Here is a 72,089-nt window from a genome sequence, read left to right as displayed (position 1 = left end):
ACCTTTATGTCTTCTTTGGAAAGAAACGTAAGGTAGATAGCTGGGGGAAGCAGCCGCATAGCACAGGGGGATCAGCTCGGTGCTTTGAGATCGCCTGGAGGGGTGGGATAGGGAGGGTGGGAGGGAGGGAGACACAAGAGGGATGAGATATGGGAACATATGTATATATATAACTGATTCGTTTTGTTGTAAAGCAGAAACTAACACACCATTGTAAAGCAATTATACTCCAATAAAGATGTTAAAAAAAAGTCTATTCAAATCCTCTGCCCAGTTATTAATCAGATTTTTTTTGGTATTGAGTTGTATGAGTTCTTTATGTATTTAATATTTAATATTTTGAATATTAACCCTTTATCAGATATATGATTTGCAAATATTTTCTTCCATTCAGAATATTACCTTTTCCCTTTGTTGATTGTTTCCTTTGCTGTGGAGAGGCTTTTTGTTTTGTTTGATTTAGTCCCATTTGTTCAATTTTGCTTTTGTTGTCTTTGCATTTGGTGTCAAATCCAAAAAATCATTGCCAAGACTAGTGTCAAGAGTTGACTGCTTGTTTTCTTCCAGGAGATTTATGGTTTTAGGTCTTAAGTTCAAGTCTTTCGTCCATTTGAGTTGTATTTTGTATACAGTGCAAGATAGTGGTCCAGTTTCATTCTTCTGCATGGGGCTTTTCTGTTTTCTCAGCATCATTTATTGAAGAGACTACCCTTTTCCCATTGTATATTCTTAGTTCCTTTGTCATAAATTAATTGACCATGTATGTGTGGGTTTATTTCTGGGCTCTCTAATCTGCTGCATTGATTGGTGTGCCTGTTTTTATGCCAGGACCATACTATTTTTATTACTATATATTTGTAATATAGGTTGAGATCAGGAAGTGTGATGCCTCCATCTTTGTTGTTCTTTCTGAAGATTGTGTTGCCTATTCAAGGGTTTTTCATGGTTTTATGCAAAGAATTGTTCTATTTCTGTGAAAAATGCCATTGAAATTTCGATAGAGATGATTTCAATGACTTTTAAAATACTTTTTTCTCTCTATTCCTTAGATTGGAATATTTAAATTTATCTCTCAAGTTTGTTCTAGTCATTTGGAATCTCAAATATGCTATTAAGACCATCCAGCAAAATTTCCATTTTAAATATTGTGAATTTCAATTCTATAATTGCTATTTGGTTTACTATTATAGTTTCCAAATTTATAATGTTTTCATCTGTTCTTTTCAAAAAAATTTTCATTACATTTTTGAACATGTTTATCATAGCTACTCTGAATTAGGTGGTAATTCCAACATCAGGGTAATCTTAGAGTTGGTTTCTCTTGACTGTGGGACAATTTTTTGTTTTGAGTTTTTTTTTCCTCCAAAGTATCTTATGAATTCCAGGTTCTCAAAAGTATATTTTGGTTGATGTAAATACTTGTTTTACATTATTATTATTTTTTTAATTTTTAAGAGTTTTAAAAAATTGAAGTATAGTTGATGTGCAGTATTTAAGTTACAGGTGTACAATGTGGTGATTCACAGTTTTTAAAGGTTATATTCCATTTATAGTTATAAAATATTGGTTAGATTCCCTGTGTTGTACAATATATCCTTGTAACTTACTTATTTTATAAATAGTAGTTTGTATTTCCTAATCCTCTACCAGTATATTGCACCTCCCCCCTAACTTCTCCCCACTGATAACCACTAGTTCTGTCTGTGAGTCTGTTTCTTTTTTGTTATAGTCACTAGCTTGTTGTATTTTTAAATTACATGTATAAGTGATACTATACAGCATGTCTTTCTCTGTTTAACTTATTTCACTTAGCATAATACCCTCCAAGTCCATCCATCATTCTTTTTCATGGCTAAGTAGTATTCCATTGTATATATTACATACCACAGGTTTTTTATCTATTCATTTGTTCATCAACACTTAGGTTGCTTCCATATCTTGGCAATTGTAGATAGTGCTTCTGTGAACATTGGGGTGGATGTATCTCCTTGAATTAGTGTTTTTGGGTTTTTTTCAGCTATATACTCAGGGTACAATTACTGGGTCAGATGGTAGTTCTATTTTTAGCTTTTTGAGAAACGGCCACCCAGTTCTCCACAGCAGCTGCACCAAGTTACATTCCCACCTACAGTATACAGGTGTTCCCTTTTTTCACATCCTCGTCAACATTTGTTATTTGTGTTCTTTTTGATGATAGCCATTCTGACAAGTGTGAGGTGATACCTCGTTGTAGTTATGATTTGCATTTCCTTGATGATTAGTGATGTTGAGCATCTTTTCATGTGCTTGTTGGCCATCTGTATGTCTTCTATGGAAAAATGTCTATTCAGGTCTTCTGCCCATTTTTTAATAGGGTTGTTTTTGTTTTTTTGACACTGAGTTGTAGAGCTGTTTATATATTTTGGATATTAATCCCTCGTCGGTCATGTCATTTGCAAATATATACTCCCATTCAGTAGGTTGTCTTTTTGTTTGGTCAATGGTTTCCTTTACTGTGCAAAAGCTTTTTAAGTTTAATTAGGTCCCATTTGTTTGTTTTCACTTTTATTTCCTTTGATTTAGGCAACAGATTTAAAATAATGCTATGCTTTATGTCAAAGTGTTTTCTGCCTATGTTTTCCTCCAGGAGTTTTATGGTTTCTGGTCTTAGGTCTTTAATCCATTTTGAATTTCCTTTTTTATATGTGTTGGAGAATGTTCTAATTTGATTATTTTACATGTAGCTGTCCAGTTTTCCCATCACCATTTGTTGAAGAGACTGTCTTTACTGTATCTTCTTGCCTCCTTTGTCATAGATTAATTGACCATAAGTGTATGGCATTATTTCTGGGCTCTCTATCCTGTTATACAGACCTATGTGTCTGTTTTTGTGCTGGTATCATACTGTTTAGATTACTGTAGCTTTGTAGTATAGTCTGAAACCAGGGAGCATGATTCCTCTAGGTCTGGTAAGGTTGTTTTGGCTATTTGGGGTCTTTTGTGTTTCCATACATATTTTAAAATTATTTTCTCTAGTTCTGTGAAAAATGCCATTGGTATTTTGATAGGGATTGCATAGAATCTGTAGATTGCCTTAGGTACTGTGGTCATTTTAACAGTATTGATTCTTCCCATCTGAGAATACAGTATATCTTTCCATCTGTTTGTATCATCTTCAGTTTCATTCATCAGTGTCTTATAGTTTTTGGAGTACAGGTCTCTTGCCTCCTTAGATAGGTTTATTCCTAGGTATCTTATTATTTTTGATGCAGTGGTAAATGGGATTGTTTAATTTGTTTCTTATGTTTTTGCCTTTTTTTAAATGTCAAGTATTTTGTTGTTGTTGTTGTTCAGTGGGCATTACTGTTGATATATTGTTGGGGTTGTGGATTTTGTCTTGCACTGTAGAATCTTGGCTTTTGTCCTAGCAGGCATTTTAACATAATTGAATTGCAGCTCCCAGCTCTGTAACCTTTGTGGTGAGCAAGTTGCCGAAATTCCCTCTCAGTTCTTTAAGCGTCCACCTATTTCTTTCACCTGGTGACCTGAAGTCCATGTAGTTCAGGGATCAGAGAAGGATTGGGGTTAGAGTCTGTAAATAGATTTAGTTCCCCTCCTTTATAGCTCTCTTCATAGGCAGTTTTCTCTCAGATCTGAGTTCACATTGTACTGAGATGCTCAGGCTGGAAAGTGTCCTCACAGAAAAAGCTGTGTGAACATAAATTTCACACACTGCAGTTACTCTTTCAAAAGTCTTTTCTCCTTCAATTCTGAAAGTTTTGCTCACTTTATAGTCCCTTAACTTAGAATGATATTTTTATTCACATTTTGTCTAGAGTTTATAATTGTTATCTATGGGAGAGTTATCCACTCTGCCATTACTGGAAGAAGAATCTACTGATTTTTAGTATGCTAAAGTAACCATAAATTAAGGAATCTGTCTTAAGGTATCTTGGGAAAGAAAAGCCAAAAAGCATTTTTGAAGCCACAGATTATTATTTTTTAAATAAACAATCAATCAATAAATGTTTTCTATTTGCAACTCATCCAGTTCACACTGTGAAATAAATCAATTATAGATATTCTAGCTTGTTGCCTAATGTAGTTTCTCCTAAACACATAGTAAGTACTGTGTATTTAGAAAAAAACGAAGGCTGATCAGCTAATTTGTAGCAAAGCTGAACCTTTGGATAGATTTATATGTGGACTTGAAAGTTCCTGGGTCAATAAAAACGTAAAAAAAAGTCAATGGCAACATGGACTTTGGAGCCTTAGGATTAGTGTATGGAAAAATGTTTTTTGTTTTTGAAACTGTTTATATGGAAACTGGAAATGAGTATAGGTAAAAGTTACTCAGAACACCTGGTTAAAATGAAGAGATATTTCCTTTCTCATGTCACTGAAGCCAATCAAAGTTTGGTAACATTGGGGCTTCCCGGGTGGCGCAGTGGTTGAGAGTCCGCCTGCCGATGCAGGGGACGTGGGTTCGTGCCCCGGTCCGGGAGGATCCCACATGCCGCGGAGCAGCTGGGCCCGTGAGCCATGGCCGCTGGGCCTGCGCGTCCGGAACCTGTGCTCCGCAACGGGAGAGGCCACAGCAGTGAGAGGCCTGCATACAGCAAAAAAAAAAAAAAAAAGTTTGGTAACATTGGATGAATGAAATGGGTTCAAGGTGACATTTTGCTCTCTTTTAAATCACATTTTCTTTGCCTTTTTTGCCAAGAAGGCTGTAATTTTTATGAAACGAGTTTTATAATATGTATTTGTTAAAAACAAAATAACCAGCGTCATTATATACTTACTATGAATATATGCTTTTGTAGGTTGTTGAAGAGAAGCAAAAAGAGCAAATTTCAATGTTTTAGGCATATCTGGTAATGAATTTGTATGGGAAATAATAGTCAATTATTAAGAATATTGCATTCTTCTTTTTGAGATATCTTAAAGTGACTAGTTTTATATGTAAAGATAGATTAGAATGAGTACTTTGGAGATGGAACTGTATCATACTCCTTTGTACTCTGGTGTCTAACACAGTACCTGACTCACAGTAAAAATCAAAAAATATGTTTTCCCAAGTATTTTTTAGTATAAATATATTTTTCAAGCAATGAAGAATAATTTAGATCATGGGTTTTTATCATTTCTATCACTTTACACATTATTTTCATGCCATATAGTCTTTGTATGAACACTTCAATTCTAGATAACTTTCCTCTTTAAACTATCATAATTTATTGGATAAGAAAAACTTTATTCTTTTTTTTTTTTTTTTTTTTTGCGGTACGCGGGCCTCTCTCTGTTGTGGCCTCTCCGATTGCGGAGCACAGGCTCCGGAGGCGCAGGCTCAGCGACCATGGCTCACGGGCCCAGCTGCTCCGCGGCATGTGGGATCTTCCCGGACCGGGGCACGAACCCATGTCCCCTGCCTCGGCAGGCGGACTCTCAACCACTGCGCTACCAGGGAAGCCCGAAAAACTTTATTCTTGAAGTAAAATATTAAATTTAAAAACTAAGATCTCCTGCTTTGAAAATGAAACAGTTTCAAATTTTAAAATTCAAACATAGCTAAGAAGACCATTGTTTAAAGGGGAAAATGAGGCTATGAGAATCTTAAGGTGATGGTTGTTCTATTCTGAAATTCCTAGCTCATAGTGGGAAATCAATAAATGTTGCATTAAATTGATGGAGAGTGAATGCGAAGGTTATTAAAATGTTATTAATGTTTTAATATTAGCTAATAAACTGTCAGTGAGAAAAAATTCATAGAGTAAGAGCAATCCATTTCATGTTTGCACACTCCATCAGAATTTTCAAATATAATAACTTTCAGTGACCTACCTAAATATATTTATCCCTCCCCCTTGTTTGTAGAATTTTATTACATATGTTAACTTGTTTAGATTTGCTGTTTGTTTACTGTTTCTGGCAGCTATCACACAGTATGATGAAGAGTTGTGTGTTTTGCCGTTATTCTGACTGACAAGGATTTTGTTACAGGGGCTGTGTGTCCGTGAGTGGATACCAACCCAAGACTTATTTTAGGAAAAGACCACCCCAATGCTCATTGTTTTCTCTTCACCTAATACGTACTGGGACTGCTGATCATGAATATGAAGATAAATTGTCTGTAATATAGCGTATTGTGCAATTGCCCTTTATTCCCAACTTTACTCTTTTTATTGACCTTGTGTTTTTCCATTCCTTTTTATGCAACTTCTATGAAATGACAGTAAGAATAAATCATAGTTGTAATATTGTTGATATTTTTCTAGTTTCTTTCACATATACCAACTACCCAGATAAATTGAAAATTAAACGGAAGGATCTGTTTCATATTATCAGTCAGTAGTGTCTAGTCAGAGAAAAGAAACCACGTTGGATATTTTAAGTAGAGAGGGATGTAATGTAGACGTCATTACAATGATGCTGATCGGGCTGGAAGAAGAAAGAGGATGGTAAGTGTTACTGTCCCTTTGCTGGAGCCCAAGATTCCCCCTTGACACCTGTGGCTGTTGAGAACCTCACAGCTGCTAGGGAACCGCTTTCCTCCTCATTTTGAATTTGGAGATAGATTTTTTTGTTTGTTTTAAAACTTTGAGTATGTAGCTCAATAAAAGTGAACTGTATTTAATATGAGTTATTGAGTATAAAACCAGGTTAACGAAAACGCTTCTGTTAGTATTGGCTGGTGTAATACTATGACGGCCCCATTAGCTTTTGAATTCCTATGTGCAAGGTCCCTATCTTTATTCAGTGTTTGTTGAATTGAGTGAAGGAATTTGTGTTTTGCGTCTTCATAAAGGGTATGTGAAAGAGGGAATAGCTAGGTAACTAAATTTTCTTACCCTTTTCCTTCAGTCTTGGAAAACTGATTAATTTTTATGCCTCCTATTTGCTTCTAAGAATTTCAGGGAGAAACTGATAGAGTTGATAGGATTGGGATGTGTCTGCTAGCTCATACTTAAAAGTATAATATTTTACTAGGCATAATAGACTATGTTACTTGAAATTTATGTTTATATATTTGTATTAAATATTTGAATATGAAGGTATAATCGTAAAATTCTAAGTTTCAGAGATTTTGTTGTTGTGGAATGAAAAATTTTCAAGTATTGAATAAATTCTATATAATGAAGGATTTCAAGAGTACAGAAAAGTGTAGAGACTAATAGGATGAATATTATTTGCCTATCACTTATTTAGCTTCAGAATTTGGAAAAGATTTTAAACATAAAGCACAGCAAGTAACAATTACATTTTAATGAAATCTTTAAAAATTTGAGTTGGTTCTTGAAAGTTATTTCTGTCTCCAAGAACTAAAAATCCTATTTCTAAATGAGATATTCCAGAAATTGTACACTTTACTTATTTTAACATTTTAATAGGTGCTTTAAATATTGTCAGTTCAATCTCTTTGTCAGTTTTATATTAAAAACTGTTTATCATCCTATTTTTGGAAAATTACCTCCTTCTATTCCTCTAGTTTATAGTATATGGCACATGAAAAACGCCATAAAAATGTCTAGACCAAAATCAAAATATGTGAGAACTTGTGCATATAATAAGAATACAGGAATATCATGTATGTTTTGGGCATGTGGCATTATCAAGCATGTTCTTGTTTCACAGAATAGTTTACTTGGAATAAAATTATGGATCTATTATTTAAATGAGATAAAGGATTATATGGTTCTTTATGCAGAAAATATTATCTCGTTTCTCTTTATTATCTCATTTGGTTTTAGGTGAAGGATGTCAGATTGTATAATGGGGAAACCTATTCTCATTTTCACCAAGACTGCCCAAATTTAATACACGTGCTTCAAGCTTCAGTATCCTTCTAAGTAATAATCTGCTATGTCTCTTACTATTTTGTTTGTCAAATGTGGGCAAGGGCATTGTGAGACTTATAATTTTGCTCTGCTCAACTGCCTGTAACAATATTAATTGAAATTATTATAGTTTTCTATGATATTAAAAGTTTTAATTTTCTCCAATTTCTAATGTTTTTTTCCAAAATTTTCAGTTATTGGAATCATTTGAGGTAGCACCCAAAGACACTCCTATAAAATATTTCTAACAAATAACATAATGAAATAAATACTTAGGTTTAGGCCCGAAAGAGTTTTTTTCTTCCAATAAAATCAATTCAAAGTAAACCATTCATTACCTATATTCTTCATGTCTTTGTACACATTTAGGAAAATAAACAGACCGGCCTTATCTAAATGTCTTTTGTATTTTGCATCTATGTGGAATTTACTCAAAAAAAGATTACTTAAGGCTAATGTAGAATTATATTTTACTTATCCCCTTCCCAAATAGCATACACACACACACACACACACACGCGCGCGCGCGCGTATGTCACATCTTGTCAGGTAGTCCACACTTATTTTACCCAAAGGAAAAATAAAGTAATAATAGTGGTGCAGTGCAGGGGAAAAAATAAAAGGGTCAACTTTAACAGGCGTACCCTTTCTGGGAATAAAAGTAGCAGGAGGGTTTCAAATAATTCTTAAGAGGAGTAGAATGGCAATTTACTTAATACCACATTAAGATGAAGATTTAAAATTTATACTTCTTAGTAGGACATAATTTGATTCTCCACATTTAATAAAATAAGGCCACCATTTACCTGGAAATGCATACAGGAAACAAAATGGCTGCTGTTGAAGAATTACCTTGATCAAATCAACCAAATAGTATTTAACTGTGTACTGCCATACTAGGCACTCAGAAATGCAAAATAAGATGAATAATTTAATTATGAGGATGAGAAATTAAACTACAAAATAATGATTTTTTTAGGGAGTATAGGGTAGATATGATTAGGAACCCTGGTTTTTAACTTGAAGGATAAGCCCTATTAGGTTAGCCAGTGGGTAGAGTTTCAGACACACAGGTGAAGAAAATACATAGTTGTGCAAATGAATGTTAGGTGTGTAGGTAGGACCTGGGTAAGAAGGCCTGATGACACTCAAGCCCTTAGCATTACTTTAGACCTGCTTTATTTGAAAAGTTCAGCCCTAGAGATAAAGGTTGACTAATGGGGCAGGGTTTGATTTACCTACCGATAAGGAAGACAGGCTGTTGTCCAGAAAACTTATAGTGAAAAATTATCAGAACCTTGGTCCTGATAAGGCAAGGGAAAGATGCTGAAACTGCACAGGAGACTGGTGGTGTTCACGAGGACATATTTACGCAGTGAGAAAACATTCAAGTATTCGTAAAGGCCCCCTTTTGATTAACTAATCAATCTATATAGTGTAGTAAACTGAGACAAAACCATTAAAAGAAAGTTAAACACTTTCAAAGATATTTCCTGGTTTGTTGTTGTTTGACAAGAAATGAGGAAAACCTGCAGCTTTTCTCCTCTGCTAGAAATTTGATAAAGACCTGCATTTTATTTGCAGTGCTGGGGCATTTCTCCATTATTTCTTTCTCCGAAGTCTTCTGCCTTGAGCTCAGATTTCCTTTAATGTAAGAGCAGAAGTGCTTCTACGTAATAGAATCCAATTCTTTGATTTCCTGTGATAAGTTTTTATTTTAAAATGACTGTAATGCAATGGATTTTGTTCATTTTCTATCTTGCATATTTTTGACCCCTTTCTTTTGAAACCCCAACTAATTATTTTACTTTCTTTTGACTATGACTGATACAAAGAAAAAAATAGGAAGCTAAAACTCAGTGATCTCAAGGTGGGATTTGGGTGGGTGGGGGGAAATTGTTTGAAATCAATGGGAAACTTTTTGTTTCTGATGTGAACATTTGGGGACATCTGGTAAATGGGGAATATGTGTTGGGCAAGTCGCTTGATCTCTGAGGGCCTTGTCATTTGAGAAGGTGGGACAACATGACTTGTGACTTAACCTTTCAATCATTCCATAGGGACATAACATGTCCTACTGAAAAGTCATACTGGGTTTTTATCAGCCTTTGCACATAAATTCCTGGCACCCAGCATAGTACTCTGCAAATAGTTAAGTACTCATTCTTACAAGGAATGAATGGCATGGATTTTTCTGGTGTAATTGACTCCGGTTGGAAAGTCATATGGTACATAGTGCTATCTGTAAGCATTAACAGTACTTCTGTTTCTACCTGATGTGTTTTCATTATCTTCCTTGTTTATTTCCTTCCTCAAACTATCAATGCCTCGTTATGTTACTGATTCCGAGAAATTTGAAAAAAAAAACTGAGAAAAGTCTCACTTTTAAGATTTGATAGTAAATCTAACAAGTAAAATTAATTATAGCTGAAAGGATTTTCACCACATCTCTCAAATTTACCACTAAACTGTGACCAGGAAAGGTAAAGTGTAAAACCAGCAGAGATTGTTCAGAGGAGTTATATGCTAGTGAAAATAGGAAATTTTAATAGAAATGGTTTTGCACACTTTGGTGATTGTTATAATTGGAGATCCTGAATTTAAAGTGGGATGAAAATGTCCAGTGACAGACACTTTGATAGCTTTCTGAATGAAAACATCCAGGTACTTTGTAGTTTTAATTCTTTTGAATGCTTAATCTCTGTTAGTTGTCCTGATCTAATTTATTTCTTTATATAGTGTCAATGTCAAAAATCTGATCTAAAATTTTTTTAAGTTTACTTAAACATGTGGCTATTTATAAAGTTTTCATTTACATTAGTATTTAGCAGTATGGCATTACAATTTTATTTTGAGCAATGACATAGCTTCACATTTTCATTAATTGAGAAAGAATGGGAAAAATCAGAGCATGATCATGACATGGCACGCTCTTGCCAGATACTAGTAATGTCTTATGTATGAAAGGCTTTACGCATTTTGTTAAAATGTTCATAAAACTTTTTCTAATTGTGCAGCATAGCCTCTTAAGTAATTCCTTGAATGTTAGCCACACTAATTCTACTTCAATAAATTAATTTGTTTTAAAAGATGAAAAAACCAGCCAAAATTGTGGTCAAAGATTTTTGCCACATCAGTGTTTCAAGATACGAATAAATAGGTAGAAACTGTTACCTGAAAACTGCGTTCACCTCTTGGTGGTCATTGAACCAGAAGGCACAACCAAGGCAAAGAGCAGGAGAATGAAGGATTTATTACTTGCAGCAAGAGAACACCAGGGATCTTTCCCAAAGCAATGTCTCCCCAGTCTGCAAAATTGGAAGTTTTAAGCTAAGAGTTCATGCATATTCACGAAGGGGCCTGGGTGGTGGACAGATTCCAAGCTTTAGTTGCTTGAAGTCAGGAGGGTCAGAAAAAGTCAACATCATGGTCCCTTAGGTGCCAGTTGATCTGATAGTTGAGCCTCAGGCTAATCTTCACCATTGAAACAGAACTGGGGGTCTTTACAACTGATACATTATCTTTGCTATTGTTACTTCTCTTTCCTGATAAGTTTGTTTCTGTTAAGATCACTAATTGTTCCCTTAAGATCACTAATTCCTGAGAACTGTTCAAGGACAATCACTGCAGCCAGGCTTAGATCATAAAATGGCTTAGGTCAAAAATGGCTTCTCTTATGTCAGGAAAGCATGCCTGGTTCTTTCTCTGGGGACCCCCTACCCTATCTGCTTATAATACTACTTATATGTGAAGATACAATTAAATATTCAGAAATAGAAAGAATAACCTATTACATTCATAAAATAAAATTTATAAAAACAAATTTTTGCACAATTTTTACTTGGTGAAACACATCTTACACACATAGTAAAACACGGTGTGATGTTAAATGGAAAAAGCAGAATAGAGAAATGAATATATGGTGTGACCTATTTATAAGTAGAACAGAATATATTCATTGGAAGTAGAAAAAAATCAGAGCAGTTGGCTCTGGGGGATATTATTAAAGGTGATTTTAATGTTACCCTTTATAGCTTACGCAGTTCCCACAATTATTTTGTTTTTACTCCTTTAGTATTTTGTAATATATTTTATTTTTTAGAGCATTTTAAAAGACATTTGTGTTCAGGTTTTTGTGTGGGCATAAGTTTTTAATTCATTTGAGTAAATACCTAGGAGGGTAATTGATTATTTTTATTAAGGAAATCTAATTTATCAGTTTTTTTCTTTCATGAATCAGGCTTTTGTTGTCCTATCTAAAAAGTCATCACCAAACTCAAGGTCGCACAGAGTTTCATACTATATTATCTTCTAGAAGTTTTATTTTGTATTTTACATTTAGGTCTATGACCCATTTTTGACTTAATTTTCGTGAAAGGTGTAAAATCTCTTTCTAGATACTTTAAAAAACTTTAAGTATACTTGATTTACAATGTTACATTCATTTCAGGTGTACAGCGTAATGATTTAATATTTTTATAGATTATACTTCATTTAATGTTATTGTCAAACATTGTTTTATACATAACATCTTTGTCTATTTTATGGTAGCTTATACCTCTTAATTCTTTGTAGATTTTTTTGGCATATGGATGTCCAGTTGTTCCAACACTATTTGTTAGAAAGACTCCTTTTTCCATCGCATTCTCTTTGCTTCTTTATCAAAGATCAGTTGACTACATTTGCGTATATCTGTTTCTGGGCTCTCTATTCTGATCTGTTGGTCTATATGTCTGTTTTTCTGGCTCTGCCACACTGTCTTGATTATTGTAGATCTATAGTAAGTCTTGATGTCAGGCAGAGCCTGTCCTCTGACTCTGTTTTCTGCTTCAGTCTTGAGCTACCATTTGCGATCTTAGCACATTAATCATTGTTCTTTAAATTCCCCATCTGATAATTCCAAAATCTCTGCCATATCTAAGTCTGCTTCTCATGCTTGCTTTATGTCTTCAGTATGTGTTTATTTTTAGCATTATTGTAATATTTTGTGAAAAGGTGGACGTGATGAACTGGGTAAAAGATCAGGTAAACAGGCCTTTAGTTTGAGGTTTTATGTTTACCTGGCTAGAAGTTAGGCTGTGTTTACTCTTTGCTGTAGCTGGAGGTCTCAGAGGCTAAAATGTCTTCTGGTGGCCTTGTTATTGTTCTCCTCTGTTGTCTTTGGGTTTCTCTAGAAAATTCTCAAACAGGGTCTGAGATTTCTAGTTCTTGGAGCTGTAATTACCTGCTATCATACCAGTGTCTGATTGTGTTTCTGGACTGTAAACTTGTCCAAATGCTTCTCAGCCATCCACACCCCTCACACCCTCCTAGGAGAGACTGGAAGGCTAGAGGGGGCTGCAGTTGGTTAGGTTGTGGTGGAACCTACATTAATTAGGATCTGGTAAAATAGTTTTCCTTGAAGGCAAGTCTTTGTTGAGGAGAACAGAACCCTCTGAGAGTATTTCAAAGTGGTTACTTTTTCCCTATCCCTGCTGGAAATATGTGAGGCTTTTTCACCAGTCTTTACCCTAAGAACCTGATAGGGCTCCTAGAGGTCAACTCATGAAAGTGGTGGAGGTGGGGAATCTCCCTAAGGCTGGGTTCTCAGGAAGTTTTATCACTCAATCTTGTCCCTGCTCATTTTGCAACAATTCATTAACTACCCTTTAAGTTTTCCTACCAGTTACTGGCTCCTAGGATGGTTCCTGCTCCTGGTATACTGTGACCATCTGTGTTTGCCTCTATCTCCAATTGTGGGGGTGACCTTCTGTTGTGTAACCTCAATTGATGATTTCACATATATATAAAGTCAGTAGTCAGATATTTTTCGAAGGCTTTTATAAAAGTGTTCCCGGTTTGTATTGATGAGCCAGACTCATCAAGAAAAACAGGGAGAGGACATAAAATCAATAGAATTAGAAATGAAAAAGGAGAAATCACAAGTGACTCCACAGAAATACAGAGGATTATAAGAGACTACTACAAACAACTATATGCCAATAAAATGGACAACCACGAAGAAGTGGACAAATTCTTGGAAAGGTACAATTTTCCAAGACTGAACCAGGAAGAATTAGAAAATATACACAGACCTATCACATGTAATGAAATTGAAACTGTAATTAAAAATCTTCCAACAAACAAAAGTCCAGGACCAGATGGCTTCACAGGAGAATTCTATCAAACATTTAGAGAAGAGCCTAACACCGATCCTTCTCAAACTCTTCCAAAATTGCCGAAGAAGGAACACTCCCAAATTCATTCTATGAAGCCACCATCACCCTGATACCAAAACCAGAAAAAGATATCACAAAAAAAATTACAGACCAATATCACTGATGAACATAGATGCAAAAATCCTGAACAAAATACTAACAAACAGAATCCAACAGCACATTAAAAGGATCATACACCGTGATCAAGTGGGATTTACCCCAGGGATGCAAGGATTCTTCAATATACGCAAATCAATCAATGTGATACACCACATTAACAAATTAAGGAATAAAAACCATATGATCATCTCAATAGATGCAGAAAAAGCTTTTGACAAAATTCAACACCCAATTATGATAAAAACTCTCCAAAAAATGGGCATAGAGAGAACCTACCTCAACATAATAAAGGCCACATAGGAAAAGCCCACAGCAAGCATCGTACTCAATGGTGAAAAACTGAAAGCATTTCCACTAAGATCAGGAAGAAGACAAGGATGTCCATTCTTGACACTATTATTCAACATAGTTTTGGAAGTCCTAGCCACGACAATCAGAGAAGAAAAAGAAAAGGAATACAAATTGGAAAAGGAGAAGTAAAACTGTCACTGTTTGCTGATGACATGACACTATACATAGAAAATCCTAAAGATGGCACCAGAAAACTTCTGGAACTAATCAATGAATTTGGTAAGGTTGCAGGATACAAAATAAATGCACAGGAATCTCTGGCATTCCTATACACCAACAATGAAAAATCAGAAAGAGAAATTAAGGAAACACTCCCATTTATCATTACAACAAAAAGAATAAAATGCCTAGGAATAAACCTGCCTAAGGAGGTGAAAGACTTGTACTCAGCAACCTATAAAACACTGATATAAGAAATCAAAATGACATAAACAGGTGGAGAAATATACCATGTTCTTGGATTGGAAGAATCAGTATTGTGAAAATGACTACTATCCAAAACAATCTACAGGTTCAGTACAATCCCTATCAAACTACCAATGGCATTCTTCACAGAATTAGACCAGAAATTTTTACAATTTGTGTGGAAACACAAATGACCCTGAATAGCCAAAGCGATCTTGAGAAAGAAAAACAGAGTTGGAGGGATCAGGCTCTCTGATTTCAAACTATACCACAAAGCTACAGTAATCAAGACAGTATGGTACTGGCACAAAAAGTACAGGATAGAATGCCCAGAGATAAAACCCACGCACATATGGGCACCTAATTTATGACAAAGGAGGCAAGAACATACAATGGAGAAAAAACAGCCTCTTCAATAAGTGGTGCTGGGAAAACTGGACAGCTACATGTAAAAGAATGAAATTAGAACACTATCTAACACCATACACAAAAATAAACTCAAAATGGATTAAAGACCTGAATGTAAGGCCAGACACTAGAAAACTCTTAAGGAAAACATAGGCAGAACACTCTATGACATAAATCACACCAAGATCCTTTATGACCCACCTCCTAGAGTAATGGAAATAAAAACAAAAATAAACAAATGGGATGTAATTAAACTTAAAAGTTTTGCACAGCAAAGGAAACCATAAACAGGACAAAAAGACAATACTCAGAATGGGAGAAAATACTTGCAAATGAAACAACAGACAAAGGATTAATCTCCAAAGTATACAGACAGCTCATGGAGCTCAATATCAAAAAAACAATCCAGTTAAAAAATGGGTAGAAGACCTAAATAGACATTTCACCAAGGAAGACATACAGATGGCCAAGAGGCACATGAAAAGATGCTCAACATCGCTAATTATTAGAGAAATGCAAATCAGAACTACAATGAGGTATCACCTCATGCCTGTCAGAATGGCCATTATCAAAAAATCTAGAAATAGTAAATGCTGGAAAGGGTTTGGTGAAAAGGGAATCCTCCTGCACTGTTGGTGGGAATGTAAATTGATACAACCACCATGGAAAACAGTACGGAGATTCCTTAAAAAACTAAAAATAGAATTACCATATGACCCAGCAATCCCACTACTGGACATATACCCTGAGAAATTCAAGAGGAGACATGTACCACAATGTTCATTGCAGCACTGTTTACAATAGCCAGGACATGGAAACAACCTAAATGTCCATTGACAGATGAATGGATAAAGAAGATGTGGCACATATATACAATGTAATATTACTCAGACTTAAAAAAAATGAAATTGAGTTATTTGTACTGAGGTGGATGGACCTAGAGTCTGTCATACAGAGTGAAGTGATTCAGAAAGAGAAAAACAAATACCATATGCTAATGCATATATATGGACTCTAAAAAAAAAAAAAATGGTACTGATGGACCCTGTTGCAGGGCAGGAATAAAGAGGTAGACCTAGACAATGGACTTGAGGACGGGGGTGGGAGGGCGAAGCTGGGTCGAAGTGAGAGTAGCATCAACATATGTACACTACTGAATGCAAAATAGTTGGCTGGTGGGAAGCAGCAGCATAGCACAGGGAGATTAGCTCTGTGCTTTGCAATGACCTGGGGGGGTGGGATGGGGAGGACGGGAGGAAGGTGCAAGAGGGAGGGGATATGGGGACATCTGTATGCATCTGGCTGATTCGCTTCGTTGTGCAACAGAAACTAACACAGAATTGTGAAGCAATTATACTCCAATAAAGATCTGTTTAAAAAAAACTATAGTGAAGAAATCCCTCCTCTTCACTTAAACTAATACATCTTCTAGAATAATCTCATTTTTAATCTGGTATTTTAACCAAATTCTTACCTGTGTTCCCTAAGAACAAAGCAGTAATTTTGTTATTCAGAACCCTTGTGATACTATTTATTTTTGAGATTTTTTCACTATGGTAAGATACAACTAACATAAAAATGACTATCCAGCATTTTTCAGCATACAGTTTAGTGGCATTAAGTTTATTCACAATGTATGATTTCAACTATAAGAAGTTTTGGAAAAGGCAAAACTGTGGAGACAGTAAAAAGATCAGTGATTGCTAGGGGTTGGAGGTGAAGGGCATGAATAAGCAGAGCACAAGATTTTTGGGGGCTGAGAAAACACTCCATATGATGTTATAAAGACGGATACATGTCATCATACAAATGTCCAAACTCATAGAAAGTACAATACCACGTGTGAACTGTAATGTAAACTATGGATTCTAGGGGATTATGATGTGTAAATGTAGGCTCATTGATTGTAACAAATGCACCATCTGGTGGGAAATGGTGTTAGTTGGGGGGAGGCTGCAGATGTGTGGGGGCAGGGAGAGTGGGAAATCTCTGTACCTTCACTTGAATCTTGCTGTGAAGTTAAACTAGTCTGAACAAGTCTTAGAAAGAAAAAAAAATTTAAATATTTTATACTACACTTACTATTATACTACATAGATGAATATTTCTAAGCAACATGATTTCATAAGCCTTTGTAAATATCATCTAGTCATTTAAACATCATTTAAGATTAATGCTTAATATCCCGTTTGATGTATGGTCTAAAGTATCTAACATATATAAAGCACCTATGTGCCAGGTACATTTCTAAGTACTTTATATTTACTATTTTTATTTCTGACTTAAATAATTACATAGCAGGGACTTCTCTGCTGGTCCAGTGGTTAAGACTTTGCCTTCCAATGCAGTGGGTGTCGGTTCGATCCTTGGTTGGGGAGCGGAGGTCCCACTTGCCTCGCGGCCAAAAAACCAAAATATAAAACAGAAGCAGTACGGTAAGAAATTCAATAAAGTTTAAAAATGGTCCACAGCAAAAAAATCTTAAAAAAATTACATAGTAAAAGTGCCTTTTTTGGTATACAGTTCTAGGAGTTTTGACATATGTATACCATATGTATATACATGTAACTACCACCACAATCAGGATATGCAGCAGTTTCATTATTCCCCACCCGCCAAAACAACCTTTTGCTACCCCTTAGTGGTCAGATTTTCCTTCTGCCCTTTACTCTTGGCAACCACTGAACTTAGTTTTGTCTTTTGTAGAGCAACATATGTATAAAATTATATGGTACATAACCTTTTGAGACTGGTTTCTTTCACTCATCTTAATGCCTTTGATAATCATGCAATTTGTTGTACGTATTGATAGTGTACATCTTTTTATTGTTGGGTAGTATTCCATTGTATGGCTGTACCACAGTTATTTTTTTCCATTCATCAGTTGAAGGACATTTATGTTTCCAGTTTGGAGAGGGATTATAAAAATGTCTTTATAAACATTCACATCTTTTTTTTTTGCAAAATAATTTTTCCTTTCTCTAGGAGTGAGATTTCAATTATCATATGACACAGCAGTTTATTTATTGTAAGAAACTGCCAAACTTTCCCAGAGTGGCTGTATCATTTTGCATTCCCACGAGCAAAGCATCAGAATTCTAGTTGTTCTGCATCATTGCCAGAATTTAGTATTAAATGTAATTTTAGTTATTCTAATAGGTGTGGAGTAGTAGCTTATCATGATTTGCGTATACTTAATGACTAATGAGGTTAAAACATCATTTCATGTGCTTATCTGCCATCTTTACATTCTCTTTGCATTTTACACTAATTAGCTCATATAATTCCCACAACAATCTCATGAGGCTGTGAGGTAGGTAATATTGTTATCCCTATTTCACAGACAGGGAAACAGACACAGGAGAAGCTAAATAATTTGCCTGCAGTCTACAGTTACACAGCCGGAAAGTGGCAGAACCAAGATTCATACTCAGGTCTCTATAAATGGACATTTAAGCTGTTTATAATTTTCTCACTATAAATATTTCCAAGAAGGTGGTTTTGGGCATGAAATGTTTTATGTATGAGATTAGTTACTTAGGATTTTCCCTAGAGGTGAATTCAGTGGATCAAAGGGTAAGAAAACATTTTATAAATGTCTGTTGGTAGTATGAAATTGTTTTTCAAAAGGGCTATATGGAAATTTATACCAGTCAGCAATCTATAAAGTTACTTGTTCCATTTTTTCTGGCTGTGCAGTGACCCCTGGGCTTTTGCTTGAAGTCCTCCTAGTCTAGGTAGCTTCTTCTGCCTCCTTAATATGCCTGAAAATACAATAACTGTGAAAAAGAGTGAAGGAGCTTCTATTTTTCTTTTATGCTGTTAATTTAGAATTATGAGATACTAAATGGACTTTACATAAAAGTAAGTCTTTTTATACATAATTAGGTGGGCCAGGCAGTCACATGTAAGTCATATTTAGAAAGGTACCATGAAAGAGGTCCTGCTTACCCATCAAAACATAGTTTTCCTACTGACATAAGAAAGTATTCTACCCTGTGTGATCTGTAATTCCAATTAGCAGAGTTCAGAATAGCAGAGGTGTAAGACATTATTAAAAAGTTTATTTTGTTGGCTAATTTTTCTTTTTTTCTTTTTGTAAATATTTTAATCATTTTCTAATTTTAGAGAGAAGTTGGATATTCAATTGTACTTTCAGGAGACTATTTAGCATCCATTCAGCTCTCAAATATACCTTATATATTTTTTCTCAACTATTTAAAAATTATTTTAAATATGTATGCTTTAGTAAAATTCATAATTCATTTTAAAGCCATTAAATACAATTAATTCCTATGTGTTTTCTTGAAGTTGACACAGTACAGCTACCAGTGTCTCACTTTTGGGAAATCAAAGGCAATGAATGGTTAGATCAAAGACCTGGTGTCTTTTATTTTTATTTATTTATTTTTTAACATCTTTATTGGGGTATAATTGCTTTACAATGGTGTGTTAGTTTTAATTTTTCTTAAATGGGGGGGAAAGAAAAGAGAACTTTCCCAGAAAGGATGAGATTTAATTGTATTTGACTGCAGATTCTCAGCCACTAATACTGAAACTCTGGGGAGCCAGCTGAGGAGGTGGAACCCCCAGGGTTCAGGCCCAAGGATGACTGTGCAGAGGGCTAGGACTTGGGTCAGAGGACAGCCACCTTCTGAGCAGTATGCCCCAAGCCACACGATACTACATTACCATCAAAAAAACATTGTATGGATTCGATCTTTAGATTTTAAAACTAAATTTCATTTTCCTCATTTTATTAAATTATCTTGTATTCTTTCTCCTGGTAATGCAAGCTATTTATTTTCATCCAGTGGGTTCAGTTGGTAGACTTTTAAGATCCTTACTGTCCCACTCCAGTCTTTCAATGGTTAACTTTCCTGATCCATAGATCTTAATTACTCTCAATGTTTTTCCTTGAGTATTTCCAATTTTGTCTTTTATATTTATTTGTATTGTGTACGAAGCAGTTTCAGACACTGTTGTTGGTTTAGAAGATGTATTGCACTCCAGAAATGTACCCTGTGGATACATTTTTGAAATAAAATCTATTTGTGTGGAGTGGTGTGCTGCAAATTATATTTAATACAACAATTTTGAAAAGATTAAACTAGGGATAAAGGGAAACAGTTATAGAAATTGTTAAATCAACTTGATGAATTATTTGAAGGCAACATGAAATTCTGTGTAAGCCATCATGATAACTGTAAAACTGAATATGGATGAGAATATTCAAAGGAAGACAAAAAATGTACAAGTGTTAGTTTGGTTGCACTAAGGGTCATCATTGTGTATTCTTAATTGGTTTAAGGTTGAAATAGTTAAACGGCTTGAAAAAAGGAAAGATACGGTTTGTTGAGATGACCTTAATCCTCCAGGACATCAGTTTATAATTTAGTAGCAGGAAGATAATACATGTGTGCATAGAAAGATAACTGAAACTCTAAGGTTTCATATGATAAGAGTTGAATGAATATCCTGGACAATAAGAATTTTAGTTCTAGCATTTTTCTTCCTTGCTGGCATTTCCATCTCATGGGGTATTGGAGAGGTGGTCAATTCAGATTCCATCAGATGCAGAAATGTATTCCATAAAGAATAACATCCCTAATGCATGACTCCTTCATTTCCAGCTCATTTATTTTCCATCTACAAATCCATTTGATGCTTCTCTTACACAGTGAATGATTTTCCAATTTAAACCATATTCACTGGTATTTTTACTTTGTTTTATCATAAAAAGGAATATTCTTTTGGATAAGACAAGGTTCGTTGCTAATTAAATTAAAACAATATTCCACTTAATTCTTGTGAAGTTTACATTTGCATAGGGAATTGAGGACATTGCAATTCAGTTCATTCTATTTCTGAATAATTGTAAGTAAAATGTTTTTGAGGAAGTATGATTTTAATCACTTTAGAGAGGGCTAATTTTCAAGTCTGCCCTTGATGCAAAGGTTGGTATCTTATGACTGCATATGGTTAGATAAGAGGCTAATGGATCAAGATTGTAGCCTGTTTCCATATGGCCAAGTTAGGTCTGGAAATATGCTGGTAGCCTGTGTCCTGTCCTAAGGACCTTACCAATATTATAGGTTGAATTGTGTGCCCTCCAAATCCATATGTTGAACCCATAGCCCCCAATGTATTTGGAGATAAGGCTTTGGGAGATAATTTGGTTTAGATGAGGTCATGAGGGTGGGTCTTCATGATGGGATTAAGGCCCTTGTAAGAAGAGATACCAGAGAGCTTGCTGTCTCCCAGACATGTAAGGACATGTGGGAAGTTGGCCATCTACACGCCAGAAATAAGAAACCAACCATGCTTGCACCTTCATCTTGGACTTCTGGCCTCCAGAACTGTGAGATGATAAATTTCTATTGTTTCAGCCACCCAATCTATATATTTTGTGTGGCAGCCTAAGTTAAAGCACCACTTGTTGCCTAAAGGTCAGGTTCAATAACCATTTTCTGCACCTTGTCTGAGAAATTTCTCTGAAGCATCCAAAGGCAGTTCAGTCTGCAGTCTGAGAAGTGCCAAGAAATTAACCAATGCTCTCTCAACCCACAAAGCTCTCAACCACTGGCTGATGGTGTCTGACTCCTGGCCTCTGGATAATAACTCTGAGGATGTGTTCTGCGTCATTTATTATCCCCATTGGTAGCTGGCTTGGTGATGGAGCTTTTTTTGGCTGCCTTCCCTTTGCTGTTATATCCTCACTCCTTGATAGGAATTTCCTGCACCTCTCAAACTACTGGTACTTGAATACTTGCTCAAGGTCTACTTGTGTTGGAACACAAGACATGCTGAAACCTTCTCTTGGCCACTTGATAAAAGGCTGTGGCTGGTTACCATGGGGAAATTGCAGGAGTCTGTAAACACATGAGCAGCATCATTGTTGGAAAAAGATTTAAACACAGGATTAAGCTCTAATCCTTGGTGGGTTAACAGTATCTTTATTCTTTTTTCTTCTTGCCCAGAACACCTAGGCAACACATGCATGGTTGTATTGAATGTGCCTGTATTTACAGTGAATATTTTATTTTTCTGCTGGGTCATATAACAGCCTCTCCTATATAATAGATTTCACTCAAGCAGGGGCAGGCCTTATTCAGTCATCGTGCTGTAAGGGATGCTGCTTATTTGGTTGGTTTACTCTGGGTGCCATAATCTTAACTGCACTTGTTCATTGGAGGTGCTTTTAGAGGACATACTGACCCAGTCAGGTAGTTGTTGAAATATTCAAATAATTCCCTGTTTCTTCTAAGTAGCTTTCTTCCCCTGCCTTCTCCCTCCAAGCTGTTGAGACCCTCCTGAATATTCTCACCATACAGATCTGACAACTGAAGTTTTGATGCCTACACACCATTTTAAATTTCAGCACTACATTTAGGACAAATTAAGAAAAAAAAAATATGGGTGTTCTTAATGTAAGTATTTTAAAAACATCCTTAGAATGAACCACTCAATGAAATAAGCACTATTTATTTTTACTTATCAATTAGCTTATTACCGAGTGGCTAAAACGTGAATATATATACATATGTATGAATGTATACACAATTATATATATATATTTTGTGTATGTATATTATATACATATGCATATACATGTAATCACATATATAACATATTTAACACATTCATAACTAGTGAGTATGCAGTATTATTCCCATTTCTGTAGTCTGATCCTGGGCCGTCATCCTCTGATCTTCCTCTTTATACCATATTGTCCCTTTTTTTGGTCAACTCTTAATACATGTACAGGAAAGCTTAGCTTTAGCTTATTGAGTCTGGGCACCTAGCAGGATAGTGGGGTGGCCCCACTAGGAAACAGTACTAATCTGAGCTCAGGGTCTCTGCAGGTTGCTAAGAATCAGCTAACGGTGTCTTCTCTGTTCTGTTGACTTGTGACTATCTTAGCAAAGATGGTTCATAAGAAGATTCCTCATTAAAGTTCCTGAGAAATACCTGTAGCCTTTTATCCTGGGAATGGGTTTCTATCCAGTATGGAGTTTAGTCTGATCTTTGTGAACTTGCTGATCTGTGCTGTGCCGTGGGAGGAGTTTATAGGATTTGGACAAGAAAAGAGCAACTTCTGGACTTGACAGTAACCTGGAAAAAGTCTTGTCTGGCACAAAGAACTTATGACACTTTTATGTTAATAGAAAATATTTCTCTTGTTGTAGTGGCCTCTCAGTTTTCACTGTTTAATTGTATCCAGTCCACTGTGTGTATGTTGTACCTTCAAATGCATGATCTTCTTTAATTTCCCCAACATCAGTGTGAATTAGGATGTTGGACAATTCTACATTTTACATTTACAGTTGAGGAAATTGAAGTTCAAGTTTTTGTGGGCTGCATTTCGGTTCACCGGTATAAATGGCCAGATTAATAATGGCAAGAACAACAGCTTGACTGCTGTGTAAGAGCTTTGCTTTCTCGAGTCTCCTGGCTAAATGCAAACTCCTGAAGTTATGGCTATATGTAGGCAATTTGTCTGAAAAATGATGCTCAAAGATAAAGATTTTAGAAATGATTGGTGGTTTGTAAATGTGATTTTAAAGATGCTGCTGGTAATTCAGCATCTGTTTCAGTTCTAATTACATGCTTCTGGCTGTCTTCATTTCTCTTTATTTTTACCTCTTCATCATGCTACTTTTTTTTCTTGCTATTGTTTTTCCTCTTTACTTTTGCACTTGTCTTAGGATCATATACTTAGAGCTTTTTGTTTTTTTGATTACTAGAAAGCCATTGAATGACCACAGTACTCTTCCCCGCTTGTACTTTGTTTCTGTGAAGTACACTGAAGACATTTTGAATTCATGGGGAAGATTTTTGGAGGTGGTGACCATACCTTATTCAATTTGAACCTCCTGGAGTATCTAACATGGTGTCATATGGGCATTGGGTATCTGCTTGTTGAATGAATGCTTCAAGGAGAGGAGAATAAGACCAGCAATAAGAGTTTATATCCTTTTAATAAAAGGAGAAAAAGTACAGGAGTGACAATTTTAAAATGATGGAAAAAGATTCATAAAAATTTATCATTATTGGGTTGTACATAAAATATTAAGTAGTCAAAATAAATTTAGGTTGATGTGACAAAATATATCAGCTTATATTCTATATAGAAAACGAAATACAATTTTTACATGCTCATGAGTCTAGTCATTGATGCACTCAAAAATGAACTATCTCTATGTGCCAGCCATTGTGATGGGTACTGTGGGTAGAAATAGATATGGCTTCTGTTTTCCTAGTTTATTGACTAGGATATAAAGAGAATAAATACCATCTGTGTGATATACAGGATTCTTTTGATTTTAGGCAGAACAAATGGAAAACCAACATGGTGGAAATAAAAGTGGTAGATGTGGGTAGGAATTTTTGGCACATAACTGAAAAGTGGAGGTTATTTTTCAGACCTTCTAGGACCACTGGACTGCTGCTCTCCATTTCCCAGCTTTTCTCACCTTGGGTAGTTTATCAGACAGGATTTCACTATGTCTTAGCCGAGATGACTCTGTACTGCAGGTTTACATGGTCCTTAGCACCAGTGATCTCAGAAGCAGATAAATGTTCCTTTCTCTGTTGTCCCAGCTCAGATGGCTTCTTATTGGACTGGCAATTACTATGGCTTGGGAGGACGGGTTATTCATGCCTGTGTTTGGAGCAGGTGATAGTTTATCCCCACACAAAACATTTAAATTTTGTTCTTTGTGATGAAAAGTGTTTATATTTGAGAAGAAGGAAGGAGGGATGATAGGCAGACAAAAATAATGTTATATAGTACTTACTATATTATACTGTAAATTCTAGTATATAAATACTATATTCACTATAAATACTGGTGAAAATATACAAATTATTTATTTGAAGGAATAGAATACAATTGTATAAAATCAAGTCAATGCACGGGCTGGGCCCGTGAGCCATGGCCGCTGAGCCTGCGTGTCTGGAGCCTGTGCTCCGCAATGGGAGAGGCCACAACAGGGAGAGGCCCGCATACCGCAAAAAAAAAAAAAGCATTAAATAAGCCTCAGAAAATGGGGAGGTCTGCCAGATTCAGGAATGAGAAGACTTAATATCATTAATAATTGAGTTTTTCCCAATCTGTTTATAGAGTCCATGCAGGGCCAGTAAATGTCACAGCAGAGTTATTCATGGAGCTGGACAAACTAATTTTCTTGTTTATAAGGAAGAACAAAGGGTCAAGAAAAGTCAAAACACTCCAAAAAAAAAATTACTTGCGTTACCCTATATCAAGATTCTTTGGAGCTATAGTAATTATGACCTTGTGGTGTTAGTGCATAGGTAGACACATTGAATAATGAAAAAGGATAGAATGACTAGAAATAGACCATGCATACTTGGCACTTGATATTTGGCAGAGGTGACAAAACAGATTTATAGTGGAGATACTATTTCATAAATGAGATTGGGAAAATGGGTTAACTATATGAAAACATAAAATTGGATCCTTCCATTACACCATACTAAAAATTCAACCCCTAATGGATTGAAGACATAAATATGAAAAGTAAAGATTTAAAACTTTTAGGAGAAAATACAAGGAAATGCCCTGTTGTCTTTAGCATTAGAAAGGCTTTCTTAAGACAAACAAGTCACCCAGCAGAGAAATTATAGGTATATTTGTTACATTAAAATTAAGAACTTCTTTTTACTAAAAACACCTTGAAGAGCATGAAAAGGGAGGCTACCACCTAGGAAGAGATATTTATATTATAAATACCTGACAAAGTACTAGTAACTAGATTATTTAATTAACTGCTACTAATCATTAAGAACACAAAACAGCACAGCATAAAAATGGGTAAAATTGTTCTTGCTTCAGCAACACATATACTAAAAATGGGTAGAATATATGAATAAATATTTGACAGCAGGAGAAACGTGTACTGGCAGTAATTGAGAAGGCTGACAATTGCCAGTGTTAGAGATATGGATTAGCTGAAACCTTTATACATTGCTGGTAGCTTATATGCTGTTAGTAAAACTACTTAAAAACATTGGCCATTCTATTTTAATCCCTTACCCTATAATGCAGCAATTCCAATCCTAGCTATATATTCAAGAGAAAATTTTACTCACATGCTCCAAGAAAAATAAAAAATCATGTTCCTATTCTTAAGAGCAAAAAATTGGGGGAAAAAAATCTAATTTTTTGTCAGTGATAAATTATGCAGTGTTCCCACTATAGAAAACTTCAACTATGAATAACAGCATAGGTAATATTTGTTGTATAGTTTTAAAAGAAAAAATCAAGTCCCAGAAGACTGTGTGCTGGATATAAAGTTCAAAAACAGGAAACACTAAGCAACATATTGTTTGGCATCTATAGAGGGATTAGCATTAATTTAGATTAGTTGTTATCTCCAGGAGGGGTTTAAAGGGAGAGAAAGAGAGATGGGATAGAAGAGGAGCTTGTAGGTAGATTTAAGTTATTGTTAATTTACTAGTTCTTAGTTTGAGTTGTAAATTAAAATTGGTCATTATATTTTTAAAATTGACTAAATGTAAGGCCATGCATAGGTTGATAATGACCAATAACCAAGGATTAATTAAATCCAGTGTTGGATTTTGGTTGCACAGCTGAAAAGATGATAAAGTCATTCACAGGGAAGCCAGAAAGAAGACCAGATTGAAAAATAAAAGACCTGTGTTGAATTTTAATGTGTCTAGTTCCTTATCACTAAGGGAATTGTTGTGGTATCATTTAATCAGAGTGACTAAGATAATTTTTGCAGTGTTCCTTTTCTTTCTGTTTCTTCCTGGTACACATTGTCTTATTTCTTTTTTTTCTTTACCATAATGTACACTATTTTATTCAGGACCCATATCACTAACTTTGTTCATACATATTTTATTTGTGAGATGATCTCTACGTATGGAAGAGGGCCCCAGATTGAACTAATGCTAGCCTATAAATGATACTCAGACATGTCTGAAAACTAATAGGGAATGTGTGTTAAAATCCTACTTGCCTGAGGGACTGCGATGCTTCCTTAAGAACTGTTCCAAAAGGCAGAGCAAGTTAGGCAGAAAATCTTGACCCACCACAAATTAGAGCAGTTGTCATGTGTGGGGTGATACTAAATACATCATGGTGTCTGTTACTTGAATCTCGCTTCTGTGATTTACATGTGTGTTTTAGGGAATGGGAAATCTGAAAATCTTTTATAAAAGAGGAAGTCTGTGTTAAGGAAACAAAATGGTTTGAGTTGACATATAAGTATTCCCTGATACAAATACATAGAAATACTGGATACAATACAAGTTCAAGAAACAAGGTAGGGGAGGCATTTCCAGATGCAAAAGACAAAAATGAAAGGAATAGTTGCAAATTATAGTTGATGTTAAAACAATCCATGAGGCATTAGACCTGGATGTTGACCTTTGGGGAAGGAGGTTCTAATTTTAACCAGAATATGGGGACAGGGCTTATGGCCCTGGTTCTGCACTGAGTGGAGAGCTGCAACCAGTTTTATTTGTATGAAGTTGAATTCTTGGAAGTGTTTTCCAGTCAGTGAGCTAGAGGAGAAAAACTAGGGACCATGGCTAAGTAGTGATATGTCAGATGCTCAGTAAAAAAAAAAAAAAAGTTACAGAATTTCCATCAGAGAAGTCAAACATCAAGATACGGAAGTGAGGTCTGACTTTACACAATATACTTGCTGTGCAAAATCCAAGCTAAACTGTAAACATAAACATTAGTCTGGAGGTGGAAAAATATCAAAATCTCCAGAAAAATAAGGGGAAAACAGTGTATATATGGACATGTGCATGAAGTAGAGCACACTGGACTCTCACAATAAAAAGCTTGCATTAAAGGTTATCTCACAATTAAAAAATTATAAACCTTACAAGGAAGGGGGGAACCATCAGAAGGTAAAGTCAACAGATAAAATAAGGGGAGAATTGATGCTCTCAAGATTATAAATAAAATTCTAAGAATACAACATGTTTGAAATTCTTCAAGCAGTAAAAAATAAATTGTAACTATAGTGAAGAGCAAAACACGATGAAGGATAGACAGTATTGTTATAAGTATCAACCAGAACATATAGAAATGAAAAATATGTTCATTATAATTAACAACCTGACAAAATCTGAAATTAACAATCTGATGGTTTTAGAGAAGATTAGACAATGCTGTAGAGAGAATTGGTAAATTAGAAGATATAGCTAAGGGATTCAGAATAGACTCCAGAAAGACAAAGAAATGAAAAAATATGAAAGATTTAAAAGTATAAATGTTGTACATAGATAACCAAATACAATCAATTAAAAGTCTACAAGGAGAAAATAGAGACTAAGAGAGACAGATTTAGTAAGAGATAATTGGTAGAAATTTTCTTGAATGAACAAGAATCTAAACTGAAGACACTTACTGATTCTTAAATAGAATAAATAAAACAGATCCTACCTAGATACATTGCAGTAGAACACTAGGGGTATGAGAAAACTTAAAAGCAATCAGAGAAAAGACAATTATTTTTAAAATGACAAATATATCGAAAACAGACTTTTAACTCTAGAGTCTCCCAACAGGAACAATATCTTTGGAAGTTGGAACCTAAAACTCAAAACCTTTTAATTACAGATAATTGCCAGAAGTGCTGATAAAGACTGCACTTCAATAAGCAGGACCTTGAACCCAGAAGTAAGTGGGGTTCAAGAAGCAATCATGTGTAAGGAGAACTGGTATTTACCAGTTCAATATATGAGTAATTCTATAAAACTATTGACTACAACAAAAGGCAGTAAGAATTACCCCAACAATAACAATAAATATAGTGATAACTAATTTTGAGATTAAATATTTTAAAAATAAATCACTGAGATAAATAAAAATATGTATACTAACTTAAATGGTATACAATCAGGTCAGGATGTTATGAAGGGAAAAACCAGTGGGAAAATAACATTCAATACTGTATGGTTGCAAGCAATCAAACCATTTACACTAGTAAAACAGAAAATGCCATCAAAAATTATAAAGAAAATGAGAAATTACAGGTAAAGAGTTTTAGGAATGAAAATGACTCTCAAACACTCTGAAGATTTCAGAAACAATGAGAAAATATCATGGATAGCTTTTTTTCTCACAAATTTGAAGACAGATGAAATAAACAACTTTCTAGAAAAACATGCATTACAAAAACTTGTCATGAAGAAAGAGAAAACCATGAATAAACCAACATCTTTTTTTAAAAAAAATAAATTTATTTATTATTCTTGGCTGTGTTGGGTCTTCGTTGCTGTGCGTGGGCTTTCTCTAGTTGTGGCGAGCGGGAGCTACTCTTCATTGTGGTGCGTGGGCGCCTCATTGCGGTGGCTTCTCGTTGCGGAGCATGGGCTCTAGGCGCACGGGCTTCAGTAGTTGTGGCATGTGGGCTCAGTAGTTGTGGCATGTGGGCTCAGTAGTTGTGACTCATGAACTCTAGAGTGCAGGCTCAGTAGTTGTGGCACATGGGCTTAGTTGCTCCGCGGCATGTGGCATCTTCCCGGACCAGGGCTCGAACCCGTGTCCCCTGCATTGGCAGGCAGATTTTTAACCACTGCACCACCAGGGAAGCCCCCAACATCTCTTTAAAATAAAATTTAAATTGATATTTAGAAATTTACTCATAAAGAACATGCTGATACAAACTTATGTAAACTTCAATTTAAAAAAACTTACACATTTAAAGGGCTGTTATTATCTTGAAAAAATTATGACAAGTTGACTTACAAATTTAATAAGCTAACAGTTACTGTTCTTATGTGCCAGATAGTTTTCTAAATGCTTTACATAGATTAACTCGTTACCATCCTCAAATCCTAAATCAAATATTAGTGAACATAATTCAGCAATATGTTAGAAGAATACACGATGACCAAATAGAATTATCTCAAAAAATTAAGAATGATTTAACTTTAACATTAGATAATCAATCAGTATGGTTTTCTACATTAATATAAGAAGGGAGAAAATCATGTAATCTATAGATACAGATAATTGATAAAAATTATTTTTTGGCCCCCTCTACAGTTTGGTATGGCCACATTCTGGGTAATAGCTTATAATCATCTAGGATCCTTTCCTGGAAACAGCAGATTCATGTCTTTCTCCTTCTCTTCTTTGGTCCTTCCTCCATCCTACTCTTTGGATGTTGCCATCTTGGACTGTGAGATTGAGACCAGCTATGACAGTCAACAGCATAAAGGAAGCTGGGTCTCCAGACACCCTGGAACAGTGTTTGTCTAATAATGTTTTGATCACAGATGACTAAATAATTACTCAATAGGTTCTGGGAAATTTGTGATTTTCACATTGTATACACTGAAAGGAAAAATCAGAAGGGTTAACACCTAAGAAATGCATCTACTGAGCCATGGTTTTACTCCGTGCTGAAGCCAGTTACTCTGAAAGATGGATGTTTCTGTCTCTGTGATATTATACCTTCAACTTGGAGGACTTTTATGTAGAGATAATATAGACTAGCATACATTCTTATTTCAAATTTATTTGACTTCCTTAATGCAACCATTGACATCTAAAATAATAATTTCCATAATAATTCCCAAGATTGAATTTTCAACAGCAAAGAGAGCAGTTTGTTTCCCCAAATAGTAAAACATGAAAACAGAACATCCAAGTTTAATAACTGGTAAACTGCAACTTAGATAAAAACCACCAACAGATTGATTACTTTAAAATGAAAGTCACTATCAATGTTGTTTTTGATTCTTCTATAGCACTAACTCAACCCTTATCCTCATCTTGATCTTCCCTGTGGTTATAATTAGTGCTGTGGATTTATTAGGCTAAGGTTCAGACACAAGAAACAAAGATAAAGCAGCATATATTTGAACTTTGATCTGCTGCTGCTTCTTGGTGATAAAATCTTAGTTTTACTAAGTGGCAAGTGAAATGACACCAGGCAAAAAAATAGCATGTGTCAGTGGGAAGGAGAAATGATAAAAAGAAAGCTATTAAGAAACAGTCAAGAGCTATCCAAAAAATTCAAGAAATTGTTAACACCATTTCAGCCAAAAAATTCTTTCTTTGCATCTATTAAGGCTAATATTTCAAAGTATAATCCAGATTGTACACAAATTAACTATTTTAATCTCTTACAAATAAATGGTTTGGTAACAAGGAATGGTAGTTTGAAATTATAGGTTACTTTTTACTGAAAATTAAGATATTATTTTCTTCCTTTTCCCCCTGTATCCCTAATTAGCACAGGCAATTGGAAAACAGTTATAGCAGGTGTTAAGGTGATTTTGGGGACTCAATGTAAAGGTTCTAATAGTTTTGTGACACTTCCTGGTCCTCAAATATAAAATTAAGGAAAAATATATTTATTATGGAGAGGATTGAAATACCTCAGAGTTTTTACTTGGCCTTATATTTCTAGTTTCAGATATCTATTGATTCTGTTTTCAATCTAGATTTAGAAGAAAGAAGTAGTATTGCAGAAGCTTCTCCCAAATAAGCTTTCAATTCCAGCTTAGTTTTTAATCTGTAAATGCCATATCATGCAAATCTCATTTTAACCTCCAGCACCGAGAAGCTGCCACTTATAGAACACTAAAAATTTCAACCAGTGTCCAATTTGCAGCATGAAATGAGCTATTAATACAGAAACAGCAAATGGCATGTGTAAAGCTGGAGTAAGATAATGTGTCATGAATTAACAAATAGGGTAATATACATTTTTCTAGTTCCTCAAAATAGAAATGGAATATGAAATGAGAAATAAAACATGTTTTGTTCAGCCTTAAAAAAATAGAGTGGAATAACTAAAATGATTATGAAAGCTTTGAGAGAAATAAGTTTACAACAAATAAAATACTGGCTTAAAAATAAAAATAACTAAAAAAAAAAAAAAAAGAAAATACTGACCTATATAGCTGAGAATAAAACAAGGACTTTGTAAGATGTTAAAGGACTCAAAAAGTCATGGATAGGAAATAAAATAAATCCTCATTATTCACAGATATCGTATTTGCAAATTTTCCTACTTGCCAAAGATTATTTGTAACCCCCAAATTAATATTTACTATGCATTTGTCGTCATTTGTGGAAATGCAGAGTGGTGAAATATTTGAGTTGGCTGAAGCTCATATTCTCAACTGAAGTTGAATAGGTGATGTTCTTCCTTCTTGGTTCAGCTGTCAAACTGTAAACAAAACAAAACAATAAAAACCCTTTTCATGGTCTATTTAGTACCACATCGTACTCAATGTCACTAGTCGTCAGGGAAGTGCAAATGAAAACCACACCTGTTAGGATGACTGGGTGGAATTGCAAAATGGTACCACTGCTATGCAAAATGATATGGAGTTACCACATTTTTGTGCTTTTTTTTCCTTTAAACATCTTTATTGGAGTATAATTGCTTTACAGTGTTGTGTTACTTTCTGCTGTATAACAAAGTGAATCAGCTATACATATACATACATCCCCATATCTCCTACCTCTTGTGTCTCCCTCCCACCCTCCCTATACCCCCCTCTAAGTGGACACAAAGCATGAGCTGATCTCCCTGTGCTGTGCGGCTGCTTCCCAAGAGCTATCTATTTTACATTTGGTAGTAAATATAAGTCTATGCCACTCTCCACTTTGTCCCAGCTTACCCTTCCCCCTCCCTGTGTCCTCAAGTCCATTCTGTACCTCTGTGTCTTTATTCCTGTCCTGCCTGTAGGTTCTTCAGAATGATTTTTTTTTTTAGATTCCTTATTATATGTGTTAGCATACGGTATTTATTTTTCTCTTTCTGACTTACTTCACTCTGTGTGACAGACTCTAGGTCGATCCACCTCACTACAAATAACTCAATTTTCTTTCTTTTTATGGCTGAGGAATACTCCATTGAATATATGTGCCCCATCTTCATTATCCATTCCTCAGTCTATGGGCACTTAGGTTGCTTCCATGGCCTGGTTCTTATAAATAGAGCTGCAATGAACATTGTGGTATATGACTCTTTTTGAATTATGGTTTTCTCGGGGGATACGCCCAGTAGTGGGATTGCTGGGTCGTATGGTAGTTCTATTTTTAGTTTTTTAAGGAACCTCCATCCTATTCTCCATAGTGGCTGTATCAATTTATGTTCCCACCAACAGTGCAAGAGGGTTCCCTTTTCTCCTCACCCTCTCCAGCATTTATTGTTTGTAGATTATTATTATTTTTTTTCTTGATACACGGGCCTCTCACTGTTGCGGCCTCTCCCGTTGCGGAGCACAGGCTCTGGACGCGCAGGCTCAGTGGCCATGGCTCACGGGCCGAGCCGCTCCGTGGCATGTGGGATCCTCCCGGACTGAGGCACGAACCCGTTTCCCCTGCATTGGCAGGCAGACTCTCAACCACTGCGCCACCAGGGAAGCCCGTGTTTGTAGATTATTTGATGATGGCCATTCTGACTGGTGTGAGGTGATACCTCATTGTAGGTTTGATTTGCATTTCTCTAATGATTAATGATGTTGAGCATCCTTTCATGTATTTGTTGGCAATCTGTATATCTTCTTTGGAGAAATGTGTATTCAGGTCTTCTGCCCATTTTTGGATTGGGTTGTTCGCTTTTTTGATATTGAGCTGCATGAGCTGCTTATATATTTTGGAGATTAATCCTTTGTCAGTTGCTTCGTTTGCAAATATTTTCTCCCATTCTGAGGGTTGTCTTTATGTCTTTTTTATGGTTTCCTTTGCTGTGCAAAAGCTTTGAATTTTGTTTTTATTTCCATTTCTCTAGGAGGTGGGTCAAAAAGGATATTGCTATGATTTATGTCATGGAGTGTTCTGCCTGTGTTTTCCTGTAAGAGTTTTATAGTGTCTGGCCTTACATTTAGGTCTTTAATCCATTTTGAGTTTATTTTTGTGTATGGTGTTAGGGAGTGTTCTAATTTCATTCTCTTACATGTAGCTGTCCAGCTTTCCTAGCATCACTAACTGAAGAGACTGTCTTTTCTTCATTGTGTATTCTTGTCTCCTTTATCAATGATAAGGTGACCATATGTTCATGGGTTTATCTCTGGGCTCTCTATCCTGTTCCATTGATCTATATTTCTGTTTTTGTGCCAGTGCCATACTGGCTTGATTACTGTAGCTTTGTAATATAGTCTGTAGTCAGGGAGCCTGATTTCTCCAGCTCCGTTTTTCTTTCTCAAGATTGCTTTTGCTATTCGGGGTCTTTTGTGTTTCCATACAAACTGTGAAATTTTTTGTTCTAGTTCTGTGAAAAATGCCATTGGTAGTTTGATAGGGATTGCATTGAATCTATAGATTGCTTTGGGTGGTATAGTCATTTTCACAATGTTGATTCTTCCAATCCAACATGGTATATCTCTCCATCCTTTTGTATCATCTTTAATTTCTTTCCTCAGCATCTTACAGTTTTCTGCATAGTGGTCTTTTGTCTCCTTAGGTAGGTTTATTGTTAGGTATTTTATTCTTTTTGTTGCAGTGGTAAATGGGAGTGTTTCCTTAATTTCTCTTTCAGATTTTTCATTGTTATTGTATAGGAATGCAAGAGATTTCTGTGCATTTACTTTGTATCCTGCTACTTTACCAAATTCATTGATTAGCTCTAGTAGTTTTCTGGTAGCATCTTTAGGACTCTCTATGTATAGTATCGTGTCACCTGCAAACAGTGACAGTTTTACTTCCTCTTTTCTGATTTGGATTCCTTTTATTTCTTTTTCTTCTGATTGCTGTGGCAAAAACTTCCCAAACTATGTTGAATAATAGTGGTGAGAGTGGGCAACCTTGTCTTGTTCCTGGTCTTAGAGGAAATGGTTTCAGTTTTTCACCATTAAGAAAGATGTTGGCTGTGTATTTGTCATATATGGCCTTTGTTATGTTGATGTAAGTTCCCTCTGTACCTACTTTCTAGAAGGTTTTTATCATAAATAGGTGTTGAATTTTGTTCAAAGCTTTTTCTGCATCTATTGATATGATCATATGATTTTTCTCCTTCAGTTTGTTAATATGGTTTTTCTCCTTCAATTTGTTAATATGGTGTATCCCATTGATTTGCATATATTGAATAAGGCTTACATTCCTGGGATAAACCCCACTTGATCATGGTGTATGATCCTTTTAATGGGCTGTTGGATTCTGTTTGGTAGTATTTTGTTGAGGATTTTTGCATCTATATTCATCAATGATATTGGTCTGTAGTTTTCTTTTTTCGTAGTATCTTTGTCTGGTTTTGGTATCAGCGTGATGGTGGCCTCATAGAATGAGTTTGGGAGTGTTCCTTCCTCTGAAATTTTTTCGAAGAGTTTGAGAAGGGTGGGTGTTAGCTCTTCTCTAAATGTTTGATAGAATTCACCTGTGAAGCCATCTGGTCCTGGGCTTTCGTTTGTTGGAAGATTTTTAATCGCAGTTTCAATTTCATTACTTGTGATTGGTCTGTTCATATTTTCTGTTTCTTCCTGGTTCAATCTTGGAAGGTTATACTTTTCTAAGAATTTGTCCATTTCTTCCAGGTTGTCCATTTTATTGGCATGTAGTTACTTGTATTAGTCTCTTAGGATGCTTTCTATTTCTGCGGTGTCAGTTGTTACTCTCCTTTTTCATTTCTAATTCTACTGATTTTAGTCTTCCTGTTTTTTTCTTGATGAGTCTGGCTAATGAATTATCAATTTTGTTTATCTTCTCAGAGAAACAGCTTTTAGGTTAATTGATCTTTGCTCTTGTTTCCATCATTTCTTTTTCATTTATTTCTGCTCTGATCTTGATTTCTTTCCTTCTGCTAACTTTGGGGTTTTTTTGTTCTTCTTTCTCTAATTGCTTTAGGTGTAAGGTTAAGTTGTTTATTTGAGGTGTTTCTTGTTTCTTGAGGTAGGATTGTATTGCTCTAAACTTCCCTCTTAGAACTGCTTTTGCTGCATCCCATAGGTTTTTGGTTGTCGTGTTTTCATGGTCATTTCTTTCTAGTTATTTTTTGATTTCCTCTGATTTTTGCAGTGATCTCTTGGTTATTTAGTAGTGTATCCTTCAGCCTCCATGTGTTTGTATTTTTTACAGATATTTCCTGTAATTGATATCTAGTCTCATAGCATTGTGGTCGGAAAAGTTACTTGATACGGTTTCAATTTTCTTAACTTTACCAAGACTTGATTTATAACCCAAGATATGATCCATCCTGGAGAATGTTCCATGAACACTTGAGAAGAAAGTGTAATCTGTGGTTTTGGGATGGAATGTCCTATAAATATAAATTAAGTCCATCTTGTTTTATGTATCATTTAAAGCTTGTGTTTCCTTATTTACTTTCATTTTGGATGATCTGTCCATTGGTGAAAGTGGGGTGTTAAAGTCCCCTACTAAGATAGTGTTACTGTCGATTTCCCCTTTTATGGCTGTTAGTATTGTCCTTATGTATGGAGGTGCTCCTATGTTGGTGCATAAATAATTACAACTGTTATATCTTCTTCTTGAATTGACCCCTTGATCATTGCGTAGTGTCCTTCTTTGTCTCCTGTAACAGTCTTTATTGTAAAGTCTATTTTGTCTGATATGAGAATTGCTACTCCAACTTTCTTTTGAGTTCCATTTGCATGGAATATCTTTTTCCATCCCCTCACTTTCAGCCTGTATGTGTCCCTAGGTCTGAAGTGGGTGTCTTGTAGACAGCATATGTATGGGTCTTGTTTTTGTATCCATTCAGCCCATCTATGTCTTTTGGTTGGAGCATTTAATCCATTTACATTTAAAGTAGTTATGATATATATGTTCCTATTACCATTTTCTTAATTGTTCTGTGTTTGTTTTTGTAGGTCTTTTCCTCCCCTTGTATTTCCTGCCTAGAGAAGTTCCTTTAGCATTTGTTGTAGAACTGGGTTAGTGGTGCTGAATTCTCTTAGCTTTTGCTTATCTGTAGAGGTTTTAATTTTTCCTTTGAATCTGAATGATATCCTTGCTGGATAGAGTAGTCTTTGTTTTAGGTTTTTCCCTTTCATCACTTTAAATATGTCCTGCCACTCCCTTCCGGCTTGCAGAGTTTCTGCTGAAAGATCAGCTGTTAACCTTATGGGGATTCCCTTGTATGTTAATTGTTGCTTTTCCCTTGTTGCTTTTAATATTTTTTCATTGTATTTAATTTTTGATAGTTTGATTAATGTGTGTCTTGGTGTGTTTCTCCTTGGATTCGTCCTGTATGGAACTCTCTGTGCTTCCTGTACTTGATTGACTACTTCCTTACCCATATTAGGGAATTTTTCAGCTATAATCTGTCCAAATATTTTCTCAGTCCCTTTTTTTCTCTTCTTCTTCTGGGACCCCTATAATTCGAATGGTGGTGCGATTAATATTCTCCCAGAGGTCTCGAAGCTTGTCCTCAATTCTTTTCATTCTTTTTTCTTTATTGTGCTCTGTTGTAGTTATTTCCACTATTTTATCTTCCAGGTCACTTATCCATTTTTCGGCCTCAGTTATTCTGCATTGATTCCTTCTAGAGAACTTTTAATTTCATTTATTGTGCTGTTCATCATTGTTTGTTTGCGCATTAGTTCTTCTCGGTTCTTATTAACATTTCTTGTATTTTCTCCATTCTATTTCCAAGATTTTGGATCACCTTTACTATCATTACTGTGAATTATTTTTCAGGTAGACTACCTATTTCCTCTTCATTTGTTTGGGTGGTGGGTTTTTACCTTGCTCCTTCATCTGCTATGTATTTCTCTGTCTTCTCATTTTGCTTAACTTTGTTTGGGGTCTCTGTTTCATAGGCTGCAGGTTCATAATTCCCGTCATTTTTGGTGTCTGCTCCCAGTGGGTAAGGTTTGTTCAGTGGGTTGTGTAGGCTTCCTGGTGGAGGGGACTGGTGCCTGTGTTCTGGTGGATGAGGCTGAATCTTGTCTTTCTGGTGGACAGGGCCATATCTGGTGGTGTGTTTTGGGGTGTCTGTGAACTTGTTACCATTTTAGGCAGCCTCTCTGCTAATTGGTAGGTTTATTTTCCTGTCTTCCTAGTTGTTTTGCATGGGGCATCCAGCACTGGAGCTTGCTGGCCATTGGATGGAGTTGGGTCTTAGCTTCAGAAAGAGATCTCTGGGAGAGCTTTTGCTGTCTCATATTACGTGGGGCCAGGATGTCTCTGGTGGACCAATGTCCTGACCTTGGGTCTCTCACCTCAGGGGCTCAGGCCTGATAGCCAGAGCACCAAGACCCTGTCAGCCACACGGCTCAGAAGAAAAGGGAGAAAAAAGAAGGAAAATAAATAACTAAAATAAAATGTTATTAAAATAGAAAGGAATTATTAAAAAATAAAAGATAAAAAAGTAATAACAAGAAAGAGAGAAAGAGAGAAGAGAGCAAGCAGGCCAAAAAACCAGTCCTCCAATGATAACAAGCACTGAAAACTATACTAAAATAAAAAGAAAAACAATAAATCCCCCCAAACGAACAGTCAGAACCCTAGGACAGATGGCAAAAGCAAAGCTCTTTGGAAGTCCGAGGTCTTCTGTCAGCATTCAGTAGGTGTTTTGTAGGAGTTGTTCCACAAGTAGATGTAGTTTTGATGTATTTGTTGGGAGTAAGGTGATCTCCACCTCTTACTCCTCTGCCCTCTTGAAGGCACCCTTCATGATCTGGACCCTCTCCTAGAGGTCTGTGTGGAAATCCGTCTTGGATAGAGTGAGTTCCATTTTTGTGCTTTTTGTTGATGACTTCATTGTTTAAAATTGGCCCCCAGGATAGTGCTGAAGTACTGCCTACTATGCACAAGTGCAAGAAGGCAGTGGTGTGTCTTATGGACAAAATACGTGTGTTAGATAAGTTTCTTTCAGGCATGAGTTCTAGTGTTAATGAATCAACTGTTAGCTGTGAGTTCAGTGTTAATGAATCAACAATATACGTAACAACAGAATGTATACATACAGAATTTTTCCTTGACTTATGGAGCAAGTTGGAAGTTATATTTAGGGAGAAGAAGAATGAAGACCCGATGGGGACTTTAATAGATGACTTTAGGTTTTGCCTTTGGGTATTTATTTTTCTCTGGAGAGAATACACCTGTTATCTTCTGGAGAACCATATATTCCTCTCTACCAAAAAAAAAAAATCGAACTTTGCTTTCCGTTACACTCAGTACCTTTACGTCTGGTCACCAAATGTGTGCATTTTTTCTCACATCAGCCAATTTTTAATACCAGCTGGGTGTCCTACAATTCAATTCATTTCTGATACTACCTACTGGAATTAGTGTCATATCCCTCAAGGTAAGGGCTTTGAAGTCTCAGGTTGTCACCTGTACTTCTGACCAATTTGCTATAAACTGGAGGTCTTGGGAACCTTGGGTTTGTTAATTTACTAGAGCAGCTCATAGAACTCAAGGAAATACTTATAGTTTACCAGTTTATTATAATAAAGGATACAGATGAAGAGCCATATGAAGAGATACCTAAGCTAAGGTCTGAAAAGGTCCTGAACATGGAAACTTTGGGAACTTCTATCCCCATGAAGTTGGGGTGTGCCACCTCCTGGCAGGTGGATTTGTTTCTTAACCTGACAGCTCTCTGAACTCCATACTTTTAGGATTTTTATGGAGGCTTCATTATATAGGCATGATCAATTTTTAACTCATTTTCTTGCTTCTCTCCCCACTCTAGAAATGGGGGTAGACCTGAAAGTTCCAAGCTTCAAATCATGGCTTCATCTCTGATGACCAGCCCCTTTCCAAGAATCCACCAAGAGTCACCACATTGGATCAAAAGATGCTTCTAACACCAAGGGAGTATCAAGAGATTTAGGAGCCCTGTGTCACATACTCCTGTCACTCAGGAAATTTCAAGTGTTTTAGGAGCTCTGTTTTAGGAAATTAGGAAATGGAATCAAAGACCAAATATTAATAGGAACCTGGGGCAGAGACTAGGTGCTCAAGTAGTAGACCTTTAACTCAGTCTTGGCCCCTCTGAACACCACATTTCACTGGCCAAATGGATTGATTTAATGATGGACTTGAAACCACATCAGAGCCAAGAACGTGTCTGCTGGGACTGTTGGAGGAGAGACGCGTGTGCTTTCATTGTTCCATTTGGCTCCCTGCAGTCAAGAAGAATGGCTGTCTTAGCCAAGGATAAAATCTGAGAATGAAGCCAATCCAGGGAAAGACAGATCGGAGAGAAGGAAACAGTCCTGTGACAGTGCTTCACATTCTGGGTTGGACTTTTCAGCCGTCTTAGCAATAGCTTCCTTTTTTAAATGAAAAATACTAATTTTATTCAGATTTTTAAATTTCACAACTAAGAGTACTAATAGCTACAGATGCCCAACTGTTGCCAGTCCCAAATTTCAGAGCTGATGAATGCTTTAGCATCAAATCTCACATGTTGCCTTGCTTAGCATAATATAGATGGAAGTGGGCAGTGATTTATTTTTGAAGGAGGAATGTACTAGGAATCCTTCCTAAGCTGTGGAGAGTTTGTGGTTGGCCCTATAAAAGCCCACTAACCATAGAAGAGTACCAAGGAGATGCTCAAATGCTACTTCAGTATTAGCTAATACATTTTTCCCGTTGTTCGAATTTCTGTTTAAGACTGAAAATATTTTAAATAAGATACAACACTTTTCACCTTGGCTTAGAATATTTTGACAACAAATATACATCAGAGGCAGTTCCATTGTGTTTTAAAAATGCTTTTTTAGTTTGAAAGAAAAAACGCTGACTTCTCCATTCATTAAGTTAAAATAGATTGAATTAGCCGTAAACAGTATGGGCAAAAATCAAATGATCATGTCTGTAATATTGCATTAGTTGTCTCAGTGGGAAGGTTCAAATACAACTGCTCTTGCGTTCTAAGATGCTTTGTATAAGAAAGTTGAAGCTTCTGTACTGTAAAAGATTTCATGCATTAACTCTACCAAATTGGTTTTGCTTTTTTACCTTTAGTGTCTGTTAGCAGAATGTGATAATAGCATTCAGTAACCTTCCTAGTAGGGCCTATACTGTATATTTGGGTTACCAATCAAGGTGATTGAATCAATACATCTAGGTCTTATCTGATAAAGTTGACAAGCAGACCTGTGCCTTTGAGAGGCATTTTGTAAATTTGACCTTTAATGTGAAAAAGCAAATTGTGCTTCTTTGGTTTTGGAATTTACCTTGTCATAAACCAGCCTGGGCTCTCTCTATCACATTAGTCTTAGCACAAAATTCATTTTCAAAAATATATAAATTCAAAAAACCAAAAATATCTTTAAAGTCATTTGGAAAATATGGGCAAGTGCAGAAAATGGGAACTACTTGGTATCCCAATAAGCCATCCCTTTCTTAAAAGATCATTCTACTGTGAAATTCACAGACATCAGCTTTTAAGGATATGCTGGTTCTTAAAGGTGGGAGTGGAGAGATGAAGATTAGCTACATTACATCAGTAATAATCTAAAGGTGATGCCTGGATGAGTCTCGAAAACAATGTATTAACTCAGCAAATGTGAACTCTAGAAAAGAGCTCAAAAAATGAATTCAATGCTCTATTTCTTTACACATTCATAATTCTTCTCCACCAGTGGAATGGAATAAATTGTCTATGGACACATAGACTCATAGAATAAACAACAGAATTGGGAGAGAACATAGAAATAATTTGGTCCAGCTTCTCATTTTAGAGACAGGAAATTCAGCTCATTTAAAATAAAATGAAAACCTTGGAAAGAACTTTAAGCATTTAAATTCTTTTCCTTATTTTCTTTTATTTAAATTAAAAAACTTAATCAAAGAAATAGGTTGTCGTAATTTAAAAGTCAAGTAGTACCATAAGGATTATAATATTAAAAAGCAGTTCCCTGTCCCAACCCTCTGATAATATTGTTAATATAATTATATTGATAGTATGTAAATATTGTTGACAAGTGAACTACACTGCATCAATAATAATGTTTGCTATGATGTACAGTTTTTTCCTTGGAAGATACTTTTTTTTGGCTTTTGGCTTAGTTTTGGACCAAACTGTAAAACTCCTCTCAATATAATCAACCTTTTTGAGAAAGGTTGCTTCAGTAGCAAATCTTTATTCTCCCCATACTTTTTTTTTTTTTTTTTTTGGGGGGGAATCTTAGTTCCTCGACCAGGGATTTGCCTTTCCACTCAAAAAAATAACTTTTTTTTTTTTGTGGTACGTGGGCCTCCCACTGTTGTGACCTCTCCCGTTGCGGAGCACAGGCTCCGGACGCGCAGGCCCAGCGGCCATGGCTCACGGGCCCAGCCGCTCAGCGGCATAGTGGGATCTTCCCGAACCGGGGCACGAACCCGCGTCCCCTGCATCGGCAGGCGGACTCTCAACCACTGCGCCACCAGGGAAGCCCTATTCTCCCCATACTTTTAATTGAGTGTTTAGTGTTAACGTAGAATTCTAGGTTAAAAATTTGTACTTCATAATTCCAGAGCACTGATACAATTGTTTTACCTTCTAGGGTTCTGGTTGAAAAGTCTCATGACATTCCGGCTCTCAATCCTTTGTGTATATATATACTTTTTTTTCTTCTGAAGACTTGTGGGACCTTTTAATAGCTATAGTATTCTGAAAATTCGTTTTTTCTTTTTTAGTTAAAAATTACCTCTGGAATTACCATATGTGTGTGTGTGTTTTGTGTAATGAGAATTTTTAAGATTTATTCTCTTAACAACTTTCAAGTATAAAATACAAGGTTGTTAACTATTGTCACCACGCCAGAAATTACTCATCTTATAACTGGGAATTTGTACCTTTTGACCACTTTCTCCCATACCCCCACTCTTGGCAAGCAATAATCTAGTGTCTGTTTTTATGTGTTCAGTCTTTAAGATTCCATGTTTAAGTGAGATCACAAATTGTCTGAATTATTCTGTAATAATTCTGTCTGAATTATTTCACTTAGCATAATGCCCTTCAGTTTCATCCATGCTGATGCAAATAGCAGGATTTCCTTTATTCTAATGGCTGAATAATATTCCATTGTGTGTGTGTGTGTATCTTTATCAATTACCCATCTGTGGACACTTAGGTTGTTTCCATGCCTTGGCTATTATAAATAATGCTACATGGGAAATACAGATGTCTCTTAGAGATAGTATTTTCATTTCCTTTTGATAAATACCCAGAGGTGGGATTGCTAAATCATGATATAGTTGTATTTTTACCTTTCTAAGGAATATCCATACTGTTTTCTGTAATGGCTGCAACAATTTACATGAAGGACAGCTTTTTCAGAAAAATATAATTCTTCATTGAGTTTTTTTCTTTTATTTTAAATACATCTTCCCACCATCTCCTGGCCTACAAAGTTACTGCTGAGAAACCACTGATCATCTTATGGGGGGGCCACCTTGTATGTGACAAGTCAGTTTTCTCTTGCTGCCTTCAGAATTTTGTTTGGTTTTGACTTTTGAATATCTAATTATAATGTGTGTCAGTGTAGATCTCTTCTGATTCAAACTATTTGTGGTCTTTTGAGCCTCATGGATCTGAGTGTTCATTTTTCTCTACAAGTTTGGGAAATTTTCATCCATTATTTGTTTAAGTAGATTCTCTGTCCCTTTCTCTTCCTGTTCTTTTTTCCAGGATTCCCATAATAAGTGTATTGTTACTTGTTTCCCATCAATCCCATAGGTTTTCTTCACTCTTCTTATCTTTCTTTCTTTTTTTTTTTAAAAAAATGGTTTTTTCCTTTGCTCCTGTGGATAATTTCAAATGATCTGTCTTCAAGTTTACTGGCTGTTTCTTCTTTGTTGAGTCTGTTGTTGAAATTCTTCAGTTCAGGCACTGTGTTATTCATCTCTAGGGGTTTTTTTCTTTTGACGGTTTCTATTTCTTTGTCTAAACTGTTATTTTGTTCATGCATTGTTTTCCTAATTTTCTTTAGTTGTCTGTGTGTTCTTGTAGTTCCCTGAACTTCTTTAAGAGAATTATTCTGAATTCCTTTTCAGTTTATAGATCTTTATTTCTTTAGGGTCTGTTATTAGGGCTTTAGTAGTTACCTTCAGTGGTATAATGTTTGCCTGATTTTCATAATCCTTATACCTTTGCATTGGTGTTTGCATTTTAGTAAGTGGTCTTTTTTCCGCAGACTTTATGGTTTCATTTCAGCAGGGACACACTCTCACCATTAACTCAGCTTGGGGTACTGTTGTTTCATCTGGTAGCATCTGTGGGCAGGTGGGTCTTGCTATTTGGGTACTTAGTTGGGCAAGGCCACAGCCTGTGATTTGATTTTGGGGGGTGGAGGAGGGAGTGCTGCTAGCAGGGCTCTGTAGTTGGGTGGGCCTGCTGGCTGGGCTGTGTTTTCAAGTAGGTCTACTGGGTGGGCTTCCTGGTTGGGCAGTGCTGCTGGCTATGTTCTGCAGTCAGGTGGGCTCTGCAATCACCTCTAGTCAGACAGGGCTGCAGGCTGTGTTCTCTGGCAAGGTGTTGCCAGTGGTTGGATTCCACAATTGGGCAGGGCTGTGGGCCATGATCCACATTTGCTCTTGGTTGGGTGGGGCCTTAGGCTGTGCTCCCTGCCTGGATGTTTACACTGGCTGGACTGCATATGCAGGCAGGGTTTTTTGTTTTGTTTTTTTTTGTTTGTTTTTTGGCCACACAGCATGTGGGATCTTAGTTCCCCAACCAGGGATTGAACCTGCATCCCCTGCATTGGAAGTGTGGATTCTTAACCACTAGACTGCCAGGGAGGTCCCTGCAGGCAGGGTTATATGCCAGGCTTCATGGTTAGATGGGACATCAGGCTGTGCCCCAAAGTTGGGCAGGGCTCCAGGCTGGGCTTTACAATCAGGTAGGCCATTGGTTGTGTTCTGCCTTTGGTTGAGGTCACTGGTCTGTCTCTCTGGTTGGGGAGGGGCTTCAAATGAACCCCACAGTTGAGTGAGTCTGGATGTTTAGCAGTCAGGCAGGGCTGTATGCTGGGCTCCACTGCTTGGTGAGATTGTAGGCTGGGTTCTGCGTGTGGGTGGTACCATTGCCACTATGTGCTCAGAATGAAAACAACATGGGGAAGATCCACATTGGACATGCAACAGAAGTGAGAAATGATCCTGTATTGTTGTAATCCACGGAGGTCTTGGGATAGTTTGTTGCCATTGTGTAACTTAATAAAAGCTGAGTGATGCAGAGTTCTGTTTTATTGTCTAGATGTAGTCTGGAAGTATGACCTTTTTTATTTTCATAAATTTTAGTTCCTTTTTAAAAGTAGAAGCTAAATATTTTTGATTGAATAAACACTTTGTAAAGTGAGTATATCATTTTTAATGAATTTGGTTCTAAATGAAAGAAAACTATCTCAAATTGGCCTCGACTGTGGGTGTGGGGAGAGTTCATGGTTCATGAAAGGGTCTTTGACGCTGGTTTGACACAGCGGCTCATTCAGTTCATCTAGGGTCAAGTTCATGTATATCTCTCCAGTCTGACTTTGACAGTGTCAGCTTTATTCTCATTTTTCCTCACTTAGGTAATGATGCTGCCAATCATTGCCAGGGATACATGCTTTCTTGTCAATGCTAGAAAAAAAAGACCCATCTAGAAGGTCTCTCACAGAGTGGCTAAACATCTTTCTTAGAATCCACAGTAAACTTCTTACATGTTAGTGACAGGAAGTGAGTCACTCCTCCATTTCTGAACTAATAATTATAACCTGTTAACCCTAACCTCAGATATGGATTGAACATCTTGAACCAGGTATGAAGGTATGGTTAGACCGTTCCTAAAAACAACAGGAAGGGAGTTTGCTCAAAGAAAGTTATATATGCAGGACAAAATTACAATGAACACTGTGCATTAACACAGCTTTTTAATCAATTCCTCTACATAAATATGTGATACATTGTGCCAGATGATTTGTGTTTCTGATTTTTTGCTGAATATTGTGCATTTAGCATCACCCTAGAGAAGTAGTAATTGAAAAGTTACAATCTGGCAAAAAGCACACAGCCTGTTTCACAGGGCCACTGGATTCATCCAGTCCAGTTTTGCAAATTATCATCTGACCAGTTCCTTAACACACTTAACATAGTCACATGTGCCAAATCTTTGATGTCTTTCCAGATTTTATGCTATTATACCCTCTCTCCCACTCTCTCTCCCTGCCTGTCTTTGATATGTAGATATAGCTATATAATTTATTTATATCCATATGTGTGTATGTTTGTTTACAGTCTGTTAAGCTTTGTGTGACTTTTTCCTTTTTTTTTTTCATAAGCATTAATTCATCTTGTTTTTTGAAAATATCTTCAGGCTTATTTAAGATTCATTTCATAGCATATTACAGTCCTGAAAAAGTTGTTTAACATATAACCTCAAAATGAATAATCTTCATAATGTTAGTGGAACATTCTTGATTTTACCTTCTTCCATTAAATATAGCAACAGTAATATAAACATTGGGCTTATTTTAGTATTATTTTCTAGTAACTCCTAATGGATGTTTGAAGCATAATACCAATTTAACCATGAAAATCCATTTAAAACCTTGATTTTTTTCTTATTTATCTAATTCTCAGACAGAGATGGTCTAAAGATTTTGCTGAGATGCCATTTCACTTGAATAATTTATAATTAATGTGTTTTTTTCTGGTTGTGCTAGATGACTGATCATTTATTTCATGTTTGGGTGTTTTATATTTCAAAATAGAATTTTAATGGGCATTAAATCAATGAGAATACATTTGACAATCATTGCAGATTAACCGTATGTGAAAGTCTAAACTTTTTTATTTTGATAAATGTGCACTGGTAAATACAATACTGAGAATTGCTGAGATTCTCATTAAAATGAGGGAAAACATTACAGTGAAAAATTTCCTACTCTGTTATATAAAGTAGGCCCTTTAATGCACCCTAGATTTTGAAAACTTCCTGTTTGGTAACAACAAAAGAATTATAAACCATTAGTTTCCTAGTGAAAATGCCTATGCAATACTTAAAGTAAATCAATCTGTAATGAATATTTGCATTTTAAATAAAATGTACTTATTTTTTGTAAAGGGAGTTCCATTTAATTTTCTAATCACAACACTATAAACTTCAGTTGACTTTTTTCCTCTTTTCACCTCTTACTTAGTTCACAGTGAATCCATCAGGAAGATGCCTAGGGGAAATCAAAGATGGTGAAACCCTACTACCAAGCTCAATAGCAAAGAGAGGAAGAATAGTGGTCCAAGTGCTTGGCTACAAATGAAGTTTTTGAGTGACGCAGTCATATATTTTTTTTGATATTAATTGGGACCAAAGCCAGGGTGGCTAAAAAGAGGCATTTGTCTACAGTGGGGAATAGGGAACTTGCCCTGTTGTCTGAAATGCTTTTATTAGAGTTTTATCCCAGGAAGAGAGAGAAGAGAGAGTGCATATATCTTAAAGATGTAATGGGAAAAGCAATTACTTTTGATCAGGCAGAACTCAATTTTAATCTCTGTTGCACCTCTGAGTAGTACTGTAATCTCTGGGCAAATTATCTCACCAATTGAAGACCAAGCTTCACCACTGGAACAAATATTTAATTCACTGGCTAGTGGGGAGAGTAATGTTAAATGAGTTAATATGTGCGTAAATAATCAGGCATGATGGCTACCACATGGTAGGGGTTGAGCAAGTGCCTGAGTCCTGGCTTATCTTCCTTCTTTATTCATTCTTTCTCTCCTCTTTTTCCCCCACAGAAGGAAGTGAGAGGTCCTATAAATTAATGTAACCACTATTTAAAAAAATTTTTTATTTTATATTGGAGCATAGTTGATTAACAATGTTGTGATAGTTTCAGGTGTACAGCAAAGTGATTCAGTTATACATATACATGTATCTATTCTTTTTCACATTCTTTTCCCATTTAAGAGTGTAACCACTTATGGTGTAGTTGAGGACTGGCTTACAGTGGAACAGCTCTTTCTACAATGCACAGTGAAACATGGAAGATGTCTAATTTCTTAGACATTTCTCCCATCACAAGATGGTTTTAAGAATTAGGCAAATGATGACACACAAACCCTAACGTGCTGTACAAGGAGAAAGCACTTTGGAGTCAGAAACATCTGAATTCATATGTGACTAGTCCTAGAGTCATGGTAAAACTCTTTGTCTTCTCTGGGTTCTGGTTTTCTCTGCTTGAAATTGTAGTAAAAAAATGAATGTGAGGTTATAGGTGTGAATTTGTGCAGCAGAGAGTTTGGCATGTAGGAGGCTCTCGGTATCTTGGGGTTCCAGGATCACCAATAAAGTGGAGCTGGTTGAACTGTGTCAAATATTAATGCAGTAACTGTCAGCTGAAAGAATTAAAAAGCTGGCTATGTGTAGGTCCCGCTTGGCGTAGCCCTGAGTTACAGCTGTCACTGATAATTGCTTAACAGCTCAGCGTGGCAGCAAGTTGTTGCTTTCAGACGGCTTGTATATTTGGGAAGAGACTTCAAATCATTCCAGAGAATGTACCTGAATTTCAATTAATTCTAAAAGGAGTCTCAAGCACTTTGATGACCTTGGTTTTAAACTTTTATTCAAGTTATTTGATGTAACCTGCTCTCTCTTCTTAAAAGAGTTTATATGGGACCTAATGAATCATCTTGACAGTCAAAACACACAGTAGCAACTGTATTACATGTTCCATCAGTCAGGAGAGCAATAAGAGTTTATTGCTGCACTTAAAATATCTAATGCTAGACATAACTACTAAATTAGCTTCAAGTGTTTTAAATTCAGGGTGTATGAAATATGATTGGCCATGCTTAAACTTAGCTGCTGCCAGCAACTGATAAATTTAACAGTGGGAACCAAGTTTGGGGATTATAGGTGAGGTGGTTAAAATATGCATACAGAAAGGGTATTAGCAATGGCTGTGAAATTAGCTTTGACCATGATGTGGCCTGTTGAGGGGTAGGGCCTGTCGTAGGAACTGCTACCTCCCTCTCCTTCCAGTAGCTAAAATTTCAAGATCTCTCTTGAATAATTATGCTTTGGAGAATAAACTTGTGGCAGAGAGCACAATTGCTTCAGACTTTACACAATTATTCCCAGAGATTTCTTGTTTGTGGTTTCCAAGATGTAAGCGTGGCTCTTTCAACTGAGGTAGTTTCTCAGTTCTGCCCTGATAGGACCTGCATTTAGGAGTCAGAATCTAGGGGAATGGAATGAAAAAAAAAATTTTTTTTTTTTTTTCTAATCCATCTGCTTCTGTTCATTAAAGTACTGAGCAGGGATTCTCAAAATGGAGGTGTATCAGCATCACCTTGTTACAATGGATTGCTGGACCTCATCTCCAGAGATTAGGCTAGGGCTTGGGAATTTTATTTTCATAAATTTCCAGGTGAGACTAAGAGTGCTAGGATAGGGATCACATTTTGAGAACCCCCGGTACAGAGGAAGTGCTTCAGGTGGGATTGCTTTATGTAACAAATAATAGAACACCTGACTGAAGATGATTTAACAATAGAAAGCATTATCTTGCATAATCAGAAATCCCGAAATAGAGAGTCCCTGAGTTTGTTCAGTGGCACGAAGGTCAACCACACCCTTTCCATCCTCTGTAACATCCTCACTGTGTTGGTTATGTCTTCCTCATATCACTGGGCATGGTTTCCACCTATCCCTGGACAGCTTCGGCAGCTCCAAGCACTAGGAACCAGTCCAACAGCATTCAGAAGCAAGACAATGGAGGGATAGATATTTTTAGTATCTCCAGTGGGAACCCTCATCCAAAAAGGAGGAAGGGGAGGATTGAAATGACAGCTGATAATTAACTAACAACCATCAGAGGTAAACTTGCAAGATGTTAGGAAAAGGTCCTCTAGCTTTTGTTTTCCACAAGATATTTAAAATGACACAAAAACATTGATTGCTTATATCATCCTGGTGACTCTCTCTCTCCCTGCCTACCTGCCTTTCTTTCTTTTGGGTTTTCTATTTCTCTGAATTCTATCGGGTTCTTGGGCTTTATCGTATGAGCTCATCATATGTTCACAGTGGGTATAGACGTTGACACATGGGCATACTTTACATCAGCCACTATAATCATTGCTATCCCCACAGGGGTAAAAGTCTTTAGTTGACTAGCAACACTTCACACGGGCAATATTAAGAGATCCCCCGCCCTAATATGAGCTTTAGGCTTCATCTTCCTTTTCACAGTAGGTGGTCTAGCTGGCATCGTTCTAGCCAATTCATCACTAGACATTGTTTTTCATGATAGCTACTACATAGTTGCTCACTTTCACTATGTACTTTCAATAGGAGCTGTTTTCGCCATCATAGGGGGGTTTGTCCACTGATTTCCACTATTCTCGGGATATATACTTAACCTGAGCAAAAATCCACCTTATAATCATATTCGTAAGTGTAAACCTAACATTCTTCCCACAACATTTCTTAGGCTTATCCGGCATACCTTGAGGATACTCTGACTACCCAGACGCCTACACAACATGAAACACTATCTCATCAATAGGCTCATTTATCTCACTGACAGCAGTTATACTAATAGCCTTCATTATCTGAGAAGCATTTACATCTAAACGAGAAGTAATATCAGTAGACCTCACTTCCACAAACCTTGAGTGGCTAAATGGATGTCCTCCACCATATCACACATTTGAAGAGCCAGCATACGTCAGCCCAAAATGATCAAGAAAGGAAGGAATCGAACCCTCTCCAATCAGTTTCAAGCCAACATCATAACCACTGTGTATTTCTTTATAAACGAGATATTAGTAAAACCTTATATAACTTTGTCAAAGTTAAGTTACAAGTGAAAATCCTGTATATCTCCATGGCATATCCCTTTCAACTAGGCTTCCAAGATGCAACATCACCCATTACAGAAGAACTCCTACACTTCCATGATCATACATTAATGATTGTTTTCCTAATTAGCTCCCTAGTCCTCTACATCATCACCCTAATACTTACAACTAAACTAACACATACCAGTACAATAGACGCCCAAGAGGTAGAGACCATTTGAACCATCCTTCCAGCATCATTTTAATTCTAATTGCCTTACCCTCCCTATGAATCCTCTGCATGATAGATGAAATTAATAACCCTTCTCTCACTGTAAAATCAATGGGTCACCAATGATACTGAAGCTACGAATACACCGACTACGGAGACCTAAATTTTGACACTTACATAATCCCAACATCAGACCTAAAACCAGGAGAACTACGGCTACTAGAGGTGGACAACCAAGTAGTCTTACCCATAGAGATAACAATCCGAATACTAGTCTTCTCTGAAGACATGCTACACTCATGGGCCGTACCTTCCCTAGGCCTAAAAACAGATGCAGTCCCTAGACGCCTAAACCAAACAACTTTAATATCAACATGACCAGGCTTATTTTACGGGCAGTGTTCAGAAATATGAGGCTCAAATCATAGTTTTATACCAATTGTCCTCGAACTAGTACTTTGAAAAATGGTCTGTATCCATACTAAAATCTCATTAAGAAGCTAAAGTAGCATTAACCTTTTAAGTTAAAGATTGAGAGCCAAAGCTCCCCTTAATGACATGCCACAGCTAGATGCATCAACATGATTCCTTACTATCCTATCCATATTCCTAACCCTCTTCACAATATTCCAATACACTCTTGTTTCCACCATCTCTTAATGTTGTTTCCATTTAACTTCCTTCTTCCTATGCAGTAGGGATCTAAAATTGTATTTTGGACAATAAATGACTACAGTCTGAAATTTGAGAGTCACGTGTCTTCACATTCCATAGAACAGTTGGATTTCCTTTCTCCCTCACGCCATTCTAAATTTGCCACCTTCACCCTCTTTGGAAAGAAGCTTTTGGACAAGACATAAGAAAACTTTGGACTGCCTTGAAGAGTTCCTCTCTTAAGAGCTGAAAAAAACCCTATAACCTGTGAGATCTGATGTTGAGCCTTTAGGGGGAACCATAACAGATGTTTAAAACCCCCAGGATTCCACCTTGACCTCCTAGGATGGAGTGCATCCCCAGATCTACTCTTTCTACAGTCTTCCCCATTTCCATAAAAGGAAGTTCCATCTTTATATTTGTCAGGGCCATATTTGGGAGTGGTTCTTGATTTCAGAAATAAAACTGCACAGCTTGGCAGCTTTAACTGAAGAATGTGCCCGGGATCTGATACAACTTGCATAACTCAGACACTGTGGTACAAACCAACATCCTCAGATCTAGTTTCTGTCTCATCTGGATGTTCTCCCTGCTCCCACCTTGGCCTTCTTAAATTTATTCCCAACACAGGAGCCAGAACGTTTCTATTAAAATGTAAATAAAATCACATCACTACTCTGTTTAAAACCCTTCAATGGCTTCTCATCTCATTATAATTAAGAGCCCAAGTTTTGGGACTTCCCTGGTGGCGCAGTGGCTAAGAATCTGCCTGCCAACGCCAGGGACACAGGTTCGAGCCCTGGTCCAGGAAGATCCCACAAGCCGTGGAGCAACAAAGTCCATGCACCACATCTACTGAGCCTGTGCTCTAGAGCCCGCGAGCCACAACTACTGAGCCCACACCCCTAGAGCCCATGCACACAACAAGAGAAGCCACCACAATGAGAAGCCTGAGCGCTGCTCCGAAGAGTAGCCCCTGCTTGCATCAACTAGAGAAAGCTCGCGCGCAGCAACGAAGACCCAACGCAGCCAAAAAAAAAAAAAAACAACCTGTTTTTACCCTGGCCTACAAGGTTCCTTAATGACCTGTTCCCCTCCCCACTTTGCTGCCCCTTGAACATGCCAGGTATACTCCCACTTTGGGATATTTGCCTGTTTTGTTACCTCTCGTGATCGATTTCTTTCTCGCATATCACCATCTCAGTGAGTCCTTCATCACTCTATTTATTATGAAATTACATCACTGGCCCTTGTCACTCTTGATTTCCCCTCTCTGTCCACTTTTCCTTTAAAGCACTTATGACCACCTGTTATACTTTATCTTTAACTTATTTATTGTTTATTTACTGTTTTATTTTTTAAATCTTCCTCCACTAGAATGTGACCTCCATGACAGTAGCAATGTTTGTTGTATTAATTGCTCTATCATCAAAACAAGACTAGTATAATGAACCCCTTGTACCAATCATCCAACTTCAACAGTTACCATCATTCTACCATTCTTATATCATTTAGCCTATTTGTCCCATGCTTGATAATTCAGTGGGGACACAATTCTTTTTTGGGGGAGAGGGTAAAATTATATATATTGAAATGCATAAATCTTATCTGTATGATTTTTGACAAATATATATACCTTAGTATACCATGTCTTTATCGTGATATGAAAAATTTCATCTGCCCAGAAAGTTCACTTGTGTGCCTTCCAAGGCAATCTACTTTTGCCACCATCCCACTTCCTCCTAACCCAGGCAATGATTGTTCTCATTTTTTTTTTCCACCTTATTTTGGTTTCGTCTGTTCTAGAACTTCATCTCTAAATTGAACCGTATGTTAGGGATTCTTCATTTTTTCCTGCTTTCACTCAGAACAATGTAAGATTCATTCATGTTTTTACATGTATTAATACTAATTCGTTCCTCATCATGTTGTAGCGTTCCATTGTAGGAATATATGGCAATTTGTCATTTCATTCTCCCAGTAACGGATATTTGCCATTGTTTTATGTGGTCTATCTAGCTGAATGTTTCATGTGCAATTGAAATGAGTATGGTTTTGGCTATGGTTCAAAAGCTGCTATATACATTCTTTAAGTCTTTTTTTTTCTCCTGGACATATGTTTTCACTTCTCTTGGATAAATGCTTAAGAATGGAGCTTTTAGGCTAAAGTGTTGGTGTATTTTTTTTTGTATAACAAATGCTAAGCATATCTCCAAAGTAGTTGTACCACTTTATATTTCCATTAGTGATGCTTTATGGGTTTAATTTGCATTTCCCTGATGGTAAATGATATTGAGCATTTTTTGATGCACTTACTGTTGATTTGTCAAAAAGAATTTCTTGTATATTCTGAATACAAGACTGTGGTCAGCTACATGTTCTGTGAATATTTTCTCCCAGTCTGTGATTTGATGTTAGTTTTCTCAATGATGTCTCTTGATGAGCAATTTTTAATTTTGAGAAAGCCTAATTTTTCTTTTTTTTCTCTTGTGATTATTTCTTTCTACTTTCCAAGAAATCTTTGCTTAAATCTACAAAGATTTTTTTCTATGTTTTCTTTTAAAAGTGTTATAGTTTTATCTTTTACATTTAGGACTCTGCTACATTTCAGAATAATTTTTGTATATGGTGTGAAATAGGGGTGGAGGTTACTTACTCATTTTTCCATTTGGACGTCCAGTTGTCTCAGTACTGTTGGTTGAAAAGATTTTTCTTTCCCGCTCAATTGCTTTGACACCTTTGTCAAATATTGATTAACCATGTAACTGTGAGTCTATTTCTGGACTCCATTTTCTACCTGTATTCCAAGCTCAAACTGATTACTGTTGCTTTATGGTAAATCTTTTAGTCAGACAACATACGTTTTACAACTTTGCTTTTTCTTTTGCAGGACTGTTTTGTATATTCTAGGTCCTTTGTATTTCCATATGAATTTTAGAAATAGATGATCAATTCCTGTAAAAATACCTTGCTGGGATTATGACTGGAGTTTTATGGCTCAGCATGTGGTCTCTTTAGCTGAATGTTCACGTGCTTTTGAAAAGAAATATATCCTACAGTTTTAGGGTATAGTGTCTATAAATGTCAATAAGATCAAGCTGGTTGATAGCCTAGTAATTCTATCAGTTGCTGAGAAGGGATACAAGACTATCCAACTCTGATATTGTTAGATTTATCTAGTTTGTCTTTTAATTTTGTTAGTTTTTGCTTCTTGTAGTTTGAAGCTTTGTAGTTAGGTGCATACACATTACAAGTGTTATATCTTCGTGATGTATTAACTCTTTTTCGTGATGAAAAGTCTTTTATTTTTGATACTGCTTGTCTTGATGTCTGTTTCATCCAGTGTTAATATAACCCATGATAAATCTTTTTTTCCTCCCTTTCATTTCTATTAAAGTGCACCTTTTAAAGACATAGGGCCTGATTTTTTTTTTATCTAGCCTGACAATCTTTGCCTTTTTGGTGAAAAGTTCAGCTCATTTAAAATGAACATAATTGTTATGGTTGGATTTGAATCTACCACTTATTAACTCTTTTTTCTTCCTTTGCTTCCTTTGTCCTCCTTTCTTTAGGACAAACCAAGTATTTGAAAAATATTCTATTTTGATAATTATGTTGACATCTTAGGTCTTCCCCTTTGAAAACATTTTAGTGGTACTCTAGAATTTGCAATTTGCATCTTTAATAAAAATCTACTTAGAGTTAGTATTGTATTAGTCCATGCAAAGTATAGGAATCTTCCATCAGTATAAATACTACTTGCCTCTCTGTCCCTTGTGCCATTGCACCATATACTTACAATTACATACATTTATAAACTTCATAATACAGTGTTATAATTTTTGTTTTAAACTATTATATAACACAAAGAAATGAGCATTTTGTGATTGATTATATTTTATATTTTGTGGTGGATTAAACATGGCCACAAATATTTACTTTTGCTACTACTTCTGTTGAAGTGTGGAGTCTAATTTCCAATCCTCTTGACTTGGGGCTGACTTTAATGCTACATCAATAAAATACAGTGGAAGTTACGTTATTCTCTCAATGATAGCTCATAAAAAGCCTTGCAGCTTCAGTTTGTGTTTCTTAGAATATTTCCCCTTATAACTCAGCCACCATGCTGTGACTAGCTCAAGCTATATGGAGAAGTCTCAGGTAAGCTTCTAGCCAGCAGCCATGGTGTGAGTCATCTAAAGTTGTGTCTTTAGATGACTCTAGCCTCAGCTATCATCTGGCTGAAACCACATGAGAGATCACAAGTAAGTATTGCCCAACTGATCTCAATTAATATACAGGACCATGGTAGAGAATAATACATTTTTATATTAAGCTACTAACATCTGGGTTGGTTTGTTAGGCTGTTATAGAAAATGTAGTCATATTCTTATCATTTCTTCCACCAGTTATCACCTGGTGTCATTTGCTTTCAGCCTGAGGAATTTCTGTTAGTATTTCTTGGGAAGCCTATCTGTTAGTGCTGAATTTTTACATTTTATTAATAATCTGAAATGTCTGTGTTTCACCCTAATTTTTGAATAGTCTTACTGGAGGTAGAATTCTGGGTTGACTGTTTTCTTTTTCCCGCGGTGCTTAAACATTGTTGTTCCATTGTCATTTAGCCTCTTCTGTTGTTAATGAGAAGTTAGCAGTAATTTTTAAAATAATTTTTCTTATGCTACTTCAGGAATATTTCTTTTGATTTTAGCATTTGATTATGATGTGTCTAAGTGTGCTTTCTATGTATTTATCCTGCTTGGGACTTTCTTGGTTTTAGAAGTTGACATTTTTTATCAAATTTATGGAATCGTTAGCCATTATGTTTTGTTTTGGAAGTTTCTATTCACATATCCTCAAGCTCAGATTCTTTCCTCAGTCATATCCTGTTTTCTAATGAGTCTATTAAAGGCATTTACAAAGTTTTATTATGGTGTTTTTGATTTCTACCTGTTCATTGTGATTCTTTTTAGAATCTCTGTCACTTTGCTTACATTTTCCATCTTCTCTTGCAGTTTGTTTACTTTTTCCATTAGAGCTCTTAGCATATTAATCATAGTTGTCTTAAATGTATAATCTGATTATTCTAACATTCATGCTGTATCTGACTCTGGTTTTGATACTTGCTCAGTCTCTTCGATCTGTGTTTTCTGCCTTGTAGTATGCCTTGTAATTATTTCCTGATAGCCAGATATGATGTACTGGATAAGATGAACTGCAGTAAATAAGCTGTTAGTAATGTGGTGGTAAGGTTACGTAAAATAGTTTCTAGTAAAATAGTTTCTCGTGAGGTCAGACCTTGTTAAGTTCAGAATGCTCTGACATATTCAAAATGGTCACCTTTTCCTTCCCACTACCTGAGGCCCAAGGGGATTTTTCTCTCATCTTCACTGTGAGAACTTAGTAGAGCTCCAGGAGGTAAAACTCAAAATAGTGTGAGCCCCTGGCTCCCCTTAACTGTCTCCCCTTGGAGTTTTTAACTCTTAGACTTGTCCCTACTGAGCCTTTAGAAATTTCAGAATGAGGGAGGGAGTGGGGGTAGGCCAGGACTAGATTGATAGGAATTTAGAGTTTATTCCAAGTATGATTGGACACCCTTGGAAGGTTTAAATCAAGGGTGATTGGGTCTGATTTACTATTTTAAAAGGTTTTTCTGGCCAACTTATGGAGACAGGAGAGTGGTGTGGTAGGTAGGCCAAATGTAGAACTGGGGGACCAGCTAGGGGGCTGTTACAATCATTCAAGTGAGTGCTGATGTGGTCTGAGAGTAAGTTATGCAGCTAGTTTCTAATCTTGAATGTTTTCAAGATTAGATGTTCCCAGAAGCAGAAGGGACAAGATTTAGACTATTCAATCTAGGCTCTTGCCCTCTGAGGGCAGTAGATCATTGATTCTCCAATGTAAACCCCCGGATAAATACTGCATGCCAGAAAGCAATGCCTTTATATTTAGCTTTGTTTTCATCACTTCTCTCGTCCAGCCAGAAGAATTGTCACTTCCTAAACTTGTATCCTATTTCTCAGTTCTGTACTTTTACACATGACATTTCTTCCTGTTTAAAATTTATTTTCTTTATTCATTTAAACATTTGTTAATGAGATCTTATACAAATGGTACTGAGGACACTTTTTTCTTTCTCTCACTTCTAATGCAATTTTATTATATTTTTCAAGGTGTATGCTATATGGTTGTTTATACCATGATTGCTATTTCCTATTGTCAAGTATTATGAATAATCTGAGAATTTATCCTAATTGCTTGCTAAAAAGTTAGCAGTTCACAATTTCATGGGTTCTGGCAGAAGACATGAGACTTCTGAGTCAAAGGACTTTGATATTTATGGCATAGCAGGCAGCATGAGCTTTGTTCAGTTGGTTCTTCTTGCTCCCTGAGTCCCATGGGAGTAACACAGAGAAGCCCAGATGGATGCTTTGTACTCAGGGGCTTTGTACCACAGTAGAGGAACCCCATACTTAGGGAGTATTTTACAGTGGGCTACAAATAAGTCTTGTAGACTCTCTGAAAGGAGACATATTTTTATACTGGACAGTCAACAAACTTGCCCTCTGTTCTTTCTGTCTTCCAAGCCTGTTCACTCTACAAACATCTTTGAAAAGATAGTCTGAAACAAAAAGCAGTTGGTGCTCCTGCTCAGAAGATGTGCAGAATCATGAGAGACCAATAGGGAATTTTCTTTCAATATCATTAGTGTAAGGACCAAGCTTCGTATATGCTATTATGGACTGAATGTTTGTGTCCCCCCCCTAAAATAGATACACTGAAATTCTAACCCCCAATGTGATACTGTTAGGAGGTGGGGTGTTGAAAGGTAACTAGGACATGAGGGTGGAGCTCTTATGAATGGGGTTTGTGCCTTCTGAGAAGAGACACGATAGAATTTAGAGCTTGCTTCTTCTCTCTGCTCTCTGCCATGTGAGGACCCAGCAAGCAGACATCCATCTGCAGACCAAGAAGAGGGCCTTTGCCAAGAATGTGAGCATGCTGGCACCCTGATCTCTGACTTCCAGCCTCCCAAACTGTGAAAAGTAAACGTCTGTTGTTTAAGCCACCCAGTCTATGGTATTTCGTTATGGCATCCCAAACTGACTTAGACATGTGCTTATGTCACCTATATCCCTAGCCCAGTGCCTATACACATAGTGGCTCAAGAAATAGGAGTTGAATAAATAAAAAATCCGATTATATGACCTCTTGCAGCTGTCTACATCTACCTAAATCCTAGCATTATGGATTCATACCAACTTAGTATATTTATTTTTTTTAAAAAACCATTGTCTTTTAAATGTTGTTTAAGAGCTATAATGCTGTCAGTTCAACTCATTTTGAGATGATAGATTGTGGGGAAAAAATGAACTTTTCAAGTATTTACTAAAATGTTACAGATTTAAAGTTGTATGATACACAATTGAGAGTTTTACCTTAATCAGAATTGAAGAATTCTTGGAAGAGGCAGCTCAGGAAAAGTTTCTTGGCTAAGGGTAAACATGTCAGCAGAGGGAGAGAATTCTTAAACTAGACAGCAAGCGGTTTCAGTTGTTCAAAAAGAAAAACACCAGATTCTCAGCTACTTAGCCTCAGCAGCTGGGGAAGCTATGAAGCCTTGCCCTGCATTATCTTTGAGGGGAGCAGTACTCGTGTTTTTTTTTCCCCCCCTCAGGGTAATTCTTTGTGGTGAGGCATTGCTCATTGCATTTCAGGACATCTAGCATCCCTCACTCTCAGGCCTTAGGTGCCAGCAAAACTCTCCAGGTACTGCTCATTGTGTACATTTGTCAAAAAATACCCCATAGCCAAGAGAAAATAAAACAAAAAGATATGCCCCAAGGGGGTGGTTTTTCAAGAGCTACTGGGTGAGATGTAAAGATCTCACACTAACATACTGTGTGTCAAGATCAAGATAAATTCTAATGCTCTATGGGGACAGCTACCCAAATTGTGGACACTGGCTTCCTGGATAGAATATTATTTTCCTTGTGGTGACCCCCACAGATACTATTAAAATTCTACATAGATGCCAACTTCCCAAGAAACTGTTGAATTCTCTATATCTGATATATGCATTCTTTTTTTGTTTTTTTTTTGCGGTACGCGGGCCTCTCACTGTTGTAGCTTCTCCCGTTGCGGAGCACAGGCTCCGGACGCGCAGGCTCAGTGGCCGTGGCTCACGGGCCCAGCCGCTCCGTGGCATGTGGGTTCTTCCCGGACCGGGGCACGAACCCGTGTCCCCTGCATCGGCAGGCGGACTCTCAACCACTGCACCACCAGGGAAGCCCTGATATGTGCATTCTTAATCCAACAGCGGTCAGTCATTTGTTCAAAATGTTCATTGAACCACTACTACGTGCCAGATACTGTTTCTGTGTAAGGACATTGGCTAAGAAAATGCCTTTGGTTTTATAAAGTTTACGTTATCATAGGAGGAGAGAGTTAAGAAAAGTATGCAATTAAAATGGGTGATTTAATGTGGTAACAAGTCCTTGAAGAATCCTGGGCTGAGATAGAGCCACAGGAGGGAGGAAAGAGAGGCTTTCTTAGGCTCAGGTAAGTTGAGGCAAGTCCTGGGGGTGGGTAATTAAATGGAGATCTGAAAGATGATAAGAGGTGGGGGGCTGTGAAGAGCTGGTGAGAGTGAGTTCCAAAGGGAGGGAGGAGCAAAAATGCTGAAGAGAGAAATGAGTACGTTTTTTATACTAATTAATCATTTGGCATGTAATTAGGTATTGTCTTGTGAAATAAAATTCATATTTTATGGCAAGACAAGAAAAATTTAAACATAAAATACTGTCTCTGCCCTTTGGCCTCCTCTCTCCCTTCTACTGTGCATTGTGTGTCTGCTTTATGCATCAACCAAACCTTCCCCAGTCGGCAGAAATACCTGCTTAACCAGAAAGAGCAACCTCCTCCTAGCAGCAACGAGGCAACTCCTTAAAAGATAACATTCTTTCTCGGGCTTCCCTGGTGCGCGACCGAGTCCGGAGCCTGGGCTCTGAAATGGGAGAGGCCACAGCAGTGAGAGGCCCGCATACCGCAAAAGCAAAAAAACAAAACAAAACAAAAAGAATAACATTCCCTCTTGATCTTCTAGGCTGAACACAGTTAGATCTGGATTGTGCGAACTGTCAATAATACATCATTTAATACACAGCCCTCTACTTCAAAAAGTTTATATAACTATGTCTTGACTTCTAATGAATGGAACAGGTCTTGGAGCTTTCTGAGATGCTCTTCCCAGGTTATAATCCTCAAATTTTTCTTGAATAGAATTTCCCATTTCTTTTCTAGATCAACTGATTAATTTTTCTTCGACAGTCTCGTGACATCTTTTGTTATCGTAATGTTGATGGTTATCATGTTTTGAACTTTTTACAGGGACTTCACGTTTATTAACTCACTTAATCCTTACCACAGTTCTATTAGGTCAATATGATTATTAATTTAGAGATGTGACAACTCTGTCTTGGAGAGGTTTAGCCACTTGAAGAATTTAGATTCAAAACCAGGTCGCTTTATTCACTTCTGCCTGTTTCTGATACTGTTTCGTGGTTTTATTCTGCCTTCCTAGGTAGATTTTGAATTTTATAAAAAATGATGTTTTAGATGGCTTGGGCTACCATAACAAAATACCTGAGTAACTTAACCCAGGTATTTTGGGTAGCTTAACCAACAGAAATGAATTTTCTCACAGTTCTGGAGGCTGGAAGTCCAAGAACAAGATGATGGCTGATTTGATTCCTGGTGAGAACCCTCTTTCTGGCTGGCAGCCTTCTCAGTGTTCTCCCATGGTAGGAGAGACCTCTTGTCTATCTTCCTTTTCTTTTCAGGACATTAATCTCATCATGTGGGCTCTACCTACATGATCTCATTTAAACCTAATGAACCCCCAAAGGCCCACCTCCACATACCATCACATTGGGATTAGGGCTTCAAAATACAAATTTTGGGGGGACACATTTTGTCCATAGCAGATGGGAAGAATGTGTTGTATATATTGGATATGCTCTAAAATTCTCACCAACAAATACTAAGTTAATGTTACTTAGAATGAAAACTAATACGTTTTGCCCAGATAATTCCTACCTGTTTTCCAGGTTTCAGTTTAGCCGCTAGTTTTCCAGGAAGCCTGGGTTAGCTGCCATAGTGCCTTACTTATACATTAGTGTTTTGTCATCTGTCCTCTTTGATTTTGTAAGGTCCCTGAAAACCATCACCATAACATTCCTACTGTGTGGTGGTGCAGTATCTGGTATACAGTAGCTGTTCAGTAATTGTTCAGCTAAATTGATCTATCATCTGTGATCCTTGGCAAATTGAAAGCTCTCTGAACCTTAGTTTCCTCATCTGTAAGGTGTAGTCTACTTCATTCAGTTAAGAGAGTTCGATGAACCGATGGATATGAAAACATTGTTGTCTCTTTTTTCCCCCTTTGCCTCCTTGTCTACCATTTATTTTTTCTCTTTTAAAGCTCTTCACTTTACTTGCAACATACCTTATGATTTAGCTATCTGAAAAGGTTAAGCAAACGGTGACAGGTGATTTCAAAATGGATCTATATTTCTAGAATAGTAGCTGTAATTCTGTAAATGCCAAGGCTAAAACAGCACAATGATTGTTTCATCTGAAGGTGATATTTATCACACTGAAGATATAGGCAATAGATTTTTCTGTATCTGGTGTAAAATGTTGATGATAGCACAGCATTAAGTTCTCTGATATGCCTAAGTTCAATTAGTGATAGGTTAAATATATAGTTAGAGTAACAATTTTCAAGCAGAAAATTAGGTCACACTATCTGAAAAGCATAAGCATATTTATCAAAATAGTGGGATTAAATAGTTGAAATTGTAACTATTCTGGAAAATCTAACGAGGTATGAACAGATGAGCATGCGTCTCGCTGATTTTAAGGTACATCATTACTTCCATTCCATGGGTTATTTATTTCCCAAAAGCTCCTTGAAGTTAATAACATCTATAATTATAGATATAAGTAATATAAATATATTTTACATGAAATATAGGACATATAAGGAATACATGGTCATTGTATTTTAATTCGTTATTAATTTTATTTTTATCAAAGTAATGTATGCACTTAATGTTAAAATGCCAAGCTTACCCTAAATAACGGGTCTGCCTCCCTAACCCCACTCAGCCCTTAGTCTCCTTCTGCAAAGGCAATAACCTTTAACTCCCTGCTGTTTCTTCTGGCATTTACACCCATGTTTTAAAGCAACATGCAAATGTTGTGATTTCTTTTCTTTTTATTATTATTATTTATTTATTTAGGCTGCGGCTGACCTTAGTTGTGGCATGCAGGATCTTTAGTTGCAGCATGTGGACTTGTTAGTTGCAAGATGCATGCAGGTTCTAGTTCCCTGACCAGGGATCGAACCCGGGCCCCCTGCAGTGGGAGCACTGAGTCTTACCCACTAGACCACCAGGGAAGTCCCATGATTTCTTCTTTTTTTTTTTTAATTTTTATTTATTATTTTTGGCTGTGTTGGGTCTTCGTTTCTGTGCGAGGGCTTTCTCTAGTTGCGGCGAGTGGGGGCCACTCTTCATCATGGTGCGCGGGCCTCTCACTATCGTGGCCTCTCTTGTTGCGGACCATAGGCTCAAGACGCGCAGGCTCAGTAGTTGTGGCTCACGGGTCTAGTTGCTCCGTGGCATGTGGGATCTTCCCAGACCAGGGCTCCAACCCATGTCCCCTGCATTGGCAGGCAGATTCTCAACCACTGTGCCACCAGGGAAGCCCCCCGTGATTTCTTAATTATTAATGTTTAAACTTTATTTGCATCCTGTTATGGTGATTGACAGTATGCCTCTCTTAGACCATCTTACTCATTTACCACCAACACCATCATCTTGATGAGTTGTTTTATAGCTTTTATTTATGCCAATAGTCAGTGCATATTATTATTATTCACAGTGCATACCATTATTATGATTTGAACACTGTTGATGGTCTTCTTTCTGGCACAGCCTTTTGTCTTTTTTTCCTGGAATTAATGGCGGTCTCTGTCTCTCTGTCTCTTTGTCTCTTATCTCTCTCTTCCTTTTTCATTCATTTGCTTAGTTTTCTTTTTACATATCTTTTCCCACCAAATACTCAATAGACCAATAATTTTCAAAATATTCAAACACATCAATTAACCCACAACTTCCTTTTTGTTTCCCCTGGAAAACAAATGTCCTGCTCTAGCTGTTCACCCCTGCTCCCACCTCAACCGATGGCTCTAGGTGTGCTGCCAGCTCTCATCCTGGAGCTTTCCACTGTCTAGCCCCAGGGTTAGAAATGCTATTTCTTGAATCCCATGTCTTCCTCTCTTGGTTTTCTACCTCGTTTTGCTATAACACATTCTACTGTAGCTTCCTAAGGAAAAGAGCATCCATGATAAATTTTCTTCAGTCCTTGTGATTTTTGAAATCTCTTTATTTTAAACTTATAACTTGATGGACAGTTTGGGCTCAAAATTCTAGGTTGAAAATAATTTTCCCTCAAAATTTTGACATTATAAATTCATTGCTTTCACATCCCCATTGTTGCTGTTGAGAAGTTCAGTGCCATGTTGATCCTTTGTAAGTAACATTTTTTTCTTATTTGAATATGTAGCCAAATAAAATTTTATGTATATATGTATGTACATATATCATATATATATAAACTTTTCATTTTGAAATAACTTTTAAATCACAGAAAAGTCACAAAAATAACACACATAATTCTTGTATGTCGCTCACCCAGATTCCCTGATTTCTTTAATTCTTAATCATTCACTCTTTGTTTTCCCTGCTCTCTTTTTGGATTATTTATTAGTGGGATATTGGATACCCTAGGTCAATGCCCAAACTTTATTTTCTCTCCCATTTTCATGTTCTGGTGTTTTTCATTTTCTTTCTGATAGATTTTCTTTCTTACTTTCTATCACCTCTATTTTTTTATTTCAGTTAGTTAAATTTTTAAATTCCAAGAGTTTTTCCTTCTGATTGTTTCTATAACATTCTGTTCTTGTTACTAGATGTACTATCTTAATATCTTATTTCTCTGATATTTTTTGTATCTTCTGTTCCTATGTTACTAGCTATTTCTAAAAAGCTAGTTTGAGTTGATCTCTCTCTTTCAAGTCAAGAGACTGTATCGGTTAGGATCCTAGTAGATAATAATATTTGGAAGATGTTATTATCACACTTAGGAAGATCTGTTTGCGGGGTTTAGGGTAAATAAGAGATGGTGAAAAGCAGAGGTTTACAGCAGCAAAGAGCTGTTAATGTCCCTGGACCTAAAGGGCTATGGAGGGAGAAATTGTTGGGACCTGAAGAGAGCACTAGTTATAGCTGCAGCTCAGGGAGAGGGTGGCCTGAATGAGGCTACTAAAAAAATCATTATTATATTGCTTACTAAATAATACTATATTGTCTAATAAGGGAATGTTGCTACTGATAACCTTTAGCCCCACAGAGAGGGAGATTTGACTCTTGCCCTGCCATCTCTGGCTGGTGCCTCCCATTCACCTAATCCACATAGGAGGCAGAATTCAGCAGCCTGGGTATAGTCTCTAGGGCTTGGCCTCCTGGGTCACACTGCAGGGTAGACATGGGAGGGGGTGGCTCTGAGAGACAAAGGGAGAATATCTAGCACTGAGCCTCCTTAAAATATTAGTGATCCTTGGCTACGCACTCATTTGTGAATGACGCTATATAATTTGAGACTCGAGGATTTCTAAGAGGCTGATCTTTGGTCTTCTCTATGATGAATGGAGGGAGAAAGGACTAGAATTGAGGACAGGACCTGATATGCTGGGTTAGGGAGAGATCTGAGAGTCTAAGATTTGTATATCAGCTTTTAATAAAGTCCTAATTTTCATTCCTGCAACTCAGCTCTGCTTTCCAAATCATCAGTGCCTCCAGTGGCTGAAATTCTCAGAATTTCTGTGAGACATACAGCTTTTTAATCCTCCTTTTCTCTGCCAACTCCTTTACCATTTCTCTATCTACTTTCCATCTTTCAAAATTTGTTGATCTCATTTCTGCTATCATCTCCTTTCCTAATATCTTTGTATTTATATCTTTTTGTCTTTTATCCTTATATCAGTTAGCTTAGGGATCAGAGAGACCATCTGCCATGTGTGATGAAAATTCTTAGATAGTTTTATAAGTTGACTCATGGAGAATATAAATTTCATAAATGGACTCAGAATTGAATGAACTAAGCAGTGATTAATAACAATTTCATCTACTAAATGTTTATGTCTAGAAATTCATGAATCTGAGCACTATAGTACAATGAAAAATACTGTTTCATAGTTACCATATAGGTGACTAGCGTTTTGGTCACTTTTTTTTGTCATTTAAAACAAGGAATGTTATTACTGTCTTTAACGTGGAGTCATATACCTGGCAGGGATATATGTATATCCATCACTTGTTGTTCTGCTCATTCTATGACAAAAGTGCTCATACACTGAAATTGCAAAGCATGAGAGGGAAAAAAGGAAAGGGGATGGATTATCCACCCTTCGATGATCGAGAGTTGGCTGCACCAGACGCTGCCCAAAGAAATCTGCCCCATGTCTGTTTTATTTATTTATTTATGTTTTGCGGTACGCGGGCCTCTCACTGTTGTGGCCTCTCCCGTTGCGGAGCACAGGCTCTGGACGCGCAGGCTCAGCAGCCGTGGCTCACGGGCCCAGCCGCTCCGTGGCATGTGGGATCTTCCCGGACTGGGGCATGAACCCGCATCCCCTGCATCGGCAGGCGGACTCTCAACCACTGCGCCACCAGGGAAGCCCCAGTGTCTGTTTTAATCAAGCATATTTATAAGTCAGTCCTTTACATTTGTAGTTTAACAATTGAATTATTTCCATTTAACTGGCAGCAGATGGTGTGTGATTATTGCCTTCCTAATAAAAAAAAAAAGCCTGTCAGTACCTGTTAAATATGGAATAAGCCAAGGGTTACTGAAACTGCTTGGGTTTTCATGAATACAGTTAATTCAACTTGAATTTGGCAATTAAGATGTGTAGAAATCACATAAATTATACATGCATTATGTATCCTGGCACCTCAGCTTCAAAATGAAGTTGTTGGGTAGTGAATTCCTCTTGGAGATAAAACTTATTTTTGCTATTTTCAGTTAGAAAATAAAATTGTTCCTGTGTAAACATGGGCGGTAGCTTGCATACTTTAAAATTCATTATGCTTGTGAGATGTTCTCCAGCACGGAGTCCAGGGAGACTGTGCAGCCTGTTCATCTGCCTGGCATTCTCACTGGTTTAAAGGAAGGCAGCTCGGAGGTACTGCAAACACAGTCTCACCACCCAAGCAGCAGATTGAATGTAAATGATATTTTCAACTCTTCAGAAATTGTGATCACATTTTTTAAAAAGGCAAATTATTACCCAGCAGGTGTATAAGCCTGTTCAGAAGAGTTGAGGTTACTTTAAAAAATTGACTCTTTGGGTCGAAACTGGAGTAACTGCAGTAACATATAAAGTTTTCGGGATGGGATGAGTGTTTGATTCAGTGGAACCTATTGCATTATGTATTGAAAGAAAACAATGCAAGTCATTTGGTCTCAAGCTTGAGGTTTCTGTGTGTGGTATATGTATATATATTTATGACAGTTGACTTTTTAGAGGGTTTATTTGGTTGTTATTGTTTTCAGGGTTTTTGCCTCTCAGGGCTTTGCCTCATCTTTCATCTTCATGGCATTTTTCTGGGAAATCTGTTTCAGGCATGGCACAGGGATGGTCCCTACTGAAGCTCCCTTTGCTCCCTCCAGGCCTCAGTTGATCTTTCTGCTCAGTGCATCCAGCACTTTCCTTTCAGCTCATGAGAGCTCATCACTCATGTTTCTCCTGACCAGCTTAGATGCCTCTTTCTTCAATTTAGAAAAATACCTTTGCCAGTGATTTTTTTAAAAGAAAGTTTTTAGAAGGTATGTGTGTGTGTGTGTGTGTGTGTGTGTGTGTGTATGTATGTATGTGTATGTATGCATGCATGTGTGTGTCCTGAGATTCTAGAATAGAATAGGAATAGACAGAGAAAAAAGATATGGAAAGGCTGTGAAGGTAGATGTATTTTGGCATTTGAAGGAACTTTCCAATAAAGCAGGACAAAATTTCCACCGTCTATTAGGGTTTGGGTCCCTCATCTAAAGTCAGTCTGACACAAGTTAGGGAACACAATAGGTTGAACTGTATACAGATCTGTAGAAAATCAGCAATTGAATGTCAGTAATTTTATATGACGCAACATGATATTTTAAAGTTGTTTTTTTTTTTTTCAGTTAGAATTAACAGGACTTGGTAACTTATTGCATTCGGTGGTGAAAGAGGAAGGAGTTAAGTGACTTTGATAAATGTTGATCTTTGGTGTTTATCTTGAATTTAAATTCATGGTCATTAATATCAGGATAGATAATAGCTATCATATAAAACTTTGTTTCAGGCACATTTCTATGCTATTTATCTCCATCTGTCTATCCATCCATCCAATCAGTGAATCTTCTATTCTATGAGAAAGTATTATTACTATTCCTGATGTATGGACCAGGAAAGGGAGGGTTAGAGAGAGAGCTTAGCTAACTTGCCCAGATCACATAGGTGAAAGGTGCTGGAGGCTGGGTTCTCATTCAAGCTCTCTGACTCAAGAATCTGGCCCAGAAGCCCCACATCATCCCCCAGTGGGCTTTGAATGCCACCCCCGTCACATGCTTGTCCCTGGTGCATTTCTTCTCCCCTCCTCTCCTGTAGTACTATTTTATACATCTCCTTTCTCCTCGAACCTCCAGTATCTCCTCTCCTACACGCATTCTCAGCTCATGACTGTTTCTCCACCACTGTTAATTCCCCGTCCTCCTAAATCTGCATCCATATATATACTCTGCCTCACCTCCAGAGGATCAACTGTCCCAGCAGCTCCTCCCCTAGATAGTAGAGCATATCCCCTTTACTCAGCGACATTCCTGTAGCAACTTTCTCCTCTTTTGTATTGTTAATTTGTCCCTTTCTTCTGGGTTAGTCTCATAAGCATACAAACCAGTTTTCATTTCTCATCTTAAAAAGACAAACTCCTTTTATCTCGCATCTTTTTGTCAGTTACTCTCCCACTCCTATCCCCACTGTGATAAAACTCTTGGAAGGAGTTACCTATAATCAATTCTCCAAATTCCTGTCCTCCCATTCAGTCTTGAACTCTGAGTAGGCTCTTGTCTGCTACTCTTGACAGTCACTAATAAGCGTGACATCGTTGCAGTACCCATCTGTCCATCTTTTCTTAGTTGATGTCTCAGCTGCATTTGACATAGATGATCACTCTCTCCTCTTGAATTCCGTCTTCAGTTTAGTTTCCGGAATGCCAGACTGGCATGGCTTTCATCCTACATTCCCAACTGTTGCTTCTCTGCCACTTTTGTTCCTTATCTTTCTGACCTCGAATTGCTGGAGTGGAATAGCATTCGGAGTGTTTCTTTTCACTACCTTGGTGCTCTCATCTGCATCATGGTTTTCAATATTGTTTGCATCAGCTTTTCTTGGGTACCGTTTCAGATCCTCAGAGACTCTCTTTTGTTTCAGCTCTTCATTGCCTTCCAACTGCACCCCTGCACCTTTTGTTTCTTGCCTCCTGCATGCCATAGATTGTTGGTGTTCTCTGCAAATTCATATGTTGAAACCAATTCCCCAAGGTTTGGGACATGATTTGGTCAAAGTGAACGCAGTGAGAGACCTCACTTTTATAGAGACCTCAGATTGCTTCCTCCCCGCTTCCTTCACGTGAAGACATGGACCAGGAAACGAGTCCTCCCCAGACACTCAATATGCTGGTGCTTTCATCTTGGACTTCTTGGTCTCCAGAACTATGAGGAATAAAGTTCTATTGTTTATAAGCCACCCAATCTATGGTATTTTGTTACAGAAGTCCAAACGGACTAAGACACCACAAGAGGCTTTTTGGTTCATGCCACCTGGAGACCTCTGCGCCTGTGCAACCCATCCGTACTTGTGCAGCCCGGGGTTTACACCACTGGGACACGAGATCCAGTGGGTAAATTCTCTCCTCTTTCACACTTTTTGGCTCTCCTATCATAGTCGGTTTTGCTGTTCCATCCCCTGCTGCTTTAGTTTTCGTCACTATTTCACAACTCTCCAAAGAAAGGCAGTGAGCAATGAATATCATTTACATTTTCCTCTAAGTACTCCAAATATAGCCTTGACAAAAATGTATCTTTTCATTAGATTACAGAATTGTCTACAACAGTCATATTCTACAATCTTGTTTCAGGCTGGATGCTCTCTATTCAACGCTAATTTACTGCGTTAAGTTACACTTACTATATAACTGTATACCTTTGGATTGTTTCCTAAGTAATTTCCCTGTGTTTCTACAACATACCCACACTTCACAAATGATCATTTTTCCTTCCCTAATTTTGCTTCCTACTTATTAGTGAAGCAGTGATTGTCGTCTTGCCTTCTGTGTAGGTACTATTCCAACTTCTTATTGATGGTTTGATCTTATGTTTAGCTTAGTGAATCTTCCTAATTTCTCTCTTAGTCCTGCTTGCTTTTGTTAATCATCTGCCTTAAACGTACCTTCCACTGTCTTGCAGCAAGTGTCTCTGACTCATGCTTTCTCACTTCAAACCCATACCATACACATCTTCTATTCACTGACTGGATTTTATTCAGCTGTAATTCTAAGAACTCTGAACACAAACAGGCCTTTAAAAGGTTGAAGTAAAAGTAGTTCAAGAGAGAATAGAATGGTGAATAGAATGAGAAATACCAGATGTGTCCTTGTTTACCACTGAAGAGCAAAAAAAGACAAAAAAATCATTCTCTATTATTCACTTGGACATCTTCCTGTTCTTGCAAGTTTTTTTTTTTTTTAATTTTATTTTTGGCTGCGTTCGGTCTTCATTGCTGCACGCGGGCTTTCTCTAGTTGCAGGGAGCAGGGGCTACTCTTCGTTGTGGTGCGCGGCCTTCTCATGGCGGTGGCCTCTCGTTGCAGAACAGGAGCTCTAGGCACACAGGCTCAGTAGTTGTGGCACACGGGCTTAGTTGCTCTGTGGTATGTGGGAGCTTCCCAGACCAGGGCTCGAACCCGTGTCCCCTGCATTGGCAGGCAGATTCTTAACCACTGCGCCACCAGGGAAGCCCTGCAAGTTTTTGAAGGACCCTTCTATGAAGTTTTTTAATAATTACAAGCAGCCTGTCCCATGGCTCCCTCTCTCCCTCCCACCCTTACCTCTGCACTCTTGCCAAAGAACAAAGGGTAGAGGGCAAGTACAAAAGCAAACGTCAGAGATGTTAAAAATAAAAAATAAATACATTAAAAAAAAAAGCAAATGTCAAGGAACCGTGCATCACTAAGGAACCGTGCATCACTAAGATTTAATCACATTTGGCATATTCCATGTCTGATTTATTTGTGTAGCTTCTGTCTTTAAGCCTACAATGCCAGGTCTTCTGTATGTCATGTGGAGTAATAAGAGTTTTGGTCACTTGTTAGATAACATAATATGGTCCAAGTTCTACTTTTTTTCTAAACACAGACACATATGAATACCCAGTGAATTTGTTTTCTTTATTTATAATCATGTATTTCCTGAGCTGAACTGGTCACCTTAACATCTGAATGTCCATCACTGTAGTGATGTTGCCAAGCTGTTAACGCCTTACTACTTTAATCTTCCAATATGTTGGTTTCTAATCCTTCTCTCTGTAATGATTATTATTTGTTGTCACTCTTCTCTAGCTGCCTTTGTCAAGGGTTGGCTTCCCAAACATTACAACAAAAGCTTTTGATAAGACAAATATTCAATAACTGTTCAGTGGAAGGGTGAAATTGTACTAGAGGCCTACACATATGGTTTAAGTACAAAAATTAAATTGTGAGAAGACTGGAGTGAGGTTCTTCTAAATCATATAGAATATATTTGTGAAGATTTGTAAACCTATATGAATTTTATTTTAAATAGAATTCCTTTTCCTAAACAGGGTTTCAGTGTTGCCACGTTTAGGGATTTCATATACCCATCAGCTTTCTTTGGTATGGATTTTTACCTGGGAATATCTATCATACTAAAACAGGGTTCTTCCCTGTGTACCATTCACAGTCTGATACAGAATTAAATAAATGAGGTAAACTCAGATCAAATAATGTCATGGATGGCTACCTTCTCCAGTTATTCCACCTT

Source organism: Lipotes vexillifer, unplaced genomic scaffold (genome assembly GCF_000442215.2).
Source record: "Lipotes vexillifer unplaced genomic scaffold, Lipotes_vexillifer_v1.1 scaffold297, whole genome shotgun sequence".
Classification (NCBI taxonomy): domain Eukaryota; kingdom Metazoa; phylum Chordata; class Mammalia; order Artiodactyla; family Lipotidae; genus Lipotes; species Lipotes vexillifer.
This window is presented reverse-complemented; position numbering follows the sequence as displayed.